We start from the raw sequence: 72,089 nt of genomic DNA on the forward strand, positions 1-72,089 counted from the left end.
GATTTCTTAATCAAGTATCCTTTTATTGATGGGAAGTCTCTCCATTATTTTCCGTCAATGTTCTTATCCAGTGATTCTCAGGAAGATACTAACGGAGCTTCAAGTTCATCATTCTACGTTCTCTTTCTTCTTCGGTGGATCCAACTCAAGATTTCAGTGTTGATCGTATTCCTTTCCTCGTTTCAAATGTTTTCTCATGCCGATGCACCTCTTAATCGTCCACCTCTTGCTATTTTTGTATTCTGAATGTTGAACATATCTCGGAAGCTCCGTGTTTCCATTCTCGATCTGTTCAAGTTATTTCGAGGTTGTTATCTCATTCAAGCCATTTAATTCAACCGGCACAACCTCTCTTTTAAATCATTCCAATGATTTTTCTCTTGAGTGGGCCCTAACCCACAGGTCTTTTCCCAGGATCTTACCTGACTCGTCTTATTTTCCCGGAGTTACTCTCAAATTCTTTTCCAAGTTTGACGTAAGAATGAATTGTCATCAGTCAAATGTCTTTCACCAAGATCTTTCAAATTATTTTCATTGTTAGCTCAACTTCCTCATTATTCATTCTCCCGGAGTATCTCAATAATTCATGGTAGTGTTTCTCGTTGTCATTCTCGAATTTTGAAGACCGAAGAAGAGTTTTCCTCCAAATCTTATCCGTTCTCTCAAAGATTCGTGATTCTAGATTGATGCCATCCTCTCATAATTACTTTCGATTGTGAGAATTCTTTCCACCCATACGGAGTAATTCAAGAGTCTTTTCAGTATGATTCTTCGGAGCCCATCATCTCAGAATTATTCATTCCATCTTTCAGCTCTCATTCTCCAAATCTTACAGGTGCATCATTCAAGTATTCTCTAATCAACTCGGGATCTATTTGTTCTCATGTATCTAAATCCCATCAAGTATCTTCTTCCGTTTTCCAATTATTCCCCGTGAATTGTGCCTTTGCTACTTTCATTTTCAATTCTTACGGTGGTTCGTTCAAGATTTCTCTTCCTTCTTCATCATATTAATTTATCTGTTGTTTCAGTCCTACAGGTGGTTCCTTGAAGACCTTCTCAAGTTTGCGCTATATCTCTCTTAATCCTTTCTACGAGAATAAGTAGTATGCCAAATCCGTTGCTTGTCATCAATTTAAATTGGTGAAGGATACGCATAACGTAATTCTTATTCTTGTTTCATCCAAATGATTAATTCCTTATTCCGGAGGTTCATCAAAATTGTTGATTTCAATTGTTTCATCTTTTCTTTTCCTGGAGTTCCAAGCTCTCATCATCACAAAGATCCATCTAATCATTGCAAGGCTTCAATCTTGTTCGCTTCAAACCTTCAATTCTTTTATGTTATCTTTTCCTATCCATAGCTCTTCATGGAGGCTCAACATGGTGGTCCGTCAAGGATTCTTTTCATTTTTCAATTGTTCTTCAAGTTTTCTCTCGAAGCTAAGATCCGCCAAGCTACACTCTCAAATAAACATGGTGTTCAACGCATGTCTTGTTTTGAGGAGTTCAAGCATTCTTCATATTGCATTCCGAAGTGCAATTCTTCCTAGTTTTATCTTTTGAGGTGGTGTTATGTCATTTTGACAGTTTCCTTCATGCTTCACGATTGACAAGTTGTCAGGAATGAGATACTTAAACCCATCACTTTCTTCCTTGGAGTTATCTTGGTATAGATTTCACCTAAAGCCTTCCATTGGGATTGTTGCTCTTTGTGATGATTACCTATGATCCAAGTTTTCTTATCACCCCGGTGGAAGAAGCTTTCTATCTTTTCTAGCTCTCAATCAAATCTTTTTACTGTGAGTGGCAGGTTGTCACCTCATAATTTTGAGATGTCTTCCATAAGCCCACATCAAGCTTATCCTTTCATTGTTGATAATCCAACAACTCCGTTCTAGCTTTTGTTGTAAGCATGTTTGCTCAAGATCTTGTTTCCCTCCGTTCATTCCATTCCATTCTTTCATTTCTTCCGGAGGCATAGTGATGTTGCTCTCTTCACTCATCATCTCGGATTGTGAGGACCATGTTCTCTTCATGCTTATCCATTTAACCGGAGTGTTGTCGTAATTGATTTTTATCGTTCCTTGTACATCTTGTTTCAACCGGAGTGCTTGCATGTACTTTTTGTCCTTTGTAACCCTTTTCTTATGTCTTTCAACCTACAAGGTTCTAGTAATGTTCATTGTTCTTCTTTTCTAACGGAGTGTTTTCAACTTCGTTCATCTCCGTTGTATTCTTCTTTCCAATTGTTTATCCTGTCAAGGTTCATTGGTTTCACTCGTTTGTCAAAGAAGCAACTTTGTTTTACCTCTTCCTCTTCCGTTTCTCTCCGGTGCCATCCTAGATCTCGGGACGAGATCCTCTCGTAGTGGTGGAGTGTTGTAACGCCCCGAGACCGATGCCCCAGGTGTCTTCCAGTTATTCGATGTTGTTGCCTTGTCATTCGCTTGCGTGTTGCATCTTTCCATGTCATCATCCGCATTGCATCTGCATGTTTTTGAAACTTGCATTCGTCCGGGTCTCCCAGTTCCTTCCGTTGTCCGTGCTGAGCCCAGACATACTTGAACGCGCCCGCGGCACCTCCGAAATATTATTTTATAAGTGGCCGGAAGATGTTCTCAGAATGGGTTGAAAGTTGGCATGCGGTGTTGTTATGTTGTAGGTAGGCCGCCTACCAAGTTTCATCGCGTTCAGAGTCCGTTTGACACCCCAACAGTTAACTATAGAGGCATTATAGTCGGTCTATCGTCGGACGTTTCCGGTCTTCGGAAATGGTTGCCGGGCTGCACTCCTTCGCCTCTCATCTCATCCCACTCCCACACTAAACCAACCCACCGACCCCCCTCGTGTGCACGTCCAAAATTTACCCGAACCTAACCCGGGCAGTCGTCACCGTTGGATCCGGATCATCCCCAAACACCCCCAAACTATCATCATTTTATTTATTGGACTCCTTATCATACTTATTGTCGTCCGTCGGATTTCGATCCGATGATCCAAATCCCTCTCCTTTCACCTACATGCTATATATAGCCCCCTAACCCTAAATTTTAGGCCCCTGTTCCATCCACCCATCGCCGCCACCACTTCACCAACTCCCACCTCGGGATTCCCATCGATCCAACCAGCGACCTTCTCCCAATCCAATCTCCCCAACCGCCTCTTGTGTTTTCTGCGCCACACAAATCCCGGCAGCCCCAAGCTGCTCGAAGCCAAGACCTCACCCCAGCGAGCAGCTCATCCACAAGCTCTTCTGCCACGCGCCTCCTCCTTCCTCAGCCTCGCTCGCCCTCACCTTCCTCGCCGCCTGCGCTCGTCATGGCCGGAGGTGCCACCCGAAGATCAGCAAGCGGTGCCGCCTCTCGCAGGTCGTCTTGCGCCCCCGCTCCTTCTTTTTCCCCTGCCCCACTCTCCTCTCAGTGCCCTCTCTCAATCGCGTGCAGGATGGCCATGGGAGCAGCTCAAGGAGCACCACACCACGACCACCGTTTGTCCTCGTCGCCGCCCTTCGGAACCTCACCGGAGAACGCCGTGTGCCCTCTCCTTCCCGTCTCCTACCTCGCCGTCCAAACACCGCGTCGCCATCCAGGACCCCGTTGGCCTCCCCTTTCTTCTACTGCACGAAGAGGACGACGCATCCAGCGAGCGCCCGCTCGTCCCAGCCGCGTCCCTCAGAAGCTCGCCGCCACGGAGCTTCTCCGGTCTCTCCTCCGCTCCGACCCAGGCCTCCGGCGACCTTGCCGTCGTCGTCTCCTAGGAGCTCGTCCGTTTCCCAAGGGCTCCACCCACCGCGCCCTTCGACGGAGTCCACGATGTCCGGCTCGTCCCACCTCCCGCAGGCCTCCCCGTCGCTTGCCGGAGCCCCATCGCTGCCGTGTTGACCTCGCCCCTGCCTTTTGCCTCGCCTCTGCTTCGAGCGACAGAACACCGCCCCCCTGCATTGACCCATTCCAGTGCCTGCATGGACAAGCACCAAGCACCAAGGCCCGGCGTGCCCTGCCAGGCCGCCTCCTCCACAGATCTGGGCCAAGCCCATGGAGAGACCCCCCCTTCAGACCTCTATGCTGTTGGGCCAACAGATACGGCCCGTTTCATGTCTTTTTTCCATAGAATGTTTTTCCTATTTATCCAAAAAATGTCAGTTTTGCAGTAAAGCCCCTCATGTACATGCATTTAATAACTCTACAACCGTGCATCGGTTTTAAACAAACTTTATATGAAAAATGTTTAGAATTTTATCTAGTTTCATAATATGCTACTTTCATACATGTTTAAAATGTTTAAACTTCTGTTTGCATTAATTTGCTTAAATGCCATGTTGAAATGATTTATTTCATAACTAAATAACCGTAGCTCGGTTTTAAATAAACTTTATATGTAAATGGGGTAGAAAAATGCCTAGTTTAACTTGGTGGCTTTACTTTGCATGTTTAATAACTCTAAAATTGTGTTTAGGGAAGAACAGTACCAAATTCAAATATTGCACATGGGGATTTTCCGGATATGTTGTTTGTTATATCCAGCCTCATTTAAACTTGCCTAGATAGGTAGTTTTTATATGCTTCACCTCTTGTCATGCTAACCAACATTTAATATTATTGCATACATAAATGGGAGAGAACTAAATAAGCCATGTGGTGTTCCGTCAATATGCAAATCATTGCATATTGAGCTCCACTTAACTTGTAGTTTTGCTTGTGCACTTTGCCATGACATGCTTCTTTAAATCGGACGTGCATCATACTTGGTTGTGCATCATGCCATGTTCATGTGAGGGTTGTTTAATTTGTTGCTTGCTTCTTTCTGGGTTGCCTCTCTCGTTAGCTTCGATTTCATTCCGGAGTTGTGAGGATTCGTTTGACTACGTCCGTTTGTCTTCTTCATGGACTCGTTCTTCTTCCTTGCGGGATCTCAGGCAAGATGACCATACCCTCGAAATCACTTCTATCTTTGCTTGCTAGTTGTTCGCTCTATTGCTATGTCGCGCTACCTACCACTTGCTATATCATGCCTCCTATATTGCCATGTCAAGCCTCTAACCCACCTTTTCCTGGCAAACCATGTTACCGATTTTGCTCAGCCCCTCTTATAGCGTTGCTAGTTGTAGGTGAAGCTGAAGTTGGTTCCATGTTGGAACATCGATTCGTTGGGATATCACAATATCTATTATTTAATTAATGCATCTATATACTTGGTAAAGGGTGGAAGGCTCGGCCTTATGCCTGGTGTTTTCTTCCACTCTTGCCGCCCTAGTTTCCGTCATACCGGCGTTATGTTCCTTGATTGTGCGTTCCTTACACGGTTGGGTGTTATGAGAACCCCTTGACAGTTCGCTTTGAATAAAACTCCTCCAACAAGGCTCAACCTTGGTTTTACATTTTCCTAACAAACTACTTTTCCCTTGGGAGTCGCGCTCCCGAGGGTCATCTTTATTTTAACCCCCCCCCCGGCCAGTGCTTCTCTAAGTGTTGGTCTGAACTAGAGTCCTTTGCAGCGCCACCTCAGGGAAACTTGAGGGCTCATTTTAGTTGTACGGAGTGCTCATCCGGTGTTGCCATGAGAACGAGATATGTGCAGCTCCTATCGGGATGTCGGCACATCGGGCGGTCTTGCTGGTCTTGTTTTACCATTGTCGAAATGTCTTGTAACCGGGATTCCGAGACTGATCGGGTCTTCCCGGGAGAAGGAATATCCTTTGTTGACCGTGAGAGCTTGTGATGGGCTAAGTTGGGACACCCCTGCAGGGTTTGAACTTTTGAAAGCCGTGCCCGCGGTTATGTGGCAGATGGGAATTTGTTAATATCCGGTTGTAGAGAACTTGACACTTAACTTAATTAAAATGAATCAACCGCGTGTGTAGACGTGATGGTCTCTTTTCGGCGGAGTCCGGGAAGTGGACACGGTTCTTGTGTTACGTTTGAACGTAAGTAGTTTCAGGATCATTTCTTAATCACTTATAGTTTTCTCGACCGTGCATTGCTTCTCTTCTCTCTCTCCTTTGCGTAAGTTAGCCACCATATATGCTTAGTCCTTGCTGCAGCTCCACCTCACTACCCCTTTCCTACCCATAAGCTTAAATAGTCTTGATCTCGCGGGTGTGAGATTGTTGAGTCCTCATGACTCACAGATACTTCCAAACGGTTGTAGGTGCCGATGATACCAGTGCAGATGACGCAACCCAGCTCAAGTGGGAGCTTGATGAAGATCTTGAATCATTGTTTTGTTTCGTTCAGTGTTGATCAGTAGTGGTGCCCAGTTGGGATGATCGGGGATCTAGCATTTGGGGTTTTCTTCTTTTATTTTGGTTCCGTAGTCGGACCTTGATTGTATTCTGGATGATGTATGTTTAACTTGTATTTGTGTGAAGTGGCGATTGTAAGCCAACTCTTTATCCCTTTCTTATTCAGTACATGGGATTGTGTGAAGATTACCCCTCTTGCGACAAAACTACCATGCGACTATGCCTCTAAGTCGTTCCCCGACACGTGGGAGATATAGTCGCATTGTGGGTGTTACACGATGTTGCCGTTGACCATATCTGGACGCGTTCACAAGTTATGGCACCCGTTTCACATACTAATAGTACTAGTCAATGTGTATATGCAATGCACGTTAATTTGGAAATATATTAAGTGCATGCGGATATTAAGTAGGATATTATTTGCGTGTTATTATGTGATTAGCACTATTTTTGGCATGAAATTAACTGCACGCTAAACGTGTTGAGCGCTCAACATTGAAGCAGTATAGGTCGTTGGATGAGAAGGAATACATGTGGCTTGATGACGTTTCATATTTAATTTGATACGGCTCTAGCAGAACATTCAATCGATCAAACCATAGATTTCATTCAGCCTAACTTCGACTTTACATTCATACGACGACTGATCTAAAATAAACAAAAATGATAAACGTTCGGATTTTATGCATGGCAATCCGAACGTTTTTCATGGAAAATTTAGATTACGCGGCGGCGATGGGGGCGTCTGGTGGTGGGAAGCGGCTCCTCTGTCATGCTCTGTGTGTCGTCGGGTCACTGACCGACGGCGACGGCGACGTCTTGTGCCGTTGTTGGCGTACTCCTGGATGTTGGCCCTAGCTTCAAGGAATGCCACAATGTTGTGGACTTCGATCTCTTGGAGCGAGTCAACCGGCGGGAGGAGGCGACTTGCATTGGTGCAAGGAACCGGTCGACGGCGGCCATCCCTGCCGCTGAGGGGGGCACTGGCACCCGCGCGGGGACAGGCACGGGCAATGGCGCGACGGAGACATTCCTGTGCACGGGCACTGGCAGGGGCGCGCACATCAGTGCATGCGCAGGCGCATGCGCTGGCAGGTGCACGGGCACGGGCGCGCACATCGGTGCACGTGTCGGCTCATGCGCTGGCAGGTGAATGGGCATGTGCATCGGTGCACATGCCGGCGCATGCGCCGGCAGGTGCACGGGCGCGTGAAAGTCGGCGGGGACCTCGTGAAACCCCGTGGCATCAAGCTCGGTGACAATGTGCGGCTCCTAGCCCATCAATGACACGGGGATGGGCGTTGGCGCAGTCGGGGCGACGGGAGCCGGAACGGGAGCGGCAATAGGTGCGGCGTCTTCCCGCAAGGCCGATTCAAGCTCGTCCCAAAGCGCCTTATGTTCTTGAGACTTCGGTTGGGTGTCTTCCTCAGGAAACTGGAAGACTAAGGGCAGACCATCGTGATGCGTCATGACGTACGGTTATGTCAGGCTGGTTGGAGGTAGACGACGGGAGAATCGGAGAGGAAGAGAGAAGATTGTAGCGATATCGGGTAGTGCGGGGTTGATTTTAAAATGCGGCGCCGGCGACATTAAAAGTGGGAGCAGTTGGGACGAAGGTGGGTGGCGGAGCCTGGTCAAAGGGGTCGCCTCCCAATGAGCCTGCGCAACGGTCTGCTCGCACGCCTCCCGGTCAGCCGATGCAGTGGTCTACTCGCACGCCTCCTGTCGACTGACACACTTGCTTGGACGGCACCTGCCGATGAGAAGCAGGAATCGTGGTGGCACGTAAACGCCCATGGTTTCAATAGTGAAAGCATTCGCCTTAACGTGACAGGTCTTTGTTCAAAAATACCTTGGCTCTTCATTTGTGCAACTTCTCATAAGCAGCTTGTCTCAAATTGAAGAAAAGAATTACGTAGGAATATTTGTGCCATATCACGTGACCATGCTCAGTTTCATGAATTTCCAGTCACTTTTGGATTTTTTGAAATTTAAAATCCAGGATTCGAAACAATATCATAACCTGCATCATGCAATAAATTTTCAAGCGATACATCTTTCATGTTGTATTTCTTAAGAAAGGATTTGGTCAAACATTTTGCTTAGTTAGACTTCAGACAAGTTATATATGTAGAGTAAAAGGATAATCCCTCCGTACCAGTGCATTGACTGATATATTAACTCAAGTACTAGGCACGAACTAACGGGCTCAATTATGTGCTCATCCTAGTGTAGTACTCCTATTAGTACTAGGCAATGGAGTTGACGGGTGACCTTGGGTAGCGGTGACCGAGGGAATTGAACCATGCTCGGCACTGTAGGTAATGTTGTCTAGTTACTAAAGCATCCCTCCATTGTTCATCGGTAGTCATTATGGACCGGGGACATGAGGAGAATTTCCTAGGGCTGGAATTCTGGCCGCCAGATATTTTGACTCGAAACGCGGAGGCTTGACTGGTTGGGGTTGGCTAATGTGTGTACCACACATGCCACCAGAAGGACACAAGCCTGGTTTTTTAGGATCAACACGAGCCAGGGTCTGGCTGGTACGCCATTGGGTCCTACCATTCGAGAATACGAAAGGAATCTTTTAAATTGCCGAACGAATCTATGTGTATTACAATGTCCGTATTTTCCTTGCAAATAGTAATCTCAATGTGGTAATTGTTTGATGAGAAGTTCTTGAATTAGAGTGAGTTTGTGATATAGTGATCTTAATGTGGATTTCACATTTCATGGTATCCCTAGTAAGTTTTTCATTGCAAATTCAGATTTAGAAGATGAACGGTATGGTGGTGAGAAAACTTTGTATGTATCAAACATATGACCACACACACACACGAACACAACAACAATCCAATAAGTATAGTGCATCTATTTTTCCAAACCATGCATGTATGACACAAATTCAAAAATACTCTTTCTGTTCCTAAATATTTGTCTTTTAGAGATTTCAACAAGTGGCTATATACGGAGCAAAATGAGTGAATCTACACTCTAAAATATGTCTATATATACATCCGTATGTGGCAATTCATTTGAAATCTCTAAAAAGACTAATATTTAGGAATGGAGGGAGTAAAATGTAAGACATGCATGGTCCTCAAATCAATATTTAAAATGAACAGGAAACTGAAACATGAATATTAAGTCTAGTACTACATACTCCCTCCCGTCCTTTTTACTCCGCGTATAAGAATTGTCTGAAGTCAAGCTTCATAAAGTTTGACAATATTTATATGAAAAAATATTAATATCTACAATACTAAATTTATGCACTATGAAAACTAAAGTCATGACGCATCTAATGTTGTTGATTTTCACATTCTGAATGATGGTATTTTTCTCTATAAATTTGGTCAAAGTTTACGAGGTTTGACTTTAGATAAACCTTATATGCGAACTAAAAAGGACCGGAGGGAGTACATGCAAATGTTGTGTTTAGGCGGAGCTATGTAGATTGTCGGGGGTTAACCCCTCGACCTTAGATAAAATTGTGAAGCTCTGTTTAGGATTGTTTAGATTATATTTGTCCCCACCCTCCCAAACACCGATTGGTTGTGCACCCCCCTCCTCCTCGGGAGAATATAATGTGCCACCACACCTTAGATCCTACATGCTGATACGAGTTGCTTCGAGCTTGTAGATCTGAGATATAGCAGCTCATAGGATATCTTAATATTTTTATAGGAAACCTTAATGAGTTTGAGAATTGAACACAATTTGTACAAAAACTACTCAGATGCCCTTGGATCCCATATCCAATGACCTCAAAGCTCGTATCACCGTAGCTCTAAGATGAAGGAGGACCTCATAATCTCATGTATGTAAGAATATCATGTGCTACCACACCTTAGATGCTTTGGTGATACAAGCTCTTCGGAGCCGTTGGATTTGTGATCCAACAACTCCTCGGTGGTTTGAATGTTTTTTGCAAAAAAAGCCCCCAAAGAGTTCGGCCACTGCTTACAAGCACAAATACTTCTCAGATGCCATTGGATCTCAGATCAAATGACCTCGAAGCTCGTATCACCATAGCATCCAAGTTGCGAGAGCACCTGATGTTTTCTCGCACAGGAGAATATGACAGTGTTGGATCCTTGATCTCCGTTGCATGCGGGTACCTCTTTAGATGCAGTGACGTTGTGGACGCAACACTTGCTGCGATGGAGGAGGGCCTGGCCCTTGCCCTACGGTGGTCTCCACTTCCGGTGTCCGTGGAGACGGACTGTGCTGAAGCTGTTACGCTGGTGCAATCCTCCATCCCCAACATTTCGCGCTATACGTCGCGTGCCAAAAATATTCGTGAACTTCTTCAGGAAAGAGATGTCTCGATCGTCAAAATCAGTCATGAAGCAAACTCTGTGAGCCATGGCTTAGCACAGCTAGGTAGAGAGCAGGTGAAAACTGCAGTTTGCTAAGAAATTTCCCTCAGAAAATTGCCATAGCTATGAACACCGATTGTATCTCTATTGCTAGCTAATATATTCACTCTTTCCTCACAAAAAAATTCTACAACCCGCTTCTCTTCTCTCTCCTCTTCTCTCTCTTCCAAGTCAGCAAAGATATAGTACTTAAATCCTTACAGCCCGCTTACGTCACCTTATTATACTTGCTCTTAGACGCACGGGCACACACGAAGAGCGGCGCTAGCTTGCCGTGGTGTTATTATAACTAAAAAAAGCTTGGAAAATAGAAGAATCGCCTAGAATAAGAGACGTTGTGGCTGGTCGAGACGGAGCTAACCGCACCTATCCTTCGTGCCACGTTAGCATGATGAAGTTGTGTGGCTCGTGGGGTGTTTTTGACCGACTGGCTGGGTCCCGAGGTCGTACCATAGGTAGTATGTTTGATATAGTATATTTTTACACGCACATTTTTCCTCCGCGCCGAGATGTGGCACACCCTACTGCACGGTTTCGGGGTCCTCCCGGGTGGTGCACGCATATATTCTTCCTTGCCGAGACATGGGACGCCCTACCGCGCATTTTCTGGGTCCTCCTCAGTTGTAGCGCCGAAGCAAGTAAACGAGTCGTTAAATCACGAAAGACCACCTTTCCCGCCGAGTACATCAGTGAAGCATGATGGCTAGCTAGTTGGGCTAGTGCGACCGATTAGCTAGGCCGCCGCCACATTTGTTTTTCATCCCTTTTTTATCTCCTTGCCAGCAGGTAAATTTAAATATCCACTGCGGCATTGCTCTGGTGTTTGGGTGCGGCAGGCGCGGCAATATTTTTAATTTTTTGATTGATGGGAGCAAACACGACAGCAATTAGTCACGATGACTCCGCCTGTAAAACCCACTGCTCCCTGATGTGAAAAGTCGTTGACTGGTGTTTTCCCATGGTGAAAACCAAAAGATTTACCCCGCTCCTCAGCTGGCTCCCTCTGCCTTCCCGTAGATTGCATTGCCTTTCGACCGTTTCACCCCCTTTGCTTCCTCTCCCCATTGCTTCTAACCGGTGCAATGGAGGCGTAGCAGAACACGGAGTCTGAGTTCAGGCGCCTGACACAGGAGCTCCAGGCCAAGGATACGGAGCTCAGGGCCAAGGACGTGGAACTCCGTGATCTCAAGGAGGAGAGGAGTGCCATGCTCCTCCGTTATGTGCGGGAGTTCACGGAGCTTCAAAAGCAGCAGGCGTCCACCACAAAGATGCTCAAGGCATCGGCGGTGTTGCTGCAGAAAGCGGGAGATGCGATAGGCCGTCAGGGGAGCCGGCTGGAGCGCGAGCAGGCCGATCATGACAAGGTCCAGGATTGCCTTAGCGACTTGGTGGACCAAATTGCGACGCACGTGTTGTGGCTGCATGATGCCTACCGTCATGCCAGTGTCACCATGTCGGCCGTCGGGCTAAACCCGTTCGACCAACCCATCAACTTCAATGAGCTGCAGCTACCTGACCTGGTCTCCTTCTTCACCTATATCTCCGATGAGCTGAGTCGTCTCCGCGTGATGGTGGGGGCGGAGCCGGACAAGGAGGGGTCGCGGGTTGCCATTGCTGTTGCCGGGCGAATCCTCTCAGGGCTCTGTCACCGGAATCCATTCATGCCATTGGACGTCGTCTTTGATGAGCTGGCTCCCGTCGACCGGGAGCGGGCTTTGTGGGCGGTTGCACCCTGCATCACCAACGTTGTGCGCCTCGAGAACTAGAGGGACTTCGGTGGTGTTTAGGCGTCCTCTGCATGGGCATGTCCATGTCTCGGCGCAACATGACCATTGGATCAAACTCATACGGTGCAGATCAGTCACTCTAGCACAAAGCGTGTGGGTGTGTTTGGTTGCATTCTCATCTCAATATAGCTGTTCCCTCTTCGTGTATTTGTGTTAACCTACTAGTTTGGACTCATGCACCCTTCATGCACTCTGCCAAACACCCAAAAGTGGGCCCAGAAGGGAACTTTTGCTCCCATCCCCTGCACCCTTCATAAACCCTGCCTAACACTGATTTGTGCTTCATATGGTTCATGTTTCATGGAGTACTGTAGCACCATACTCTCTGTGCGTTGTAGACCTAGTTCTCTTAACATTGATCTCACTGTTCACTCTCGACCGGACAGTCAAAAAAGCGGTGCTATGTTACATTACTGTTCATATAGTTGGCATGCGCACAACATCATTTGTTATCGTCATATCATACTACACTAGCAACAAAATTATATAGTACTGACGTATGAACCACTACACATGCCTAGTAGTAGGAGCACTGTGTATGTTCAAGTGGCTGTCGTGTTTCGCACTCCTCTGTAGTAAGAGTGGAAACGCTTGCTGTAATAAATTTTTTCAAGAAAATAGTGGACACGCTCTACCGTGCGGATCCTCCTCGACTGTCATCGGGAACCTTGCTACTCACTTTCGCTGACGTGTGGGACGGCCAGCATCGGGGTCCACTAGCCATGCACTAAATTACTCCGTAGTAGAGTGTCCAACTGCACGGTAGACTACCACGATCGAAGCACCGCAGTAATGCCCAATGAGCCGTCTAATCACAAAACACCCTCCTTTCCAGCAGTAAGTTGGACGGACGAAGCAACCATCATTTCACTCTTCTCTCTCAGCTTCCTCTCTTGAAGAAAACCCCCACTCGCTTCTCCCTCATCTTGTTCCTCATTTCTTCAAGAAAACCCCGACCTGCTTCTGCCATTGTTCTTCTCTCCCAAAGAAGGAAAGGTGAGCACATCAATGGTGTTGATTCTGGCCAAGGCCCGGTCTTGCAACCCCGAGACTGATCCTATAACTCCCTCTCTGTTCTTCTTTTGGGTTGGTGATTATGGTTTCTTTTCTTCTATTTCTATTTGACAGTTTCTTGATGGATGCTGGAGCACCGGCCGAAGTGATGTCTATGGGTCTGGCCAAAACCATCGAGGCTCATGGTACAAAGAAGCGCAAGCACCCCACCGAGACTACCACAGACAAGCTCAAAGCCGTCGCCCTGTCCAAGCCCCCCTCTCTGGGATCCCTCATTGAGCAAGTCCAGGTAACATCTCTTCTTGACGATCTTTTTCTCGATCTTGATCTTGTTTTTTCATGTAACACGCAGTACTAGTACTAGTAGTACAACTTTCTAGGTGATCTTGCATGTGATTTTTGTGTGCCAAATGACGGTTCTAAATTCCTCTTTTGACCAAAACATGCGAGAGGTTGACACTGATTTATTATAGATTACTTTCAACTACTTTATGAACATCAATGCTACCTTCAAAGAGGGTATATTTGCCTTAGTAACTTGTGTTATGGGTATTGCAAGTAATCCCTCTGCTCTCATGCCTTTGAAGACATGTTTTAGTGTCTTTGTTCACTAATTTATGTGTGTGTATGTAGTCATATATGGAGTAAAATATCAGAAATCATCTTATATTTCTAAACGGAGGTAGTAATAAAATATTTGGTTTCTGTTTGAATTAGAACCAGGTCTGCGGTGGAGATGAAGTTCTCAAAGTCACGCCGTGTGAACTGGAAGACCTGAGGATGAGTTCTACTGCTAAACTATACAGTTGTTGTGTCCTTGTCGCCACATGTCCTGAACTAGTGTTTTCCTGTAGCATTGTTGCAAGCGTGTTCTCGAGGCCGTACTTGACCACAACAATTTCCTGGTTGTGCCTTTGATTACGAAGGGTGTGGTTCTTGTAAAGCTTGTCGGCAAAACTGATGTGGCATGTCTTCATCGTCATGTTTATGAGTGGAAATACCACTCTGTTAGGTTCTCCAAGGTTGACGAGATGGTGATGGTGCAGGTATACATCTCTCACGAAGTCCATGGCCTAGTCAATTATGCGGGGTTCATCCCGTAGGTTGGTGGCAAGAAAGTATGCAGAGTTTAATTAGTGCAAGTTTGCTTGTCTGTAGTAAGTACTATTGTTCAGTACTTGATTTGTGTTTGTGAACCCTGTATTGTTTAGTACTGCCGCTTTTGGTGTGTGGTGAGTCCTGAGAACAGTCTATGTTAATGTATGTCCACTCAATTCAGTCTGTATATTTTTAAGTATCCAAATCATCTTTTTTGTGAGGACGGTTTATCAATTATGGTTACACTCCATTATCTGTATGCATTGTAGGGTTTATCGCACCCACCAGGATTTCTAGTCCCATGGATGTTCGGTCCATACGATTTGTCACGACCTTTGGACTGTCCTGCTTGTGGGAGTAGGCGAGGGGCCTGCATGCCATGCGTAGTTGGACGATCAATCTTCTGTTTAGTACTTCAACATAGTGATTTCCTGGTAAGGATTTACTCGTGTCACATCAAGTAAATCTTATTGATTTACTGTCTAAATCTTATTGATTTAATGTCATGTTTTCTTTCTTTTGCTCTAATTTTACGATGCAGGTTTTGCCATGTGGCATTCATCATAGAATAAACCATTTGGTTTGCTCTAAGATGGTTAATTTTGCAGGTTTCGCTTCTTATGTCGTGTCAGTAACTAAGGCACTATCCATCACTTATATTACTGGAAACAATTGGATCAGTCTGTTGTCTGAGTACAAGCTGAATCCCTATGATGAACTGCAGTTTGGTTTAACAAACACGCCACAATTAGTCCTTCTCATGTTTAAAAGAAATGAAGAAAAAGACTGGATCACGGTCACAGAGCCTACTCAAGTTAGAAAGTTGATCATAGCAGACCAGACACGATCGCCGTTGTCTCGCACATCGGTACCACCTTCAGCAACGGATCAAGCACCGACACCTTCTCCGACGGCACCTGCTCTAGCGCTGACAGCAGCAGCTCAGTCTGATCCAGCTGAGGATTGTGCACCGACCGCGTCAGCGGATCAGGCTGATCTATCGGAGGATAACTAGGGCATCGACACCGGCACATGCTCCGACACCGGCACCAGCTCTACAAGGAGCACCATCTCCGGCAGCAGCAGCGGCACTACCAGTCACACCGGCACAGGCACCAGCAATGGCTTCGACACCTGCACCAACACTTTCACTTGCATCTGCTCCGGCCCATGCAGCGGCAACGGAACCAGCAGTTGCACCAGCAACTGACTGGGCTGCAGTTCGCATTTCACATACCAAAGTCCTTACATAAACCGACATGTCCACCTTCTTGGTAAGCATTGGCCGCCCAAGTGCTTCATTCTTTTTTCTTTCCATGTTGTTTCACATGATTCACCGTGTTGATCTAACTTTTTGTGTATGTCTTCTTGTTTGCAAATATAGAATTCCTAGAGCAACGAGGAAGTTGTTCAACAATCCGGGCTACCGTGGCCAAGTTTCTCTTACGATGTGCAGCCTTGGTGTGAATGAACCTGCTCAATATACCGTAAGTACAAAGGATGGCCGCATGATGATTGATGCTAAAAGATGGTCAAGGTTCAAATCTAAATCATATCTTGTGGTAGGGGATGATGTCAAAATCGAACTTTCTCGGCAAGAAGAGCTGGTCCAAATCAACTTTGAAAATCTTCAGTGGCAGCACGCAATTTCCGAACTGATATATCCTCCGAGAGATTTTGATGTAATAATCTGGCATGGTGAAACAAGTGTCCTTTGTGTATAAGTAGTACAACAGTATTATTTATCACATGGTATATCATTGATAGAATTGCAACTCTGATTGCTGGTTAGGAACTGGCGTTCAATTTCATTCTAATAGATGTTGTGCTTTATCCAAACATGCATGCCCACCGTCATGTGGCCCAAAGTCCAGAACCGTGAGCGTGTCTGAGTATTATATTCTCAGCTGAACCCTCATAATGTCTGTGCATTGTACGTAACATCAAGATGCATTTGTATGGGTATTTTATCTTGTGAGAGAAAAGGATGACCGAGGGAAGGCCTTATTTGCAAATGTGGAGAGGTGTGTGGGTACCTTTTTGCAAAATTTCCATAGTTTCCTTCCTATCCGTCAGATATAAATCGGACAACCTATATTGCAGGATGGCAGGCACACCAACTCATCTATACTGTGTTAAAAAAAACTCTATTTTTTATAATTATACATGTTATATATATTCCCCTTGATTTTTCTTATGTATAAAGTTGTGACATAAAAGATTTTTATATTTCTTTACATAGGGAGTATCTCTCTGTCAAAAATATATTTATGTGTAACTAGTTACTCCTGTCTTTCTACTTCCTTTCACTGATATGTGGGGCATCCAGCAATGGGGTCCACGTGCCATATGCACCAAATTAGAGTGCACAACTGCACGGTAGACACACCTCGGTCGTAGCACCGCAGTAATGCCCAATGAGCCGTCAAATCACAAAAAAACCCACCTTTCCAGCTTTAGTAGTAAGTTGTATGGACGAAGCAGAAATATTTCACTCAGCCTGAATCCCCTTCTCCCTCGTCGGCTTGTTCATAGAAAACCCCCTCTTGGCGATTGCATAGGGTTTTCTCATGGAGAACCAGGTACGAATTCTTCATCCATCCCCGATAATTCCAAGTCCCTTGGTCGCGGGTAATCCTAGGATGGCAGCCACCGCCGTTGATGCATTTTTCTTCCTATTGAATCTAGTGAGTTTCATTTGCAGTGCCCAAAGTGCGAGGACCCTACAGGTTTCTGCGCCCTTGATGAGACGCCACACTTATTCCTTCTCATCCTAACACAGGATTTTAAAACGTGCACAGTATGTTCCTAGAATCCTCTTTTCTATCCGGGAGGGTGGGGTTTTTTTGACCATGTTGTCGACTAATTTGGAAATTTGGATTGCTATATTTGGATAAAAGGTACTGGTACCATAGTCAACACTGACGTGAAGAAGGAAATTATTTCTAGATTTGGATAGGGAATACATTGTGTTCTCATATTATTTTTCCTGCAATGCATTCCTTGCTCTGCCAGAACACATGTACTCAAGATGCTCGGCCTTGCCATAACTGAATACACCAGTTTAATGGTCACAGTGAAGACAAGCCATGGATATAAGTTCCGCGTTGGGTTCATGAACCAAGAAGATCGCTGCGTTTTATGGCCGAACTTGGATAAACTTTCTCAAGTGTTACAGACTGAAAGTTTCCACACGAATGTTGATGGAAATAGCATAACCTGATCTCATCTTCACTGCGATCTTCCACCCCGACGTCGTTCCAATTGTTCATCCATGTTAGTTTTGTATCTGGTTCTTGTTTGTTGCCTCGATTACTTCTTAATCAACCTATTCTGTCTAACTAATCACAATTTAACTTTAGAAGTATCAATGAATCTCTCACGAAGATGCTACTTCTTACTAATATTTTCTTATAATTGGAGGCACGTGTAGGTTTTTTTAGAGTTAAGCAGGCTACTCGTTTGTTATTCTATAAGAACTCGACTGTTATTGATGGCACTAAAGTTGACTGGGACGACATCCACAAGTTCCTACACTTTATTGATCGTCCTGAGGTCCTTGTGGGGCGTTTGAATGGTGGAAGGCCACGTGGGATATGTGTGCCCCTGCTGCACTCGTTGAACAGGTCCAATGTGTCGAGAAACTTGTGGTATGAGTTGTTTTCTGTTATATATGTTGTTCATGAACTCTTGCTTATACACAGTTTTACAGTTGTGATCTTCTTGAAACAAAAACTGCCCAGTTCTATTGTTCCTATACAGATGCCTGACCATGGTCGGGTCACACTTCTGCTTGGCCACAACATGATGTTTATGTCGACCTACTCCATTCCCCTTGGAGGTGAAAAGATGCATATTCATGGGTGGTCTCAAATAATGAAGACCTGTCCATCTTGGAGTATAGGACAGAAGATTATGTTCCTGCTTTTCCATGGCTCTAAAGCAAATATCCTGTTTATTGACCACATTGCGAGATGAAGCTGCTTTCAGAAGGTTGTGGATGCGCGGGGTGGCGCCTGGGCCTTGTCCCGGGGCTTGGTGGCCTCACCCTTGGTTAACTGTAGGCAAAGCAGCACTTTTCGAGGTGTGCTTTGTATGGTTGAACCTGTATAAGTACTCATACTGCGTTCAGCTATGGTTGTTAAGTGCCCCTGCTGGTTTCAATTGAGGTTGTTAAGTAGTCTTGTTGCTTTTACAGTCTGTCGTGTTTCTTCAATCCTATCTTCCTCCAGCCGCCAAAACCAAACCAGCGCCGGCGGGTCTGCCTGCTTCCGCCTCCCACGGCTGGCTATGCCTCAGCGCACGCATAGCCGCCCCACCATCTCCTAAATCGTTAACGCCGGCATCCGAGGACTCGTCGTCATCCTTCACGCGCTTTGGTGCGCTCGCCGCGGTGCCTCGCTCTCGCATTGTCAACATGGTCAACAAACAACAGGAATCAGCAGAAGTACGTGGAGAGGATGACAGTAGGGGCCCACCATGTCAGCGGATGGAAAAAGAAAATGCTTCCTCCTAGTGGTTTCCTGACATCTCGGACCCACGACATTGTCAGCATATATAGTCAATAGACAAGGGAACAACACAAGAACGGCTGACACCTGGGACGTAGCTGCTCAAGCAGTATTTTTTTGTTATTGCTGAGACGGAGCAGGGTTTCAACTGGGTTGTGGCCCATCTAGCCCAGGCTTATATTTTATGTTCACCATATGACCAGCCCAGCTATTTTTTCTTTGTGAAAATGAGCCCATTTTTTTTCTGAACAATACCCAATACAGGCCTACTTCTTTTTCTATGCCCTGATGGGCTGCAACTCTTTCAAGAAGCCTGCAAAACTTGGAAGTAATATGGAATGGGCTGTAAATATAAAAACAGATGACAAATTAGCAATTACATCATAATTTCTGATTTTTTTCACATTTTCATATTCCAATTTCACTGGGCTTTAACCTAATTTAAATATATCTTCAAAGTACTTTAAATCTGGCTTGACATTTCAGTATTAAAAATAGTTTGGAACCCATAGAAATATGTGAAATTTCGTTTAAATTTTTAACCCTGGCCCTGGCCAACAAAAAACAAACTGCAATAAATTGCATAAGAAGTTGCAATGAGCTATATAAAAATTATTTAAAAATAGGGAATGGTCTGACTTGTGGGCCTATTAAGTTGACACGTATGCAAGATTTTTTACTTATTACATACGTCAACAAATGATTTCAATCCAATGGTCATCATGTTTCTTCAATCTTTGATCTTCTTACTACATCCGCCAAATCCAGCGTCGGCGGGACCGCCTGCTCCTGCCTCCCCTGGCCGGCTGTGCTGCTGCGCAGGCCTCACTGCCCCCTACTACTCGCACCGCTGGCCAAGCCATCCCTCTACTCACCCACATCCCTCCATTGTTGTGGCTTCACCGCCTCCAAGTCATTCCCTTCCTGGGTCTCGTCGTCGTCCATCGCGCTGGTGTTCTCGGCACGGCGTGGTCAACGTTGTTAACAAACCACAACATCAGAAGAGGGATGTACATGGAGAGGCTGACAGTTGGGACCCACATGGTCCATGGTCGCACGCAAGCAAGTACCTCCTTATTGCGCAAAAAGGAAAGAATACTCCCACTGACAGCTTGGACCCACCAGCTATATCTTCGCACGCAAGGAAGTGCCTCCTTATTACGCACAAAAAATGAATACTCCCCTGATAGCTGGGACCCACCATAGTGGGATGCTGACTTGTGGGCCTACTAAGTTGACGTGGACGGAGGGCTTTGTCAACTTAGTCAACAAATGATTCTATCAGTAGTGACCGTTGGATTGTTAACATCCAACGGTCGTCCTCCTTCTTCAACCTCTGATTTTCTTGCTCCAGCCGTCCAATCCACCGCATGCTCTTGCCTCCCATGGTTGGTTATGCTGCCGCGGAAGCCTCACCGCCCCCTACTACTCCCGCCGCTAGCCAGGCCCTACGGTGACGGCAGCCTCACATCGTAGCCGAACCAGTGAACCCTCGTATTCCTCTCCGCATGGGCATCCATTGTCGCGTCTTCCCCGGCTCCGTATCATCCCCTTCCTAGGCCTCGCTGTCGTCCACTGCCTTGGTGCTCTCAGCGCGGCGTGGTCAATGTGGTCAAGGAATGACTTCTATCGGAAGAGTACTGTACGTGGAGAGGCTAACAGCTGGGCCCGTGGCCGCAGCAAGGAAGTGCCTCCTTATTACGCGGAAAATGATTATTCCTCCACCTAACAGCAGGGACCCATCGGATGGGCCGCCATATTTCATGAAAAAATGTTTCTCCCCTGACTGCTGGGACCGACTAGCTACATCTTCGCACGCAAGGAAGTGCGTCCATATTATGGGCAAAAAAATGATTCGCCCCCTGACTGCTAGGACCCACCAACTACATCTTCGCACGCAAGGAAGTGCTCCTTATCCTCCCTGATAGTCAGGACATGTCGTGGATCTAAGACTGACAGTAGAATGGGGGGTAGGTATGAAGAGGCAAGATCCTAGCTATGGCGAAGTTGTACACACGAGTTTTACGAGTTCAGGACCTTCGCGGAGGAAGTAATATCCCTACGTCTCGGTGCCCGGAGGCGGTCGACTGGATTATGCGTGTGTGTGTGTGTGTTATAGGGGGTGCGAACCCTTGTGCTAGTGGAGGGGGTGGCTTGTATAGAATGCGCCAGGACCCCAGCTAGCCCATGTTACAAGGGGTTTAAGGTACATCAAGAGGGGAGCGTTACTGGTAACGCTAGAAATTAAGAGACATAAATGCCTATTAAGTCTACGAAGTAAACGTCTGACCGTTGTCGCGCAGAGTGACTTTAGGTCTTCTGTCCGTCGAGTGATAATTGTTGTGGTCGAGTGACTTTGAATCTTCCGAGTGGAATGCCTCATAGTGGAGTGGATGGTGATATCCCCTGAATGCTTATGGTTTTAAGATGGTGTCCTAGGGGAGGGTGTCTAGGTCAGACCTATGACCCTACCCTAGGTACATAGCTTCATCATTAGCCCCCGAATGGTTCAGAGTTTGAGTAGAGAAGGAGTTGAGAACACCTCTGATTCAATTTTCGCGCTTATGGAGCGTCTTATCGGGACGAAATGGGCAATCATGATGACTTCAACTTGTTTTTCAGTCGCTGTCAGGGATATACCCCGCTGTATGACCCAGCCAGACTTGGCGGTTTACTTGAGACCCGGCTAACACTTGGCGATTCACTGGTGACCCGCCCTGACCTGGCGGTTTACAAGCAACCCGTCGGAACATTATGACACACTGGTTACCCAGCGGGCGGGTCAGACGGATGACAAGGCCCAAGGCCCAGAAGGCCGGTTCATGTTAATGGTGGGCCGGTTTATGAGGAAAGCACAAGGAATATTCTCCTACAAAGGAAGCAAGACTAGGACTCCACTTGTAATAGAGTAATCCTAATCCAACTAGGACTAGTCATGTAAACCGCCCCTTCAACATATATAAGGAGGGGCAGGGCTCCCTAAAGGGGAAAAAGTTCCACAAGTTAGACAGATTAGGGTTAGACAAACAAGTCTATAGCTCTCGAGTTAGAGCACCCATGTAACCGTGATCATCATCATCAATATCAATGAAGTAGGATGTAGGCTTTTACCTCCATCGTGAGGGGCCGAACCTGGGTAAAACATCGCGTCTCTTCTCCCGCTCAACCCCTCTCAAGCTACCACATAGATGCGTTGGCCTCGCGACTAAGTCCTGACACTAAGGACATCTGCCGTGACAATTCCACGACAGTTGGCACCCACCGTGGGGCTCGCGCACGGTGGTGTTGAGTTCTTGAAGGGATCTCTTCAGGGATCGAGAATCTCGTGGTTGATCAGACGAAGAAGAATTGAAGAAAAGTTAAAGTTGCGTCGGACGCTGTGGCATACACTTCAATCTGGCAGTTTGAAGCCAGATCAATTTTTGGAGCGCATTCTTGAGATGATGGATTTGATCCGTACCTACAACTTGCGTTCGAATCAGAACGATTTACCAATTTTTATGTGTGGCAATGCGTGCACATGAGGAAAAAACGCACCAGCACGCTGTTCAAAACTTGGAAGGATTGACTGAAAGTTGCGGTTGTTCCACGCATCAAGGATACAGGAAGCAATCTACTCCACGCATCAAGGCTCAAGGGGTATTTAAAAAAATATGCAAAAAATGGAGGGAGACCGCAAGCTGGAAGACATGGAGGTGGATAGTCAAACCAACGACAACGACCAGGACACAGACGTGGAGAGGAGATGGAGTCGGACCATGCTGTCACAGGTCTCCGCCCTATCGCCGTGGCCTGGCTCGAGCCACCAAGTCCGCCCCTCCTGTCTCTGCCGCCGTGGCCGGCCACCATGGTACATCGAGCTATTTCATCCGCCTTCCAGTGCTGGGTTGCCTTCACGGCGCTCGCTCTACCTCTGCTCGTCTCCACAGTTGCGCATTAACTCGGCCGGTCGCCGCTGCCTCAAGACAACCAGTCTGTCATGCTAGCTAGCAACGATGGGCTCCCCAACCAACGCCATACCGCCGCGCCAGAAGCTCCCGCCTCCGCTGCCGAAGCCCGACGTTGTGGTCTCATCTTGCTGGGTGTAAGTCGCCGGAGCTAACCATCCTTCGCTGATGTCCGCCACCGGGTTGAACCGATTCTTACCTCGTCGGCGCGTCGAGCCACTCCGGCCACGCCGCCTCGCCTTGTTTCCAAATTGCTCTGCAAATGTCTATGGATGTAATCAGGTGCACTCGTCTCCGTTAAATTGCTCTTCGTATTAAATGTGTATTATAAAAAACATATGTTGTCTGCTCGTGCTATTTTATGCTCGCAGATCTATTCAGCTCAAGAGTTTTTTGCTGGCGTTTTTTATTGCGTCACTTCCAACAATCTTTTGAGCTGCCATGACGCGTGATTTAGACAGCAGATGCGCCATTGAAAAACCCGGGTGTTTAGGAAAAAAGGAAGGAGGGGTTCAACATGCACGAGCGACCCAACTCTAGATCAGTCTTCGAGATTGACTCGCACGTCCGCACCGGCTTACAGCGCCGTGGCCGACTCATCGGTTGTCCGGGCGAGTCAGCTTCACGTACATATGTGTCGCGGTCCAGTTTGCATCAACACGGCGGCCGATTCGTCCGCCCGCGCCACTTTACAACGCCAAAGATGACTTGCCCATCCGCCCTCGCGGCCGGTTCACACGTCCGCACCGGTTTACAACACAGAGGACAATTTGTTCGTCCGCACCGGCTTACAACGCCTCGGCCGACTTATTTTTCTAATTCCGCGGTTGACTCACTCGTGGTTGGTTTCAGCTTCACCATTGTGATCTTCAACACCATGGCTGATAATTTCCAGCCTAACATATCAAGGTGAAATCTGTCCAATCAATTTTTATTGATATATTCTTTATTATTTAAAAGAACAAATTACTCCGACTTGCGATATTATTTATGCAGGAGCAATTGTTCACCACAAAAGCTATGGCCCTGTCATGGATGTATAGCTCGCGGCACCATTATAATGCGCTAGCATCTGACCATACCATCAAGCTCGATGAATATATGTGCAAGTCGCCATTCAGCAGACTAGTTTACATCAACATTATGTGGCTAACTCACCCGTCCACGCCAGCGTATAACACCGCGGCCGACTCAGCTATCTGTGCTGCTTCTGAAGCCGCGGTCGTCTTTGTTGTCCGTCTCTTGTGGCCAGGTCTACATCAACACACTGGGTCGCGCCTGCCTGCATAAGTTGTTTATTGAGTATAAAGCCAGTCACTGCTTGGGTAGCCCGGTTTTCTTCCAACAACTCTGGAGCGAATAACCATGTATTATCAGCCGCCGTCTGCACTGGATGGCTTAATGGAGAGGAGCACAAGTCGCCGGCACTACAGTTTGGTTAAACCTCAGAACAGCCAATTGGGATGAACCATTGGCCGGATTACTAACGCAAATCATGCGGGGTCATTTATAACCCGCCACGGTCAATCTCAGGTTTCCATGGATTCACATAGCATTATCAACGTCAAGGATATATAATGAGTGTTACGAAGATTGTTAACTCGCCACCTTGCTTCTAGCTTTAACAGATTACAGCGTTCTGCTGTTCAGCTATATGCCGGTTTATATCACGGTTAAATATGGAGAATCTCAAGCTAACTTCTCGAGTAACCTTGAGACTCGGGGGCTACGATGACATGACTCAGCAAATCTTGCCAGTTTCAGAAAATTTAAGAACCCCAGGACGATGGAGGGAAAGATAACCCGATCCCAGAGGCTACTGTTATATTGATGAAAATTTAAAGGCCGTCAGAAATTTTTTGGCTTAGAAAGTATATGACAGTTACAAAATCTCGGCTCAATGAAGAAGTTCCGGGTCATCAGAAAGGATTCCGATTTAAAATCTGGTTCAAGGGAAGTCAGTCTCACTGAAGCTGTCAAATATCCGGTTTACAATCCAGTTCAAGGGAAATCTGTCTCCCACAAAGCTCTGAAGCTCTCAAATCCGGTTTAAGAATTTCTGGTTCAAAAGGAATTAATTTCTCACAAGTTCGAGTTTAAAGGCCGTCAGAAAATTTCCGGCTGAAAATGAAGATTCCGGTTTAAAATTCGGTTCAAGGGAAAGATGTCTCCCATAAAGCTTTGAAGCTCTCAATATCCGGTTTAACATCCAGTTCAGGAAGAAGTTATCTCTTGCAAAAAAATAAAGATTGCCAAAGAGAACTTGCTGCCATGATGCTCGGTTCAAACATGGGCATCCTGCCTTATTGGTTTATCATATTATTGATCATTTGGGGGCTTCCTGCTTGTTGATCATAGCTGTGACTACCCTATTGATCCGGCTATCAAGCCAATATTATCATAAGAGCATAGCTCTGGTTACTTCGGTAATCTGGCTATCAAGCCAATATTATCATAAGGGGCCAAAGAGAGTCTGCTACACAGCCCAACTCAAACATGGGTATCCCTTGAGCACAGCTCACAATATCACTTGGGGGCTTGGTCGTATCCGAACCATAGCTACACCTCTTGATAAGCATAAGGCGACTAGGGAAATCACTTGGGGGCTATGTTCGAACCATAGTCACACCTCTTGATAGGCATAAGGGCACCAGGGAAATCTCTTCGGGGCTTGGTCGTATCCGAACCATAGCTACACCTCTTGATAGGCATAAGGCCAGCAGGGAAATCACTTGGGGGCTATGGGTTCGAACCATAGTTACACCTCTTGATAGGCATAAGGGCACCAGGGAAATCACTTGGGGGCTTGGTCGTATTCGAACCATAGCTACACCTCTTGATCGGCGCAATGCCACAATTATGACTACTTGGGGGCTCTGGTCATATCCGAACCATAGCTTAAACCCTCTTGATCATACACATACATCATCATATACTGCGTCATACATTGCATCATCATTACATCATCATAGCATGTATCATATGGGCATGGATATACCGGTTTATATGGCAGGAATTGGTGTTCAAACCAGGTTATATTATTCAAATCTTCAAATAGCCAACATGGCTGGATTTTATTATGGTTATCAATAACCAGTATTATGATTAAAGTTTTCAAAGTCGCTTTAGCGCAATGGCTATCATATTATCAATGGATATGATTTATTCTACAATTGAAGGAATAGTCCCGAGTTGCTGCAGGCTTACAACCCGGCACTTGGGGGCTACATTATTCAAATTGAGATTACATCAAATATACAAGTCCCATGTCACTGCCAGCATGCACCATGGCACTTGGGGGCTAATGCAAAGTCATTTTTACTGGCCTTATTGAATACCCGACTCATCACATCATAAGGAGCCGGCCCTTGGGGGCTACCGATTGCTCCTGTCAGAAATTTAAGGTACACAAGCTTTAATCCATTATATTGAAAGGTTTATTTCTCAGTTGGAAGAGTACAAAGCTCTTAACCTTATGGACGTGGGTTCGAGCCCCGTGGTGGGGGTTACATCATATGATGTTCTTTTCAATAAAGTATATATAAAGTCCCAGCTCAGTATTATCTTACTGAGCCGGCCCTTGGAGGCTACACGTTGCTGCTCAGGTATACATGCATGATCATATTTATAAAGTCCATGCTCATTATTGCATAATGACCCGGCCCTTGGGGGCTACACCAGTTGAAGTTTTTGTGAGCATAAGACAATTACAAGTTCCAGGTTGATGTAAGCATGGCAACCCGACACTTGGGGGCTACATATATGGAATATTCAGTTTATATGATTGACTCTGAAGCTGGGTAAACAATACATCAACAAATTTGACAAGAATTCTTAATCCGGAACACAATCTGTCAAATTTGTTCTTGTGTTTGTTTTACAGGATCAGTTTAACATGGATAAATCCAAATTAAACTGGGGGCTAGTGTCGGGGATATACCCCACGGTATGACCCGGCCGGAAATATGACCCCGGCCGGACTTGGCGGTTTACTTGAGACCCGGCTGACACTTGGCAATTCACTGGCGACCTGCCCTGACCTGGCGGTTTCCAAGCAACCCACTGGAACATTATGACACACTGGTGACCCGGCGGGCGGGTCAGACCGATGACAAGACCCAAGGCCCAGAAGGCTGGTTCATGTTAATGGTGGGCCGGTTATGAGGAAAGCACAAGGAATATTCTCCTACAAAGGAAGCAAGACTAGGATTCCACTTGTAATAGAGTAATCCTAATCCAACTAGGACTAGTCGTGTAAACTGCCCCCTCAACATATATAAGGAGGGGCAGGGCTCCCCAAAGGGGAAAAAGTTCCACAAGTTAGACAAGTTAGGGTTAGACAAACAAGTCTATAGCTCTTGAGTTAGAGCACCCGTGTAATCGTGATCGTCATCATCAATATCAATGAAGCAAGATGTAGGCTTTTACCTCCACCGTGAGGGGCCAAACCTGGGTAAAACTTCACGTCTCTCATCCCGCTCAACCCCTCTCAAGCTACCACATAGATGCGTTGGCCTCGCGACTAAGTCCTGACACTAAGGACATCTGCCGTGATAATTCCACGACAGTCACCTTGATCCATTCTTGGTTCTGCCGAGTGAACTTTTACTGCGATGCTTCGAGTGCTGATATGGGAAAATCTTCTACCTGACAGGTTGCTCTGCTTCTCACGAATATTGTGGGATTCGAATTTTGGGGAAGCGCACGGGGCGGAGGAGGCCGCAGTAACTGGACAGGATTAGGCAGGGCCGCCTCGATCACCACGCCACCTTTTTCGCCACGTATCTCGTGCGTGACTATTGCAGGGCTTGATAAGATCGTCTGGACCCACAGGTCAGCCACTTGGAAATGGCCTCATATAAGGTGTCGGATTGGGTTTTTTTGCACAGTGCATTCCCATTCTTCTTCTTTCTCCCCTGCTTTCTCCACCACATCCACCTCTGCTCCCGGCGCCGCTGCTCTGTTCGAGCTTCGCCCGCTACAATGGGGAAGGAGAAGACAGTGGCTTTGGAGCGTGCGAAGAAGGCGACGGCGAAGGCGAAGGGGAAGAAGTCCAGCCAGGGCGGATCTTCATCGAGGTCCGGCCTGCCGCGCAGCTGGATCCAGGGCGACTGGATTCGATCAACGATTCGTCAGGACGACATCGACAATCTGGTCGAGGGGGGACTGATTCCCCATGAATCGGCGCGGCTCTCGGAGGGCGAGGCTGAACCGCATCCGCGGGAGGGTGAGTGCGTTCTCCTCGCCACCCATGTCAACCGCAGATTTTCTTTACCTCCCCATCCTTTTTTTCCAAGGTTTCTTGAACTTCTTTGGAGCACAGCTCCACCACTTTTCTCCCAACACCATCGTGTACCTCGCCGCCTACGTGTCCATGTGCGAGAATTTCTTAGGTTGTAGGCCACACTGGGGTCTCTTCAAGCACATTTTCACGTGTCGTTCCCAGTCGGTCAAGAAGGCCAACCTGAGTGATGAGAAGACGCACGTGATCTAGATGTGTGGGGGTCTTGGGATTCAAATGAGAGGTAAAAGCACTTTCCCAGCCATGATCCTTCCTGAGTCAGTCCAAGGATGGCAGTCCACCTGGTTCTATTGCAAAGACCAGCCGACTCCTGGTCAATCGATCGGACTTCCACCCTTCTCTATGGCTTGGGTTGAAAAGCCCTCCGCCTTGAAAGTGATCCCGGAGGAGAAGGCGCGGGTGAAGGTGTTGGTCGAGCGGGTGGTCCAACTCGTTCATGACGGCGTGACTGGCATGGATCTGCTGGAGGTCTTCCTTAAATGACGTATTCAGCCGCTTCAAGCTTGAGACTATCCGATGTGGATGTATTCGGGAATTGATGATTCCACTCAGATCCACCCAGAAGAGGTCAACGAGGACACGATGGAGAAGTGGCTGAGAGGTACCACTGGCAACAAGGATAACCCTAGGGGGTCTAGGAGAGTCTCTCCATTCGACAACTCGCGCCAACCAGACAAGGTCTAACTCTGAATTGCCGACTGTTCTCTTGATTTGTCATGTAATTGCTTGTTGTCAACCGACTGATTTCTACTTTGCTTGTTGTCTTTCAGGCCCTTACTGAGATGTACTCGATGCCCAACGAGGAGCAGGAGCAGGATCCGGAGGGGGAGGCGAGCGGAGGCGAGAGCGGCGAGTGGCACTCTGATGAAGAGGAGGACGAGGAGAGTGACGACCCAAGTGATGAAGAAGAGGTCGACTCACCTCCCCGTAGGGAAAAACGATCCAAGCAGGCTCACGACCTGGCAAGCATCCATGACAAAGTGACCGTACTGACTGGGCAGTAGTCGAACCGCCCTCGTACTTCTTCTCTAGTGCCGACTAAGAGGGCACCGAAGCAACCGAAAGTTGCACCATCTCCAACACCGATTGATAAGGCGCCGAAACAACTGAAAGCTGCATCTTCAAAACCGCTGAAGGCCTTGCCCAAGATCAAAGTGGCCATTCCTACTATTTCCGGGTAATAATCAGACCTAATTTCTTGGTTTAGTACGAGTCGAATTTTGGTCGACCCACCATGATAGACATGACCGACTGAATCTTGAATTTTGCAGTACTGCTACCTCCGGGACTTCCACCCACAAGTATGAAGAGGAAGAAATGGAAGACACAGTCACTTCCAACCCGGGTATAATCTTCTCGTAATCCTGTCATCGGTTACTCGGTCAATTAAATTCTGATGATTAATCTGGAGTCGGCTGATCTTTTTGCAGCTCCTCCCAATGTCATTGAGCTTCCAGATGACAACGAGGACGTGCCGATGAGGGCCAGGAGGAACAAAAAGGCATCAGCTGGCAAGACATCCCAATCGGTGTTGGCGGCAGAGCCAGCGGTTCAACAGCCTGAAGATGTGACTCGGGCTTCTGTTACTTTTGCTGATCCAGTATCGAGTGAACGCCCCACATCGTCGATTGTGCTAGTGCTTGCTTCCACCATCCAGCTTCATGCCTCGGAACTTCTAGCTGCTGCGTCTGGATCGTCAGTCCCATTCTTCACTACTCATCATGTTCCGGAAAGTCAGGCAGACGCTGCTGCAGAAGCCATTCGCCAAGCTGGCCTTATGATGGAGCGAGTGAAGGTGGTGCACGAAAACAGTCAGGCTGCTTACGACGCCAGCGCGGCCCTTCGAGCCAATGTCCAGGTAAGTTGGCTTCCGACTGAACTTGTTCTGTTAGGATATGCTACTTGAAAACTTTTCTCCGTGCAATCTCTTGTTATCCTGCACTTCGCATCTGTGCACCCAGTGGGTGTTTGGCTTCTTTGTTGTTTTCACTCTTCCACTCGGTCGGGTCGGACCATGTCGACCGGAATCTGAACTAGTGGGGGCACGCTAAGTGCACCCACTGGGTGTAGTCCCCGAGACCGCAGTCGGTTGGGGTCTGAGTATTTCTTTCTCTCTCTTTTTTTTCTTCCACTCGGTCTGGGCGGACCATGTCGAGTGGAATCTGAATCAGTGGGGGCACGATAAGTGCACCCACTGGGTGTAGTCCCTGAGACTACTGTAGAATGTTTGATTCTGCAGTAGTCTTGAAGTTTTATTCACTCGGAAGTAAATAATCTTTGATCTTGTCCATTGACATGTCTTTTGCTCATTGTAGAAATCGTGTGCGCTTATCTCCAAGTTCACTGAATTCGAGGAAAAACAGAGACAACTCAACCTTGACTTGGAGCAGGCCCATCAAAACTTGAAAAGGCTAAAGATGAAGTGGCTGGTACGGAAGGTAACGACGTGTCGACTGTTTATTTTGACTGCAATTATTTCTTCGTTCTTCTGTCTGACCCAAGTGTATATCTTGCAGAGAAAATGAGGCTGGCTCTGGCGAAGAAGGACCTCGATCTTGCAGCTACGCAAAAGGAGGCTCATGAGAAGACTGCACTTGCTGACAAAAAGCTGGCTTAGGTCGGCGCGTTAGAGGAAGAAATCACCAAGTTGAAGACGTCTCTTACCGAGTCCAACCGAGAGGCGACTCGTCTGAAGAAGGATAAGGTGACTCTGAACGAGCACATGGAAAGCATGTCTCTTAGGAGAAGCGACCTGGAAGCTTATCTAAAAGCACTCGCCAAGAAGCTCTTCCTTATGCTCGAAGGTACTTTTCTTTATCCGACTGATTCACTGTTTGCAAATCATCATGAATTGGTCGACTCGTTAACTCCTTGAATCTGCAGAATTCCGCCAAAACTTTGAAGAACAAACTGGGCTAATCGAGATAGGTTTGGACCCTATCCTTTCTCCAGTCGGCGATGAGGCTGCCATGAACATGCTCCGACTGGAATCTCATGTTGCCAGCGTTACAAGCTATCTTGCTCGCCTGAAGGTGGCGGTGTCGCGCATTGATACATCACTCTGGCCAAGGGCAGCGTTTCAAAATGACCTCGAGTCTCTGATGACTCAACTCAATGAGGTTCCTGGTCAAGTGCACGAATGGAAGAAGTCTTCTGCCCGATGCGGTGCTAATGTGGCTCTGTCGCTGGTTAGGGTCCACTGCAAAGAAGCTCGAGAAGAGAAGTTGGCGGCGATCAAGGTTGCCAACACCAAAAGGCATGACTTCCAATCCTTCATGGAAACCTTCATTGCAGCTGCCACTCGAATTGCTGACGGAATTAATCTGGACGAGTTCGTCGAGCATGCAAGCCCTCCTCATGCAGAGTGAACAAACTTTATACCTCGCCTTAAATTTGCCTCGGAATGCCGAGTGATTTTGTAACAATTAAACTCCTTTGGGCTTGATGCCCGACTACTTTTATCTTTGTTCTGGAACTTTAGAATTTATCCGAACTTGGTTTATCTTCTGAATGTGCTTGCGTTTGCCTTCGAGTGGAACTCGTTCTTCAGTCAGAATATTATTTGTACTTGAGATGCAATTCTGAGGAGTATGTCCCAGTCGACCTGCACTTCATCGTCCTTGCGGATGAGGATGGAGCACATGTTATATTTGTGGCGTAGCTTCGAAGAGAATGTTGCAGTCGACCCGCACCTCATCGTCCTTGCGGATGAGGATGGAGCGCACATTGTATTTGTGGCGCAGCTCCGAAGAGAAGGTTGCAGTCGACCTGGACCTCATCGTCCTTGTGGATGGGGATGGAGCACACATTGTATTTGTGCCACAGCTCCGAAGAGGAGGTTGCAGTTGACCTGCACCTCATCATCCTTGCGGATGGGGATGGAGCGCACATTGTATTTGTGGTGCAGCTCCGAAGAGAAGGTTGCAGTCGACCTCCAGCTCATCGTCCTTGCGGAAGGGGATGTGTTTCAAACTTAGGCGAGTACTGGACTGCAGCTAAGCTCCCGAGTGTGAGGGTTGCTCATCACTCAGTAGGATTTTCTAAACTTAGGCGAGTACTGGACTGCAGCTAAGCCTCCGAGTGAGAGGGATGCTCACCACTCGGTAGGATTTTTTCAAACTTAGGCGAGCACTGGACTGCTGCTAAGCCCCCAAGTGAGAGGGTTGCTCACCACTCGGTATTATTTTTTAAACTTAGGCGAGTACTGGACTGCAGCTAAGCCTCCGAGTGAGGGGGTTGCTCACCACTCAGTAGGATTTTTTCAAACTTAGGCGAGCACTAGACTGCGGCTAAGCCCCCGAGTGAGAGTGAGGGGGTTGCTCACCACTCGGTAGGATTTTTTAAACTTAGGCGAGTACTGGACTGCAGCTAAGCCTCCGGGTGAGGGGGTTGCTCACCACTCGGTAGGATTTTTTAAACTTAGGCGAGTACTGGACTACAGCAAAGCCCCCGAGTGAGAGGGTTGCTCACCACTCGATAGGATTTTTTAAACTTAGGCGAGCACTGGACTGCAGCTAAGCCCCCGAGTGAGAGGGTTGCTCACCACTCGGTAGGATTTTTTAAACTTAGGCGAGCACTGGACTGCAGCTAAGCCCCCGAGTGAGAGGGTTGCTCACCACTCGGTAGGATTTTTTAAACTTAGGAGCGTACTGGACTGCAGCTAAGCCTCCGAGTGAAGGGGTTTCTCACCACTCAGTAGGATTTTTTGAACTTAGGCGAGTACTGGACTGCAGCTAAGCCTCCGAGTGAGGGTGTTGCTCACCACTCGGTAGGATTTTTTAAACTTAGGCGAGTACTGGACTGCAGCTAAGCCCCCGAGTGGGAGGCTTTCTCACCACTCGGTAGGATTTTTTAACTTAGGCGAGTACTGGACTGCAGCTAAGCCCCCGAGTGAGAGGCTTGCTCACCACTTGGTAGGATTTTTTAAATTTAGGCGAGTACTAGACTGTAGCTAAACCCCCGAGTGAGAGGCTTGCTCACCACTCGATAGGATTTTTTAAACTTAGGCGAGTACTGGACTGCAGCTAAGCCCCCAAGTGAGAGGCTTGCTCACCACTCGGTAGGATTTTTTAAACTTAGGCGAGTACTGGACTGCAGCTAAGCCCCCGAGTGAGAGGCTTGCTCACCACTCGGTAGGATTTTTTAAACTTAGGCAAGTACTGGACTGCAGCTAAGCCCCCGAGTGAGAGGCTTGCTCACCACTCAGTAGGATTTTTCAAACTTAGGCGAAACGGATTCGCAGCTAAGCCTCCGAGTGAGAGGTTTGCTCACCACTCGGTAGGATTTTTCAAATTTAGGCGAAACGGATTCGCAGCTAAGCCTCCGAGTGAGAGGGTTGCTCACCACTCGGTAGGATTTTTCAAACTTAGGCGAAACGGATTCGCATCTAAGGTACCCACTGGGGATTTAGAACATATAAAAAAGGAACAACAATCATTTAAGAGACTGTAATACTGTGTCTTTGATAATCAAACTAAAGGGTATTTCTTATTACATCTCAACATTCTGAATGCTTAAGTGTAAAAGGGGCGGAGCAGCTCTGCATTCCAAGCGCGTGGCTCATCTTTCTTGTGCTCGACGTTGTATAAGTGGTATGCTCCATTGTGGAGCACTCTGGTGATAATGAAGGGGCCTTCCCAAGTAGGAGCGAGCTTGTGTGGTTTCTGCTGATCCACTCAAAGAACCAAGTCTCCTTCTTGAAATGCTCGACCCCTCGCGTTTCTGGCGTGGAATCGACACATGTCTTGCTGATAAATGGTCGACCAGATTAGGGCCATCTCTCTTTCCTCTTCCAGGAGATCAACTGCGTCTTGTCGAGCCTGTTCTGCTTCATCTTCTGAGAAAAGCTCGACTCTGGGTGCGTTGTTAAGGAAGTCACTCAGAAGAACAGCTTCAGCTCCATAAATGTGATGCCCCAAGACCGGAGCTTCAGACGCCTTCCATGTTTTCCAGGTTTCGTCATGTGATTTGTTTGGTTCTTTGCATTCATATTGCATCATTTGCATTGCATCATGTCATCATGCCATCTTTTTCTCAAAGCTAACTAAAACTCTCTTAAATAAATTGCATGGATCTTCGGTCCATTTAAATCGAGGGAACTCACAGGGTGGTTTCTCTTTAAAACATATCCTCCCGATAGTAGGGAGCTATATTCAATATTTCTTTGATTTGAAATTCACCATAATACACGTGCAAAAATAATCCTCATGCCTATTTCCACTTCGAGTTTGACCTTCAAATCTTGTCCACAATTCTGTATCTCTTTTATCGAGGCTCCTCTAAAAAACCGAACATTTTTGGACCTTCCAAACCTCCACTTCATATTCACCCATTTGAATTTAATTCAAATGTGTTTGAATCTAAACCTTGCATCCTTGCCCACTCCTATTTTCTTGGATTAAACTCATTTTTCTGAGTTTGAGAATATATTCTTTCTCCTACCATCTTCTTTTCTCTCTTTTCTTTCTTTCTTGTTTTTCTTCTCTGTAATGGAAAGGAGGGAAGAGGGAGATCTTTTTTTCTCTCTTCTTTCGTTGAATCCGGCCGGCCCGGTCCCTAGGCCCAACTCCTGCGGCCCAACAAGCCTCTCCCCTGCACTACCCTAGGCCCCGATCCCATCTAACCCCCATCTCCCTCGCATCTTCCCTCGTGCCGCCAGGAGACCCTCGCTCGCCCCGATCCCATCTTCCTCTCGCTCTCTCCTCTCGATGCCTCCAGGCCGCCGCCTCCGCACACACGCCCGATCCCGCGCGCCCCTCCTCTTGCCTTGCGCGATCCTATACTCATGGCCACCTTCGCCCGTGACCTGTCAAGCAGCCGCGCTGTCAGCCGCTGGAAAACTCCGTTGCGCCAAGTCCATCCAGCTGCCACTGCATGTGCCCTCGCCTCTACTGCGCCTCCTTCTTCTGCTGCTGCAGTGCAGGCCACCGCAGTACCGCCCCAACCTCCATGACCAACGCCTCGTCCCTACCTCCGGCGTGCCAAGCTCATCGTCGTCCTCGCCCTGCGAGCTCACCACCGCACCGCTGCCTCACTGTAGTTGCTGCTTCGTCGTCCCTTTCCGCTGCCTCCCGCGTCCGATCGCTGCTGGTGCCCACGACCAGCGTCGTGCCTCTGCTCGCGGATGCCGCTACCAGTGCCCGCATGTTGCTGCTGCTTCGCCGCCCACCTCCCATCGTTGACCGCCAAGACCGTCTTGTGCTGCCACGTTTTGGCTTCACCAAGTTCCATCAAGCCGGCCGTGTACGTCTACCATCGCCATGGGTTTCTTCAAGTTCGACTACAGCATGAAGATATGTACAACTATGCGGGTTCGCCGAGTACGACTACTCACGCGATCCGTCAAGTTCATCTACGTGTGTGTACGACTACTCATCCGGGATGCATCAAGCTCCTCTCGGAACGAACGGGAACGACTACTGTCGTCGAAGACCCGTGTAACGGATCCATCAAATCCAACAACGACTATGTACAACTATCGGCGACCCCGAACGACAATGAAACGTGAACCTCTACTTCCCCTTCAAACATGTACCACTAACTAAACGACTATGGAATATGTACCGTCGACCCTTGAAGACCCTGCGGACGTCACGTCCCTCGTTGTGACCCGAACATCCACGGACATGTACAACTACTTCCTCTACGACCCGCGAGAACCGCTACTTTCACTACCGTCGTGAGAACAACTACTTCCCTCGACATACCCGAACCACTCCGAGAATGCACCCTTGGAAGGTATAACCCCGAGACGACGCCCGTGAATGAATGAATGCATGTTGTTTGAGATGCACCCTTGTTCGCCTCGAGTCTGAACTGTCGGTGCATGTTGCCCCTCTTTTGCCTTGTCACCGACATGTGGGAACCCTGTATCCGAGATAACCCCACCATCTTACATGACACACTCACGTCACATTTCCTTTTTCACCGGCATCTCAATCGAGTTACTGGAACCGGAACGTTGCCGTGGCACCATTTTCGTAATCATTGCCGTGGCACCCTTTTCATTTCCGCCACGATGACAAATGCTTCGTCATGCTCATATCAACAGTTTCAAAAAATAGCATAAAACTTGCACATGTCATCCGCATCATGATAATAACATTTAAAATGTTAAAATTCTTGTTTGCATTAAATTGCTAAATGCATATGGGGTTTTACCGGATTTGTTGTTTGTTATATCCGGCCCCATTTAAATTGTTTAGATGGTATAGTTTTGTTATGCTTCACCTCTTGCCATGTTAACCAACAGTTAATATTGTTGAGTACCTAACCGAGAGAGAACTAAATAATTGTTGTGGTGTTTCGTTAATATGCAACTCATTGCATATTGAGCTCCACTTAATTTGTAGGATTGTTTGTGCACTTTGCCATGCCATGCCTCATTAATCCGGACATGCATCATACTTGGTTGAGCATCATGCCACATTTATGTGATGGTTGTTTACTATGTTGTTTGCTTCTTTCCGGTGTTGCTTCTTCGGGTTAGTTCCGATAACATCGCGTTTGTGAGGATCCGTTTGACTACGTCCGCTTGTCTTCTTGATGGACTCGTTCTTCTTCCTTGCGGGATCTTAGGCAAGATGACCATACCCTCGAAATCACTTCTATCTTTGCTTGCTAGTTGCTCGCTCTATTGCTATGCCTATGCCGCGATACCTACCACTTGTTATATCATGCCTCCCATATTGCTATGTCAAGCCTCTAACCCACCTTGTCCTAGCAAACCGTTCTTTGGCTATGTTACCACTTTGCTTAGCCCCTCTTATAGCGTTGTTAGTTGCAGGTGAAGATGAAGTTTGTTCCTTGTTGGAACATGGTTATGTTGGAATATCACAATATCTCTTATTTAATTTAATGCATCTATATACTTGGTAAAGGGTGGAAGGCTCGGCCTTATGCCTGGTGTTTTGTTCCACTCTTGCCGCCCTAGTTTCTGTCATACCAATGTTATGTTCCTTGATTTTTGCGTTCCTTACGCGGTTGGGTTATAATGGGAACCCCTTGACAGTTCTCCTTGAATAAAACTCCTCCAGCAAGGCCCAACCTTGGTTTTACCATTTGCCACCTAAGCCTTTTTCCCTTGGTTCTGCAGATTCAAGGGTCATCTTTATTTTAAACCCCCGGGCCAGTGCTCCTCTAAGTGTTGGTCCAACCTGTCAGCAGCCGGTGACCACCAGGGGCAACTCTGGGTTGGCCTACCAGAATCTTGGACAATCCGGTGTGCCCTGAGAACGAGATATGTGCAGCTCCTATCGGGATTTGTCAGCACATTCGGGTGGCTTTGCTGGTCTTGTTTTACCATTGTCGAAATGTCTTGTAACCGGGATTTCGAGTCTGATCGGGTCTTCCTGGGAGAAGGAATATCCTTCATTGACTGTGAGAGCTTGTGATGGGCTAAGTTGGGATACCCCTGCAGGGTTTTGAATTTTCAAAAGCCATGCCCGCGGTTATGGGCAGATGGGAATTTGTTAATGTTCGGTTGTAGAGAACTTTACACTTAACTTAATTAAAATGGATCAACCGCGTGTGTAGCCATGATGGTCCCTTCTCGGCGGAGTCCGGGAGGTGAACACGATTTTGGTGTTATGTTTGTGCGTAAGTAGTTTGAGGATCACTTCTTGATCACTTCTAGTTCACGACCGTGCGTTGCTTCTCTTCTCGCTCTCTTTTGCGTATGTTAGCCACCATATATGCTAGTGCTTGATGTAGCTCTACCTCATTACCCTTTCCTACCCATAATCTTAAATAGTCTTGATCTCGCGGGTGTGAGATTGTTGAGTCCTCGTGGTTCACAGATACTTCCAAAACAGTTGCAGGTGCCGTTGATACCAGTGCAGATGACGCAGCTGAGCTCAAGTGGGAGCTCGATGAAGTTCGTGTTCGTTGTGTTGTTCGTTTCCAGCTGGTCAGTAGTGGAGCCCAGTTAGGGCGATCGGTGATCTGTTGCATTAGGGGTTGTCTTCCTTTATTTGGTTTTGTAGTCGGACCTTGATTGTATTCTGGATGATGTAATGCTATATGTATGTATTGTGTGAAGTGGCGATTGTAAGCCAACTCTTTATCCCTTTCTTATTCAGTACATGGGAAGTGTAAATATTACCCCTCTTGCGACATGCCTACAATGCGGTTATGCCTCTAAGTTGTGCTCCGACACGTGGGAGATATAGCCGCATCGTGTGTGTTACAATAAACCACGAAGAATGGAGTTTGTCCAGTCGACCGATTAGGAGTTGTCCTGAAGCCCCAAAGCACTGATGGAAGTTCATCGACCCAGGCGTCTGCCGCGTGCTTGAGATCACGCATCAGTTGGGGTTTTAGTCCTTTGAGAATCAATCTGTTTGCTCTTTCAGCTTGTCCATTCGACTAGGGATGGGCGACTCAAGCGTAGTCGACCCGAGTGCCTTGGGAGGTGCAGAAGGCTCTGAACTCATCAGAACCGGAGTTCGACCCATTGTCAGTGATGATGTTGTGCGGAACACCATATCTGAATGTTAACTCTCTGATGAAACTGACCGCAGTACTGGCTTCAAGACTTTTGATGGGTTTGGCTTCAATCCATTTAGTGCACTTGTCGACTGCCACGAGTACATGAGTGAAGCCGCTCCTACCCGTTCTCAGAGGTCCCACCATGTCCAAACCCCAAACAGCGAAGGGCCAGACGAGTGGAATGGTCTTCAGGGCTGATGCAGGCTTGTGAGACATGTTGGAGTAAAACTGGCAACCTTCACATTTGTCGACTATTTCTTGTTCCATCTCATTTTCCTGTGGCCAATAAAATCCTGCTCGATATGCTTTAGCCACAATGGTCCGAGAGGATGCATGGTGACCACAGGTCCTCGAGTGGATGTCATTGAGGATCGCTCGACCTTCCTCTGGTGTTATGTATTTTTGGCTGACTCCAGTTATACTTTCTCTGCACAGTTGCCCTCTTATCACAGTAAAAGCTTTGGATTGGCGGACGATCTGTCGGGCCTCTTCTTCGTCCTCTGGGAGTTCCTTCCTAAGGATGTACGCGATGTATGACACTGTCTAGTCGGGAGTGATGACCAAAACCTCCATGATCAAGTCGACCACGGCCGGGACTTCGACTTCAGTCGGATCAGCGGCGCTCTTTGGTTGCGAGGGCTCTTCAGTGAAAGGATCTTCCTAGACTGAAGGTGTATGAATATGTTCCAAAAACACATTACTGGGAATGGCTTCCCTCTTGGAACCTATCTTCGCCAAATCAGTCGCTGCTTGATTTTTCAGTCGGGGTATGTGATGGAGTTCTAAACCCTCAAACTTCTTCTCTAAGTTTCTCACTGCATTGCAGTAGCCAGTCATAGCCAGGCTTCTGACATTCCACTCCTTCATCAATTGATTCACCACCAAATCTGAGTCGCTGTAGACCATGAGGCGACGGACGGCAAGTGAAATGGCCATACGCAACCCGTACAAAAGTGCCTCATATTCAGCTCCGTTGTTGGAGGAATCAAAATGAATTTGGAGAACATAGCGGAGCTTGTCACCTCAGGGGATACCAATACTGCCCCAGCACCAGAACCATTCAGCATCTTAGATCCATCAAAGAACATGGTCTAATGGTCCGAGTGAATCTGAGTCGGTAGTTGTTGTTCGATCCACTCGGCGAGGAAATCCGCTATTGCCTAGGACTTGATAGCTTTATTTGCCTCAAAATTGATATCCAAGGGAAGGAGTTCAATCGCCCATTTTGCCACTCGGCCAGTTGCATCTCTGTTGTTCAGAATTACTAACAATGGTGCGTCACTAATGACTGTAATGGAGTGATCATAGAAATAATGTGCGACCTTCTTCGTGGTCATGTAAATCCCATAAACAAGCTTCTGATAATGTGGATATCTTTGCTTGGATGGAGTTAAAACTTCAGAAACATAGTATACTGGGCGCTAAACTTTATAGGCTTTTCCTTCTTCTTCCCGCTCGACCATGAGTATTGTACTGACAACTTGTCCAGTGGCTGCAATGTAAAGCAGTAAAGGCTCTTTGCTGATTGGGGCAGCGAGCACCGGCTGGGTGGAAAGCAGGGTTTTGAGATCTGCAAACGCTGCATTAGCTTCAGGAGTCCACTCAAACTTGTCAGATTTCTTCATCAGTCGGTAAAGAGGCAATGTCTTTTCACTGAGGCGAGAAATGAATCAACTCAAGGCGGCCAAACAACCAGTAAGTTTCTAGACATCATGCACGCGCATAGGGTGCTTCATCCGGAGTATGGCACCAACTTTCTCTGGGTTCGCGTCAATCCCTTGTTCGGAAACAAGGAAGCCGAGTAACTTTCCGCCAGGAACTATGAATGTGCACTTTGATGGGTTAAGGTTGATATCATATCTTCTCAGGTTGGCAAAGGTTTCAGCAAGGTCAATCAGCAGGTCGGAACCTTTACGCGAGTACAATGTCATCCATGTATGCTTCCACATTCCGACTGATTTGGGTGAGTAGACACTTCTGAATCATCCTCATGAATGTGGCCCCAGCGTTCTTGAGACCGAATGGCATGGTGACATAACAAAAGCACCCGAATGGAGTGATGAAACCTGTTTTTATCTCGTCGGGTCCATACAGTCGGATCTGATGGTACCTGGAATAGGCGTCTAGGAAAGGCAAACGCTCACACCCTGCAGTTGAATCGACAATTTGGTCAATGCGGGGGAGAGGAAAATGATCTTTCGGGCATGCCCGATTGATATGCTTGAAGTCAATGCACATGCAAAGTGAGTCGTCCTTCTTGGGGACCATAACAACATTGGCGAGCCACTCAGAGTGGTAAATCTCTCGGATGAACTCAGCTGCCAGGAGGCGAGCCACTTCCTCACCAATTGCCTTTCTCTTTTGTACGGCAGACCATCGAAGATGTTCCTTGACTGGTTTTACTTTTGGGTCGAGTCACAAACGATGCTCAGCCAGTCCCCTGGGTACACCCGGCATGTCAGAAGGTTTCCATGCAAAGATGTCCCAGTTATCACGGAGGAACTGGATGAGCGCTTCTTCCTATTTGCTGTCGAGTGAAGTTGAGATATGAGTAGGAGCAGCATTAGGATCGGTCGAGTGAATATGAATCAGCTTGGTTTCACCGGATGACTGGAATGCAGAATTAGTGGCAGGCTTCTTGGAGCGTAGCAAATCACTCGGATCTGCATTTTTCTGGTATTCTTGCATTTCAACTGCTGCCATTTGTGCATCGGCGATTTTTGAGCCCTTCTAGAAGCACTCTTCTGCTTTCTGCCGATTGCCAGTGATAGTGATCACTCCTCTGGGACCAGGCATTTTCAATCTGAGGTACATGTAACACGGTCGAGCCATGAAACATGCATAGGCAGGCCTACCCAGAATGGCATGATAAGCACTCTTGAAATCCACTACTTCAAATGTCAACTTTTCTTTGCAGTAATTCTTGGAATCACCGAAAACCACATCAAGGGCGATTTGGCCGAGTGATTTAGCCTTCTTGCCAGGTATAATGCCATGGAAACTTATATTACTTTCGCTGAGCTTGGACATCGGAATCCACATTCCCTTCAAGGTTTCAGCATAAAGGATATGCAGGCCGCTACCACCATCCATCAGCACTTTAGTCAGTCGAGTGCCTTCAACAACTGGGTCGACCACCAAAGCTTGCCTCCCAGGGGTGGCTATACGTGTTGGATGGTGAGACTAGTCGAATGTGATGGCAGTCTGGGACCACTTCAAATAACTTGGTGTTGCCGGAGCAACCATGTTCACTTCTCTGTTGATAACTTTCAATCGACTTTTGCTCTCAACATCAGCAAAAATCATCAGAGTGGAGTTGACGTTGGGAAAAACAATCATCATCCTCTTCCTTATCCTCATCCTTGTCTGACTCCTTTTCCTTCTCCTTGGGTTGTTTCTCCCGGAACTGCTAGATCAGGAGTCGACACTGCCGAGTGGTGTGCTTGGGATAAATCAGATTACCCTCTTCATCTTTCTTGGTGTGAATGTGACATGGAAAATCCAACACATCATTTTCGTCTTGATCTTTCACTTTCTTGGGATTCCACGGCCCTTTGGGCTTCCCCTTGAACTTTCCTTGAGCCACAACTAAAGCCTCACCAGGAGCAACTGGCTCAGCCTTATGCTTCTGTTTCCGATTGGAAGTACCTCCACCGGTGTCCTGGGCGACTGTTTTGTGTTTGCCACTCCGGAGTCGGTCTTCATCTTCGTCATTAGCGTATTTGGTGGCAATCTCCATCATTTGAGTCAGGGACATATCTCCTGTCCGACCGAATTTCAGATTCAACTCCCAATACTTGACGCCTTCCTTGAAGGCACAAACTGCTTGGTGATCTGACACATTCTCCACTGTATGGTGTAACGTGATCCATCTCTGGATATAGTCTCTCAGGGTTTCATTCGGTTTTTGTACACAACTCTGCAATTCAGTCAACCCCGCCGGTCGCTTGCAAGTACCTTCAAAAGTCCTAACAAACACTCAGGCGAGTTCCTCCCAACTAAATATACTGTCGGGTGCCAACTGGTTCAGCCATGCCCTGGCCGAGCCTTCCAACATCAGAGGAAGGTGCTTCATGGCGACTTCATCATTGCCACCACCAATCTGTACAGCTACCCGGTAGTCTTCAAGCCAGGTGTCAGGCTTAGACTCACCCGTAAATTTGTTGACTCCAATCGCTAACCAGAAATTGGGAGGAATCACTGCAGCCCTGATGGCTCTGCTGAAACACTCGGGACCTGAAACATGCACTCTACTGCCAGTCGGATAATCTCTGACATGGCCCTCTCTGTGTGCTCTGTTCCTGTCAACCAGACCTTGAACGAGAATAGATCTTGCATCAAAGCCTGGCTCCCTTGGGTCGACTGGTATTCTTTGCTCGCCGCTGTGAGGGCGTCTGTCGTCATGCCGCCGAGGCACATATGACCCACTCCTCGGAGGAGGCGTGGGCACTCGACGTCGGTCGTCATGGCCAAGGCAGTGATCATATTGCTCATGGTTTTTGTACTGATCTTGCCTGTGCCCGCGTCCTTCATGCCACGAGGGTAATCTTGGACTGTGAGCCAACTGTACTATATCTGCTACCACAAACCTGCTATGAATCCTATTCCACGACTGAGACACTGTTGTGTTCTGTTCTCCAGCTGCTCGGAGCAAGGCCGGGATCTGCATCAAACCCCTGCCTACCTCCGACTGGGAAGGCTGGATTGACTCTGCTATTCAGGCTGCGGCTGTGAGATTTTGAATCGGAGTGCGGTATACCTGAGTTTGAGGCACAAAAAGCTGTCGATGACTGGATTTAGGGATCCGCTGCCGAGCATGCTCGTTGAGTGCATGCTGCAGATTCTCCAGTCGAGTGCGCTCAGCCAAGTTGGCCAGGCGCGCTTCCTCCAAGGCCCGGGCTTCGGTGGTTTCCCCAACGATAGGAGTGTGAAGTGCATCCATGTTGCAGCGGCGAAGCTCTTCCTTCCGCTGTGAAGAAAGGGGCTCGGGGCGGTATTCCTCGTGAATGCACGACGGATCGCCGCCGCCATCACCGCCGTCATTGCGGTGGAAGCCAGGAGGACTGGGTGGTCCGTCGACCATCAAGACTTATGTCGCGGGATCGCTGTTGTCGCAATCGGATGCGGTCTCGACGGAGCCACCCGAACAGGCCTAGAGAGTTTCGTCGGGCTCGATTGCTGCGACTTGTGAGGTGGCCGACTGGCGGGCCACCGCGTGTCTCACCCACCGTTGGAGCTGCGACCGACCAGAACGCTTGTGCTGGCGAGCAGCGAGGGATGAGGACACCATAGGAACCGACCGATACCGGGTCAACAGTTGCCGGAGAAGGACGCCGCGGACGCACACGCGAAAGTGCGTCGCCCCGCGGACGGGGAGCGTGTCGACGTTGAGTGGAGCTTCCTGGAGCCAGGCGGAGTCGTCGGCGATGAATACGAGCGCACCAAGAGGGATCTCGCGGCCCTCAACCAGTCCGCTGGCAGAAACCATGATGATGAAAATCGGAAAAATCGCAACTCCACCAAAAAGTCGCTAAGACACCTGCCCCAAGGTGGGCGCCAACTGTCGTGGATCTAAGAGTGACAGTAGAATGGGGGTAGGTATGAAGAGGCAAGATCCTAGCTATGGCGAAGTTGTACACGCGAGTTTTACGAGTTCAGGCCCTTCACAGAGGAAGTAATAGCCCTACCTCTCGGTGCCCAGAGGCGGTCGAATGGATTATGCGTGTGTGTGTGTGTTACAGGAGGTGCAAACCCTTGTGCCAGTGGAGGGGGTGGCTTATATAGAGTGCGCCAGGACCCCAGCCAGCCCACGTTACAAGGAGTTTAAGGTACATCAAGAGGGGCGTTACTGGTAACGCTAGCAATTAAGTGACATAAATGCCTATTAAGTCTACGAAGTAAACGTCTGACCGTTGCCGCGCAGATTGACTTTAGGTCTTCTGTCCGTCGAGTGATAATTGTTGTGGTCGAGTGACTTTGAATCTTCCGAGTGGAATGCCTCGTAGTCGAGTGGATGGTGCTATCCCTTGAATGCTTATGGTTTTAAGATGGTGTCCTAGGGGAGGGTGTCTAGGTCAGACCTATGACCCTACCCTAGGTACATATCTTCATCAGGACCCACTAGGTCAAAGCGTATATAGTGTTGTCATTCTGGTCGCGAATGTGCATGTACATACTGGTCGATCGGTATGTCTGCAGGCTGCAGTGATGAACCATGGCCGAGTAAGGAAGGGCACGTGTCGTAGTAGAGGCGCGGATGTAGCATGTACACGTACGTATAGCCAGGGTGCAAGAAAGTAAATACGGCGACGTATGTACATACATGCGGGGTCTCAGACGCCTACTCGCGCATACGTATGGCCAAGGCTTGTGTACATGGTTGGGTCGGAACTGAGAAACTGCATCGTGTTCATTGGGAGCCAACCGGCTTGGACGGAACAACCGATCCAAACGAGGCCTGGCGTACCGCACAACGGAGGAAACGGCCTTGTGTTCGACCGACCACGGTCGAAACGGGGTCTTGTTCATTGGGAGGGGTGTGGCGTACCGCAAAATGGAGGAAACGGACTTGTGTTCGAGTGCCTATGGTCGAAACGGGGTCCTCTTGATTGGAGGGGTGTGGCGTACCATAAAACGGAGGAAACGAACTTGTGTTGGAGCACTATGGTCGAAACAGGGGTCTTGTTCATCGGGAGGGGTGTGGCGTACTGCAAAACGGGACTCCATGGGGTACTGTTCATCTCCACCGTCGACTACCTCCATAGGCTATTGTTCATCCACCGTCGATCTCCTCCAGCCTCCACCTACGACTGTTCATCCACGGCGTCTCCACTCCCGCCTCCACCAGCCACTGTTCATCCACGGGATCCTGTTCATTCAGCCTCCACCGCTCCTCCACCAGCTACTGTTCAACCAGCCCTTTCCATGGGGTCCTGTTCAACCACCCCTCCACAGGCTACTGTTCATCTAGCCCAGTATCGGCTACTGTTCAACCAGCCCTTGCTACCTCTTGAGCACTGCGTTGGTTTTCCCTTGAAGATGAAAGGGTGATGCAGCAAAGTAGCGTAAGTATTTCCCTCAGTTTTGGAGAACCAAGGTATCAATCCAGTAGGAGGCCACAATGAGTCCCTCGCACCTACACAAACAAATAAAATCCTCGCAGCCAACACAATAAAGGGGTTGTCAATCCCTTCACGGTCACTTACGAAAGTGAGATCTGATAGATATGATCAGATAAATTTTTGGTATTTTTATGATAAAGATGCAAAGTAAATAAAGCAAGATAAAAACGGCAAAAGAAATAGCTTGTTGATGGGAGATTAATATGATGGAAAATAGACCCAGGGGCCATAGGTTTCACTAGTGGCTTCTCTTGAGAGCATAAGTATTATGGTGGGTAAAAAAATTACAGTTGAGCAATTGACAGAACTGAGCATAGTTATGAGAATATCTAGGTATGATCATGTATATAGGCATCACGTCCGAGACAAGTAGACCGACTCCTGCCTGCATCTACTACTATTACTCCACACATCGACCGCTATCCAGTATGCATCTAGAGTATTAAGTTCAAAAGAACAGAGTAACGCTTTAAGCAAGATGACATGATGTAGAGGGATAAACTCATGCAATATGATATAAACCCCATCTTGTTATCCTCGATGGCAACAATACAATATGTGACTTGCTGCCCCTACTGTCACTAGGAAAGGACACCGCAAGATTGAACCCAAAGCTAAGCACTTCTCCCATTGCAAGAAAGATCAATCTAGTAGGCCAAACCAAACTGACAATTCAAAGAGACTTGCAAAGATAACCAATCATACATAAAAGAATTCAGAGAAGATTCAAATATTGTTCATAGATAAACTTGATCATAAACCCACAATTCATCGGTCTCAACAAACACACCGCAAAAGAAGATTACATCGAATAGATCTCCACAAGAGAGGGGGAGAACATTGTATTGAGATCCAAAAAGAGAGAAGAAGCCATCTAGCTAATAACTATGGACCCAAAGGTCTGAAGTAAACTACTCACACATCATCGGAGAGGCTATGGTGTTGATATAGAAGCCCTCTATGATCAATGCCCCCTCCGGCGGAGCTCCGGAAAAGGCCCCAAGATGGGATCTCACGGGTACAGAAGGTTGCGGCGGTGGAATTAGGGTTTTGGCTCCATATCTCGTAGTTTGGGGGTACGTAGATATATATAGGAGGAAGAAGTATGTCGGTGGAGCAACGTGGGTTCCACGAGGGTGGAGGGCACGCCTGGGGGGGAGGGGGTAGGCGCGCCCCCTACCTCGTGCCTTCCTGGTTGATGTCCCCCCTGGCGTGCCCCCCTACCTCGTGCCTTCATGGTTGATGTCTTAACGTAGGCTCCAAGTCCTCTGGATCACGTTCGTGCCGAAAATCACGTTCCCGAAGGTTTCATTCCGTTTGGACTCCGTTTGATATTCTTTTTCTGCGAAACTCTGAAATAGGAAAAAAACAACAATTTTGGGTTGGGCCTCCGGTTAATAGCTTGGTCCCAAAAATAATATAAAAGTGTAGAATAAAGCCCAATAATGTCCAAAACAGAATATAATATAGCATGGAACAATCAAAAATTATAAATATGTTGGAGACGTATCAAGCATCCCCAAGCTTAATTCCTGCTCGTCCTCAAGTAGGTAAATGATAAAAAAACAGAATTTTTGATGTGGAATGCTACTTGTCATAATTTCAATGTAATTCTCTTAATTGTGGTATGAATATTCAGATCCGAAAGATTCAAGACAAAAGTTTAATATTGACATAAAAATAATAATACTTCAAGCATACTAACTAAGCAATTATGTCTTCTCAAAATAACATGGCCAAAGAAAGTTATCCCTACAAAATCATATAATATGGCTATGCTCTATCTTCACCACACAAAGTATTTAAATCATGCACAACCCCGATGACAAGCCACACAATTGTTTCATACTCTTGGTGTTCTCAAACTTTTTCAATCTTCACGCAATACATGAGCGTCAGCCATGGACATAGCACTATATGTGGAATAGAATGGTGGTTGTGGAGAAGACAAAAAAGGAGAAGATAGTCTCACATCAACTAGGCGTATCAACGGGCTATGGAGATGCCCGTTAATAGATATCAATGTGAGTGAGTAGGGATTGCCATGCAACAGATGCACTAGAGCTATAAGTATATGAAAGCTCAACCAAAGGAACTAAGTGGGTGTGCATCCAACTCACTTGCTCACGAAGACCTAGGGCATTTTGAGGAAGCCCATCATTGGAATATACAAGCCAAGTTCTATAATGAAAGATTCCCACTAGTATATGGAAGTGATAACATAGGAGACTCTCTATCATGAAGATCATGGTGCTACTTTTGAAGCACAAGTGTGGTAAAAGGATAGTAGCATTGTCCATTCTCTCTTTTTCTCTCATTTTTTTATTTTGGCCTTTTCTCTCTTTTTTATGGCCTCTTTTTTTGTCCGAAGTCTCATCCCTACTTGTGGGGGAATCATAGTCTCCATCATCCTTTCCTCACTTGGGACAATGCTCTGAAAATGATGATCATCACACTTTTATTTACTTACAACTCAACAATTACAACTCGATACTTAGAATAAAATATGACTCTATGTGAGTGCCTCCGGCGGTATACTGGGATATGCAATGAATCAGGAGTGACATGTATGAAAGAATTATGAACGGTGGCTTTGCCACAAATACAATGTCAACTACATGATCATGCAAAGCAATATGACAATGATGGAGTGTGTCATAGTAAACGGAACGGTGGAAAGTTGCATGGCAATATATCTCGGGATCGCTATGGAAATGCCATAATAGGTAGGTATGGTGGCTGTTTTGAGGAAGGTATATGGTGGGTGTATGATACCGGCGAAAAGTGCCCGGTATTAGAGAGGCTAGCAATGGTGGAAGGAAGAAAGTGCGTATAATCCATGGACTCAACATTAGTCATAAAGAACTCACATACTTATTTCAAAAATCTACAAGTTATCAAAACAAAGTATTATAGGCATGCTCCTAGGGGGATAGATTGGTAGTAAAAGACCATCGCTCGTCCCCGGCCGCCACTCATAAGTAAGACAATCAATAAATAAATCATGCTCCGACTTCATCACATAACGGTTCACCATACGTGCATGCTACGGGAATCAAAAACTTCAACACAAGTATTTCTCAAATTCACAACTACTCAACTAGCATGACTCTCATATCACCATCTCCATATCTCAAAACAATTATCAAGTATCAAACTTCTCATAGTATTCAACACACTCATAAGAAAAAAAATACTAATCTTGAATGCCTATCATAATTAAAGCAAATTACCACGTTGTTTTGTAGGACTCTCAAAATAATCTAAGTGAAGCGTGAGAGAACAATTGTTTCTATAAAACAAATCCACCACCGTGCTCAAAAAAATATAAGTGAAGCACTAGAGCAAAAACTATATAACTCAAAAGATATAAGTGAAGCACATAGAGTATTCTAACAATTTTCAAATCATGTGAGTCTCTCTCAAAAGGTGTGTACAGCAAGGATGATTGTGGTAAACTAAAAATCAAATATTCAAATAATAAAAAACGCTCCAAGCAAAACACATATCATGTGGTGAATAAAAATATAGCTCCAAGTAAAGTTACCGATGGAAGTAGACGAAAGAGGGGATGCCTTCCGGTGCATCCCCAAGCTTAGGCTTTTGGGTGTCCTTTAATTTTACCTTGGGGTGCCATGGGCATCCCCAAGCTTAGCCTCTTGCCACTCCTTGTTCCATAATCCATCAAAACTTAACCCAAAACTTGGAAACTTCACAACACAAAACTCAAAATAGAAAATCTCGTGAGATCCGTTAGCGAAAGAAAACAAAAAACCACTTCAAGGTACTGTAATGAACTCATTCTTTATTTATATTGGTGTTAAACCTACTGTATTACAACTTTTTATGGTTTATAAACTATTTTACTAGCCATAGATTCATCAAAATAAGCAAACAACACACAAAAGACAGAATCTGTCAAAAACAGAACAGTCTGTACTAATCTATAGCTAACGCAAGTTATGGAACACCAAAAATTCTAAACTAAATTGATGGAAGTGAGGAATTTATCTATTAATCATCTTCAAAAAGAATTAACTAAATAGAACCTTCCAAATAAAAATGGCAGCAGTTCTCGTGAGCACTAAAGTTTCTGTTTTTTACAGCAAGATTAAAAAGATTTTCCCCAAGCCTTCCCAACGGTTCTACTTGGCACAAACACTAATTTAACACACAGAGGCTAGATAAATTATTTATTACTAAACAGGAGCAAAAATCAAGGAATAAAAATAAAATTGGGTTGCCTCCCAACAAGCGCTATTGTTTAACGCCCCTAGCTAGGCATAAAAGTGAAGATAGATCTAGGTGTCGCCATAATAATAGGATAGATCATTAAAACTCATTTAATATTCTCTACGTTCGGCAGCATGTTTTCTTTGAGGCAAGAAAGAAAAAGTAATCAAAAGATCTAAATTTAATGGGACAAAATTCCCCAAGATCAACTTTAGGATGTATAGGTTCCTCCTTCGGCCCTTCGTATTGCACAACCAATTCATCATTATAAGCATTCTTTTGACAAAACTTTGTGAGCCTATACTCGAGAGAATATGCTAGCTCATTATTTTGAATAGCCAAATCATTATTAAGTTCAGAAATTTTATCAACTAGAACATTGGTAGGAACCCTTTTTCTAAGATTTTCATTGAAAGCAACATAGTCTAGAGATTGAAAATGCATTATTTATTCTTGATCTAAGAGAATAGCCTCTATGGGAGGACGGCCAGCGTCCACCCTATAATGCGCAAAGATTTCTTTGGCCTCTTTTATTATAAATCTAAACTCATGAGCCAAAAATATAGTAGCGGCATCTTCACTAGGAAGGCCAGAAAACGGATCTTTCATGACAAGATTCAGCAAAGCAGCATTAATTTCACAAGATTCAGCATCGGTAAGAGGAGCAATCGGAGTGCTAATAAAATCATTGTTGTTGGTATTAGTAAAGTCACACAATTTGGTATTATCTTGAGCCATCATGACAGGCAAGCAATCCAACACACAAGCAAACAAGAAACAGGCAAAAAGAGGCAAATAGGGAAAGAGAAGGAGGACGGAGAGAGAGGGCAAATAAAACGGCAAGGGTGAAGTGGGGGAGAGGAAAACGAGAGGCAAATGGCAAATAATGTAATGCGGGAGATAAGGGTTTGTGATGGGTACTTGGTATGGTTGACTTTTGCGTAGACTCCCCGGCAACGGCACCGGAAATCCTTCTTGCTACCTCTTGAGCACTGCGTTGGTTTTCCCTTGAAGAGGAAAGGGTGATGCAGCAAAGTAGCGTAAGTATTTCCCTTAGTTTTTTAGAACCAAGGTATCAATCCAGTAGGAGGCCACACACGAGTCCCTCGCACCTACACAAACAAATAAAATCCTCGCAACCAACGCAATAAAGGGGTTGTCAATCCCTTCACGGTCACTTACGAAAGTGAGATCTGATAGATATGATAAGATAATTTTGTTGGTATTTTTATGATAAAGATGCAAAGTAAATAAAGCAAGATAAAAACGGCAAAAGAAATAGCTTGTTGATGGGAGATTAATATGATGGAAAATAGACCCGGGGGCCATAGGTTCCACTACTGGCTTCTCTCGAGAGCATAAGTATTACGGTGGGTAAACAAATTACTATTGAGAAATTGACAGAATTGAGCATAGTTATGAGAATATCTAGGTATGATCATGTATATAGGCATCACGTCCGAGACAAGTAGACCGACTCCTGCCTGCATCTACTACTATTACTCCACACATCGACCGCTATCCAGTATGCATCTAGAGTATTAAGTTCAAAAGAACAGAGTAACGCTTTAAGCAAGATGGCATGATGTAGAGGGATAAACTCATGCAATATGATATAAACCCCATCTTGTTATCCTCGATGGCAACAATACAATACGTGCCTTGCTGCCCCTACTGTCACTAGGAAAGGACACCACAAGATTGAACCCAAAGCTAAGCACTTCTCCCGTTGCAAGAAAGATCAATCTAGTAGGCCAAACCAAACTGATAATTCAAAGAGACTTGCAAAGATAACCAATCATACATAAAATAATTCAGAGAAGATTCAAATATTGTTCATAGTTAAACTTGATCATAAACCCACAATTCATCGGTCTCAACAAACACACCGCAAAAGAAGATTACATCGAATAGATCTCCACAAGAGAGGGGGGAAACATTGTATTGAGATCCAAAAAGAGAGAAGAAGCCATCTAGCTAATAACTATGGACCCAAAGGTCTGAAGTAAACTACTCACACATCATCGAAGAGGCTATGGTGTTGATGTAGAAGCCCTCCGTGATCGATGCCCCCTCCAGCAGAGCTCCGGAAAAGGCCCCAAGATGGTATCTCACGGGTACAGAAGGTTGCGGCGGTGGAATTAGGGTTTTGGCTCCGTATCTGGTACTTTGGGGGTACGTAGGTATATATAGGAGGAAGAAGTACGTCGGTGGAGCAACATGGGCCCCACGAGGGTGGAGGGCGCGCCTGGGGGGTAGGCGCGCCCCCTACCTCGTGCCTTCCTGGTTGATGTCTTGACGTAGGGTCCAAGTCCTCTGGATCACGTTCCCGAAGGTTTCATTCCGTTTGGACTCCGTTTGATATTCTTTTTCTGTGAAACTATAAAATAGGCAAAAAACAACAATTCTGGGTTGGGCCTACGGTTAATAGGTTAGTCCCAAAAATAATATAAAAGTGTATAATAAAGCCCAATAATGTCCAAAACAGAATATAATATAGCATGGAACAATCAAAAATTATAGATACGTTGGAGACGTATCAGCCCTCCACGGGGTCCTGTTCATCCAGCCCTCCACGGGGTCCTGTTCATCCACCCCCAACCGGCTCGATCGGGGTCCTGTTCATCCAGCGGCAACGGCCTCTACTACCACGGGGTCCTGTTCATCCAACCCCCCATCGGGAACTGTTCATCCACCCCCCCCCCAACAACGCTCACTGTTCATCAAGGGAAGGAGGCAGCAGGGTTCGATCGACTTCAGTTAGCAGCAGTAGCGAAGTAATCACTTGGGTTAAGGTAATAGCAAGGGATCGATCTCAGTAACGTAGCTAGTGCAATCACTCGGGTTCAGTTAGAGCCCACCGCCTCGCTCGGGTTCAGTTAGAGCGCAATGCCTCGCACACACGCGCGTACGTGTACGAGAGAAACACGCGAGGCCCCGACCACCCACCGTAACCGGGAACTCCCCGATATTTTACCTCTCCCTCGCTTCTACCACATTTTTTCCGTCATGGACGGCCCAAAGAATGTCATGCAGCTGCGTCTCCGGCCCGCCCAGGACAAAAAGCCCATTTTCTGTCATGATTTTTTGTCATAGAAGTAGGAGCCCAACACATCTATGATGATACCTGGTTTTGTCACAATTATCGTCATAGAAGTGTCATAAGCATGACAGAAAAAATCATTCGGCCCAAAATGTCACGGATGTGTCTTTTTTGTAGTGGAAGGAGAAACGACCCCCACGACAACAGTCGGAATTCTTCGTCCTCTCTCATATATGGTGGACACTCCCCCACTGATTTTTCGACCGTCGGTGATGGCCGTTATTCCTCCTTCCCCTAGTGCATAACAAAGGTCTAGCATAAGGAGAAGACGGAAAAACGACCCCACGACAACAATCGGGATTCTTCTTCACTCATTTGTTGACTGTCATGTATGGAGCCTCGACGGACTTAAAGTCAACCCGAAATGTCATTTAATTATTTTTCTAGAAAATCTAGGCCACTTGATATTTCCTACATATTCTAGCAAAAGTCATGCCAAAATTCACGGAAAAATCCGGCATGACCTTTGCTAAAAAAGGACATATCGAGCGCTTGAAATTTTTCGGAACGGAAATTAATCAACACTCCGGCAAAACATAGGCCACTCGAAGGTGTTACCTGCAAACATGGCCGGCCACTTGGGCAAGCACATATCCTATTTGAGCAACACAAGATATACATGTTTATATCTACATCATATGAGCATTCAAACTTTATGGTCATTGCATTTCAATGGTTGAAAATATAAACAAAAACATTTCAAAATATCTTATAGGACTCATATTAACATGGAGATTTGGCTGGTCTCACCTCGAGGTCAGAGGGGGTCGATGACGGGGATGATGGAGGGGCTCCTTGATTTCTGCAAAAATAAAAACCCCAAATGCATACGCCTTGCATAGTGCTCTCCGATTTGAGCATCCAAAATAGGAGTAGTTCTCCAATTTGAGCATTCAATAAGCAAAAGTAAATCAAAAAATAAATTAGTATTTAGATTAGCATGCATTCAATAAGCAAAACTAAATCATCTCTTGCATCCGTACATCATCAAATATTATCACTAATACATCTCGAATAGTATCATACATATAACATCACTAATACAGCTAAAACCCTAGTGGACGACGGGTATCGGCGCAGGCGGTGGACACCCAAAGAGAAGGAACCATCACAGGATCATAGCTCCAGTGAGATCCCTGAAGAACCTGCCAGGTATTGTTGAACCAGCCCTCCAACGCAACCATGTAGCGACAGATGTGCTCGTCCTCCTCGCTGACACGATGATGTACCACCTCCGCAGGGTCCTCAAGCCTCCGCACCGTCACTGGCCCACGCGACCGCCACCACAGAAGGTTCGGATCCATGACGGGGTGGCTCCTCACCAAGCTACGCCCCCGGAAGGTAGCACCTCCCAGTACCAGCCCGGCGAAGCCCACTCCCGGACATGGCCCCTCTGATCAAGCAGGCCTCCTCCGCCGAGTCAACAACGAGGATGCGGGATAGGCATCGTCGACGTCGATGCGGGAATAATTGCTTTAACTAAAAAATAACAAAAAATGTGACATGTTCAAAATATGACATGTCCACTTCAAAATGAATCAACCTAGAATTATGTTAAATGCACCTAAAAATAAACTAGTTCTATTAATTTTCATACTAAAAATAAACTAGTTCTATAGTAAAAAAATTAATTAGATCATCAAATCGCATATACCTAAATTTTCTTAATAAAAATAAACTAGTTCTATTAATTCAACTAGTTCAACTAAGCACTTACTATAAATAAAAATAAACTAGTTCTTACTAAAAATAAACTAGTTCTATTAATTTTCTTAATAATTCTACTAAACACTTACTAAAAACAATAAAAAATTACATTATACAATAGTAAAAAACTATAGTAAAAACATAAGAAAAAAATAGAGATGGAGGGAGGAGGGGTGGGAGGAGGGAGGAGGAGGAGGGAGGAGAGAGGAGGAGGGGGAGGGGCGGCCGGAGGAGGAGGGAGGAGGGGGCGGCCGGAGGAGGAGGGGGGAGGGCGTGGTGGGAGGAGGAGGGAGGGGAGGAGGAAGGAGGGAGGAGGAGGGATGGAGGGACTACCTTAGTTTCGGAGGAGCAGGAGCGTCCGCGGCGGCGGGCGACGACGGTGATCGGGGAACGGCGGCGGCGGTGGACGATGGGGGTTGCGGGGGAGAGTGAGTAAGAGGGAGAGTAGAAGGTCAGCCGCGTGGGGACGATAAGGTACGATTAGTAGCAGCGGGGGTTAGAGAAAAGAGCTACTACTACGGAGCATAGCAATAGCGCTGGGTAAGTATGCACGCTGCTGCTAAGTGGGGCTAGCCATGTGCGCCCAGTTCAAACATAGCAGCATCGCATTTTGCTAAAATGCGCTACTGCTAACAGGATAGCAGTAGCGCCTTTTACTGCCACACGCTACTACTAAATTGTAGTAGCGCTTCATTTTATCCAGCGCTATTGCTAAGATTCTGTGTATAGGGTTTTCCCTAGTAGTGAAAACTTGCAATGTCGGATCAAGAACACAAATATATTCATGAAAACATAATAGGTTCATATCTGAAATCATGGCACTCGGGCCCTAGTGACAAGCATTAGGCATAGCAAAGTCATAACAACATCAATCTTAGAACATAGTGGATACTAGGGATCAAACCCTAACAAAACTAACTCGATTACATGGTAAATCTCATCCAACCCATCACGGTCCAGCAAGCCTATGATGGAATTACTCACACACAGTGGTGAGCATCATGAAATTGATGATGGAGGATGGTTGATGATGACGATGGCAACGGATTCCCCTCTCTAGAGCCCAAAACAGACTCCAGATCTGCCCTCCCGGGGGAGAACAGGGCTTGGCGGCGGCTCCGTATCGTAAAACGCGATGAATCCTTCTCTCTAATTTTTTCCTCCCCGAACGTGAATATATGGAATTGGAGTTGAGGTCGGTAGAGGTCCAGGGGCCCACATGTATGGGTGGCGCGCCCCAGGGGGGTGGGCGCCCCCCCACCCTTGTGGCTAGGGTGTGGGTCCCCTTCACTTGATTCTTTCGCCAGTATTTTTTATTAATTCCAAAACTGATCTCCGTGAATTTTTAGTTCATTCTAAGAACTTTTATTTCTGCACAAAAATAACACCATGACAATTCTGCTAAAAACAGCGTCAGTACGGGTTAGTTCCATTCAAATCATGCAAGTTAGAGTCCAAAATAAGGGCAAAAGAGTTTGGAAAAGTACATACAACGGAGACATATCAACTCCCCCAAGCTTAACCCATTGCTTGTCCTCAAGCAATTCAGTTGACAAACTGAAAGTGATAAAGAAAAAACTTTTACAAACTCTGTTTGATCTTGTTGTTGCAAATATGTAAAGCTAGCATTCAAGTTTGCAGCAAAGATCATGATATAACCATATTCACAATAACATTTAGGTCTCACAATTTCTCATATCAATGGCATAATGAACTAGCTAGCAATAATAATAAATCTTGGATGACAACACTTTCTCAAAACAATCATGATATAATAGAACAAGATGGTATCTCGCTAGCCCTTTCTGAGACTGCAAAACATAAATGCAGAGCGCCCCTGAAGATCAAGGACTCACTAGACATTGTAATTCATGGTAAAAGAGGTCCAGTCACAGTCATACTCAATATAAATTAATAACAATGCATACAAATGACAGTGGTGCTCTCTAACTGGTGCTTCTTATAAGAGGATGATGACTCAGCAATAAAAGTAAATAGATAGGCCCTTCGCAGAGGGAAGCAGGGATTTGCAGAGGTGCCAGAGCTCGAGTTTTTAAATAGAGAGGAATAATATTTTGAGCAACATGCTTTCATTGTCAACATAACAACTAAGAAATCTCGGTATCTTCCATCATACATATATTATAGGTGGTTCCCAAACAGAATGGTAAAGTTTATACTCCCCGACCACCAAGAAGCACACTCCATGGCTGGTCCGAAACAACGGGTACCGTCCAACTAACAACAGTCCTGGGGGAGTTTTGTTTGCAATTATTTTGATTTGATTTGAGCATGGGACTGGGCATCCCGGTTACCAGCCATTTTCTCGTGAATGATGAGCAGAGTCCACTCATCGTGAGAATAACCCACCTAGCATGGAAGATATTGGCAGCCCTAGTTGGTACATGAGCGATTCGAGCATACAAAATAGATTATTATTTGAAGGTTTAGAGTTTGGCACATGCAAATTTACTTGGAACGGCAGGTAAATACCGCAACTAGGAAGGTATGGTGGACTTATGTGGAACAACTTTGGGTTTATGGAAGTGGATGCACAAGCAGTATTCTCACTTAGTACAAGTGAATGCTAAAAAAAGACTGGGAAGCGACCAACTAGAGAGCGACAACAGTCATAAACATGCATTGAGATTAACTAACATTGAGTGCAAGCATGAGTAGGGTATAAATCACCATGAACATAAATATCGTAGAGGCTATGTTGATTTTGTTTCAATTGCATGTGCGAACATGTGCCAAGTCAAGCCACTCGAATCATTCAAAAGAGGATACCATCCTATCATACTACATCACAACCATTTTAAAATCATGTTGGCATGCAAGGTAAACCATTATAAACTCCTAGCTAATTAAGCATGACATGAGTAACTATAATCTCTAATTTTCATTCCAAACATGTTTCATTCATAATAGGTTGAATCGGAAACGATGAACTAATCATATTTACAAAAACAAGATAGGTCGAGTTCATACCAGCTTTTCCTCATCTCAATCATTTCATCATATATCGTCATTATTGCCTTTCACTTGCACGATCGAACGGTGTGGATAATAATAATAATAATAATAATAATAATAGTGCATGTGCATTGGACTAAGCTGGAATCTGCAAACATTTATTCAAAGGAAAAGACAAGGTAATATGGGCTCTTTGTTAGATCAACAATAATGCATATGAGAGCCACTCAACATTTTCATCATGGTCTTCTCCTCTCGACCCCCAAAGAAAATAAAAGAATTTCAAAGAAACACAATAATTTTTTTTGGAGTTTTTGTTTTTCTGAAGAAGGTAAAACAAGAACGAGAAAAACTACTTACACGGGAAAGCTCCCAACAAGCAAAATAAGAACGAGAAATCTTTTTGGGTTTACTTTTAATTCTACAACTAAGCATGCATATAAAGTAAACTAACTACAACTAATTTTTTTGTTTTTTAAGGTTTATCAAACACACAAGAAGAAAGCGGGAAAAAGTAATAAACTAACATGGATAATTCAATGAAAAAGTATGAACACCGACAACTGAAATGAGTGTGTAAGGATGAATGTAATGTCGGTGAGAAATATGTACTCCCCCAAGCTTTGGATTTTGGCCTAAGTTGGTCTAAGCCCACGGATCAAAGTAGCCTTCTCCGGTGTACTCAGGAGGATCCTGGCGGTTCCACTAGTTAGCGAGCTCCGCTGGATCCCACTGATAAATAGACTCCTGATATGGATCAGGTGATGGCTCTAGCTCAAGAGGTCGGGATCGTGTCCCCTCCCAGTATGCACGAATGTCCGCGGGCAAAACGGAGTACCTGCCTGAATAAATATCGAACAAGGTAGGTGCAGGAAAGGTAATAATCTGAATAGAATCCTCGCTAAATATCAAATTATAAATGAGTTGCTTTTCCTCATCATGGCGAATAAACTTATGTGCTACCATGCTTTCATAATCTAAGTATATAGTGGGTAGCAGTTTCTCCTCTTTCTCATAATGCCTAATGGGTATCTCAGAGCGTCTAGCAAGGCGGGAGGCGAAGATACCTCCGGAAATAGGACCCTTTGTACGGTTGAGACTCCAATAGTTTATAAACCATAGTGCCTAAACTGAAAGTTCTATCACGAAGTAAAGCATGGCGCAAAATGGCCAAGTCAGGGGCACTAAGGCCTCCGCTCTCCCCACGACCAATTAAACATCTCCCAGCAAATAATGAGTACTAGCGCAAAACAGGAAAATGTAAACTAGCCACTCTCGCTTCTGACACTGTCGGGGGACTGATCCATGAACACCTATGGGACCGGCGGGCCGAGTCCCTTTCGGTTCTGCGGGGGCGGAGGTCGCACGAAGAGCGGATCGAGGCGGAGCACACGAGCAATTTACCCAGGCTCGGGCCGCACGGATGCGTAAAACCCTACTCCTGCTTTGTGATTTGTATTGAGTTCTTGCTCGGGAGCGCGGAGTGCTACAGTACACCCCAGCAGCTAACGAGACCGAGCTTGAGAGTTTTTCTCTCCCCCCCCCTCTAAGTTGCGCACGGGCCTCCTTTTATATGCTCAAGGGGTCACCGACAGGTGGCAACGTAGACAAGGGTAAAAATGTAAAGGTGTAGCGGTAGGTACAGCTACCTGCTACAGTGTATCATACCTAACCCTGACGGCAGGGGACAAAGGCATTAAATGCCCGTCTGCGTCGCCTAAATAGTGCAAAAGGGACCGTCAGGGACGCCACCGCTTGCCACGATGGCAATCTTGTCAGCGCCGCTTGCCACCGCGCACCGCTGGCTGCACAGCCTCCCGCCACGCACGCCTGGAAGGGTCCCAGAGCGACACGTTGGTGGATGTGCTGGAGCGCGGGCACAGAGTGGTGGCTTGCCGCGGCAAGCGCCTTGCCGCGGTCGTTGTCTTGTCGCGTCCGGGAGCTTGCCGCTCACCGGGCCTTGCCGGGACGCATGGTGCATCGCGGCAAGTTCCTTGAGATGCCTTGGTCGGCCTTCCCGGCAAGCTCCTCTTGCCGGGGTCCTGAGATGCCTTGGTTGGCCTTCCCGGCAAGCTCCTCTTGCCGGGGTCTTGAGATGCCTTGGCTTGGATACTTTGTTCTTGAATGGCTCCAAAGGAACCACGGAGGACCTTGGCGGTCACCCGGCAAGCCTTGTGGCGGGATGCTGTGACTGCCCGTGCACAAGTTCGGGATACTAGGGTACCCCTACTCTAGTACACCGATAGGAGCCCCCGGGCCTGGGCCATACACGGTGCCGAGCGCTGTTGGGCCAGGCCCAAATCAGGGCATGGGCATGCGAGGCCTGGGTTACGCCGTATCTCTCTCCGTATCCACCACGCCCTTCCCGAACGGCACGCGTTAAATGCGGCGTCGTGGGAGAGATCGTGGGTGGTTTCTTTATTTGGTAATGCGAAACGTCCGCCCCCTCCCTCTTTATAAGCAGAGGAAACAGGCGCAGTTCGCCCATTCGCCAGTTGCTGCTTCAATCTCGGAAATCTCTACCGCTCCCTCGTCTTCCCAAAGCCGAAAGAGAGCAGCGCCCCGCCCCCATTGCCACCAGCACCACCAACGCCGTCGGCCTCCTCCACCACTTCCGCCATGGCTCCGAAAGCCGACAAGGGGAAGGTCGTGAAGTCGACCGAGGCGCGGCGGCTTGCGGCGCTGCGAAAGGAGCGGGCGGTCTTCCCCCCCAAGCTCGCCGCGAGGGAGCTGAGGGAGAACTACTACCTCTTCTGGTCAACGGAGACGCGCGCGCATCCGCGCACGAAGGTACTCCCCGCCGCCGCTTGGAAGGCAGCTCCAAAGGATACCCTTTCTTCGCCTTGTTCTTCAAAGGAGTGGCAACGGCCCTCCAGCGACTCTTGGAGATGATCCCAAAGCAGCTGGCCGACGAGTCGCGCAAGATCTGCGCGGGAGCTCTTCAAAAAGTGTTGGTGAAGGTGGCCTTCCGCAATCCGGGCCTCAACCTCACCAACGTCCTCAAGACCCTGCCACCGGATGCTGATCTGGAGGCGCTCAAGACCCTTGTCGCACCCATTGTGGACAAGGTGAGCGGGATCAAGAGGATCGAGGGTGATCGCGTAGACTAGGCCGCCCGTTTTCTTCTTTTCTTGTCGCTGCTGGTCATGTTGTGAGAACAATCTGTTAGAGCTGCGACAAGATATCTTGTAATATAACTCTAATCTGGGTAATGATTGCCATGTTATTCCCTTTACTTGATTCCTCCCTTTGTATGTTTTTGCCCTACGCTTTTAGGGAACTTGCCGGTGCAGGCACCTGAGCCGCGAGCGCTGAGTGCGGGACGTCAGCAGCCTGCTGGCGGTGCCGCTACCGACAAGAAACCTTGTCGCAACTAGTTGCAGCTCACTTAAGTTGTTGAGCAGACTTGAAACAAAGTAAGGGTGCAACTAGCTATGAGTTGGTTCCTCCGCGCACAGGTTTTCCATACAAAGTGTGGTCGTTCAAGGGAGATAACTTAAAAAATTTAAAAATCTGATTGCTCAAATTTTGGCACTTAGCTTTTCTGTTTCTTGCTTCCCGGCAAGGCGAAACTTCCTTGAACGACGCCTGGTCCATACCATTATCTTCTCCTTTCCGAAGCGGCAAACAATCGACCTGAAGAACTTGACTGCTGACTATGCTGTCACCTTCCTCACTGGTTCCACTTCCGGCCACTTTGTGAACTTGTCGATTGCTACGTACAAGTACTCAAAGCCCCCGACTGCTCGGGGAAAGGGGCCGAGGATGTCGAGCCCCCAGACCGAAAATGGCCAGGATAAAGGGATCGTCTGAAGAGCTTGAGCTGGTTGGTGTATCTGCTTGGAATGGAACTGGCACGCTTCACACTTGGTTACTTGTGCAGTTGCATCCTGGAGGGCTGTCGGCCAAAAGAAACCTTGCCAGAATGCTTTGCCGACAAGTGCTCTTGCGCCAATGTGGTGTCCACATATGCCTCCATGTATCTTTGCCAACAGCTTTTGTCCGTCTTCCCGGGGAATACACTTCAATTTCACACCGTTGAGTCTTCTTCTATACAGTGTCTTGTCGACGAACTGGTACATACTTGACTGCCGGGCTACTCTTTCCGCTTCTTCTTGCTCTTCGGGAAGTTCTCCTGTCTGAAGGAAACGGGCAATCTGCTGCGCCCATGCTGGAGCCTGTGGCTCGACAACAAGGACTAAAGGCAAATCTGCTGCTGCGGGACCATCCGCTTCTACAACGAGAACCTGCGGCTCTGCCGGAGCTTGACGTTCCCCGGCAAGCTTGCCGGAGCAAAACTTGTCGGGAGCTTCTGCTTCAACGGAACAAACCCTAGGGCTTGCCGGAGCAGACTGCTCCTCAGCGCAAGGCAAATCTGTTGTTGCAGGAACGTCCGCTTCTACGGCGAGGATGTGCGGCTCTGCCGGAGCTTGACATTCCCCGGCAAGTTTGCCGGAGCAAAACTTGTCGGGAGCTTCTGCTTCAACGGAACAAACCCTAGGGCTTGCCGGAGCAGACTGCTCCTCAGCACTCTTGGCGTTGATCTTGGGGACCTTCTTGGCGGCGGCTTCGGGAAGCTCTGCCGGGAAATAGTCACCAGAAATCAACTTCCTCTTCTTGCTTTGCCCAGTTGATGGTGTTACAGATGGCTGAGTCAGCTTGAGCACAAAGATCCCTGGTTCCACAGGTAACTTAAGTGCGGCGCACTTTGACAGGCCATCGGCAATGGCGTTCTGAGCTCTTGGAACATGCTCCATCTGTAGGCCGTCAAAGTGCTCTTCTAGCTTTCTCACTTCGTCGACGTAGGCTTCCATCAACGGACTCTGATAGCTCTTGTTCACTTGGCGGACGACAAGCTGTAAGTCACCCCTGACAATGAGCTTCTTGATCCCAAGGTCTGCCGCGATCCTGAGACCGGCAAGCAAGCCTTCATACTCTGCAGTATTGTTTGTCGCTTGCTCCTTGGGGAAGTGCATCTGGACTACGTACTTGAGGTGCTCTCCGGTGGGTGCGACAAGCAGCACGCCAGCGCCGGCACCTTGCAGCGAAAAGGCACCGTCAAAGTACATCAGCCACTCTTTGCTTGCTTCCTTGACGGGGATGCTCGTTTCTGAAATTTCTTCATTTGGTGTTGGCGTCCATTCTGCTATGAATTCTGCCAATGCTCTGCTTTGGATAGTTGAAGTACTCTCAAACTTGAGGCCAAAGCTTGACAGTTCCAGTGCCCACTCAACAATCCTGCCTGTCGCTTCTGGATTCTGTAGTATCCTCTTCAGCGGAAAGCGAGTGACAACTGTGATGTCATGTGCTTGGAAGTAATGGCGCAACTTTCTCGAGGCCATGAGAAGGCCGAAAAGCAATTTCTGCACGCTAGAGTACCTTGACCTAGCCCCCTGCAGAAGGGAACTGACAAAGTAAACTAGGCGCTGCACCATTCTCTTCTGTATCTCCTGGCGCGTCTGCGCAGATCCATCCTTGTCGGGACCAGAGCTTGCCGGGGAAGCCCCTTGCTTGTCGCTGGATGCGCCTGCCGTGGTTGCTGGCTCGTCATCTGCCTCCCTCTCTGCCACTAACGCAGCACTAACCACTTGATTGGTTGCCGCTATATAGAGCAGCAACTTCTCTTGTGGCTTAGGTGCGACAAGTGTTGGAGTGGAGGACAGGTATCTCTTCAAGTCTTGCAGCGCAGCCTCCGCTTCCGGAGTCCATTTCATTGGACCTACCTTTTTCAATATTTTGAAAAACGGCAGGGCGCGCTCAGCAGACCTAGAGATAAACCTGCTGAGAGCAGCCACGCAACCGGCAAGTCTTCGTACATCCTTGACGCGCTTTGGTGCTTCAATCTGCTCAATGGCCTTGATCTTGTCTGGATTGGCTTCGATTCCCCGCTGGGATACGAAGAACCCGAGAAGCTTGCTGGAGGGAACTCCAAACACACACTTCTCGGGGTTGAGCTTGAGGTTGATCTTGCGCAGATTTGCAAAGGTCTCTTCTAAGTCTTGAATCAGAGTTGCTTTGTCCTTGCTCTTGACCACTATGTCATCCATGTAGGCTTCCACATTTCTGTGTATTTGCGGCTCAAGAGCGACTTGGACTACTCTTGCAAATGTTGAACCAGCATTTTTCAAACTGAAAGGCATCCGTATGAAACAGTATGTGCCACATGGAGTGATGAATGCGGTCTTCTCCTCATCCTCTTTTGCCATGAAGATCTGATGGTATCCTGAATATGCGTCAATAAATGAAAGCAAATCACATCCGGCCGTGGAGTCAACAATCTGGTCAATGCGCGGCAAAGGAAATGGGTCTTTGGGACAAGCTTTGTTAACATCTGTAAAGTCGATACAAAGTCTCCATTTCCCATTCGCCTTGCGCACGAGTACAAGATTGGCCAACCACGTAGGATGGAGCACTCCTCTAACAAGGCATGCTGCTTCCAACTTCTTCATCTCTTCTGTGATGAATTCTTGGCGCTCCACTGCTTGCTTCCTGACCTTCTGCTTGATGGGCCGCGCATGAGGACAAATGGCAAGGTGGTGCTCAATTACTTTCCTGGGAACACCGGGGATGTCAGACGGTTGCCACGCAAACACGTCGACATTCGCCCGCAGGAAAGCAATGAGCGTGCTTTCCTATTTAGGGTCAAGAGTGGCACTGATGGTGAAGGTGCCACCAGTGCCGTCCTCCTCGGCGGGCACCTTCTTCGTCTCTGGCGGAGCTGCCATTGTCTTCTTATACTTGCCGGTGCAGCTCGATGGCGCGTCCTCGACGGCAGCGCAGCACTCCGAAGAGGTGCGCTTGCCGGAGTGGGCATCAGAACTCTTGCCGGACTTGGTCTTCTTCTTCCCCCCGGGAGCTTCAACGGCAAGTGACTGGCGATCTGTTGCGGCTGCCGCTTCTCGGTAGATCTTGTCGGCGCAAATAAGAGCATCCTTCTTGTCGCCAGGGACAGAGATGACGCTTATCGGGCCTGGCATCTTCAGTACGTTGTATGCGTAGTGAGAGGCTGCCATGAACTTGGCGAGTGCTGGACGGCCGAGTATCCCATTATAAGGCAATGGAAAATCGGCAACGTCAAAAGTGACCCTCTCAGTCCTGAAGTTCACCTTGCTGCCAAATGTTACTGACAACGTGACCTTCCCCTTCGGCTTGCTCCTTCCCGGGTTGATTCCTTGGAATGTGCCGGTCTCTTCAAGCTCGCTGTCAGGGATCTGGAGTTTCTGGAGTACAGTGGAGGAGATCAGGTTCAAGCCGTCCCCGCCGTCAACTAGCATCTTAGTGACCTTGAGGTTGCGGATAGTTGGTGAAACCAACATCGGCAAGCACTCGACCGCGGTTGTGCGATCAGGGTGGTCCTCAATGTCAAAGATGATAGGCGTGCTAGACCATTTCAGAAGCTTGCGTGACTCGACAGGTGGTTCCACTGCATTGACTTCCCGCACCCACTGCTTGAGTTGGCGGTGCGAAGTATGCAGAGAAGCACCGCCGTCAACGCACAAGACCTCTGTGGCTTTCTGGAACTCCTGCTCGCTGGTCTCGACATCATCCATGTCTTCGTCATCATCGTCATCTTCATCCTTATCGCGGCCGCGGGGAGGTCTGTCTCCTTGCCGCTGCTTGGCCTTGCCGCGGCGTCCTTCCCGGCCGGCGTGTTTCTTGCCAGATTCTCCAGCGCCTCCTTGGGCCCTCTCCTTGTCTCGTCGCTCGTACTCAGCCTTTTGCTGCTGGACAAGCTGCTCGACCTTCTTGCAGCTCTGGAGGTCATGGCCCTTGGTGCGGTGAATCTTGCAGTACTGCTTGTCGGTGCCGTCCTGCTTGTCGGCGACTGCCACAGCCTAGCAATTGGTGCATGTGGCAATCTCCTTGCCAGAGCTACCAACTTTGGCTTTCTTGGCACCACCTTCGTTGCCGGACTGCTCAACGACTAGCACATCTTTGCCTTTCTTCTTCCTGTTCCGCCGCCGGTTTTTCTTTGCCGGGGCAGCATCCTTGCTGTCAGATCCTCCTGCTCCTGCATTCTCTCCGGGGAGTTTCCTTCCTTCCTCAGCACGTGCACACTTGTCGGCCAGGGCATACAGCTCACTGACGTCTCTGATCTTGCACATCGCCATCACCTCCCGCATCCTGCTGTTACGCACATTCTGATGGAACGCGCTGATGACCGCGGCAGGGTGGACATCTGGGATGTTGTGCTGTACACGGCTGAATCTCTGAATGTACTTGCGCAGGGGCTCTCCTTCCTTCTGGGCGAGCAGATGAAGGTCACTCTCTTGGCCATGAGGTTTGTGGCCGCCTGTAAAGGTGCCGACAAACTGATGGCATAGGTCTGCCCAGGAGGATATGGAGTTGTCCGGCAAGTGCATGAGCCAAGACCTGACGTTGGGCTTGAGCACTAGCAGGAAGTAGTTGGCAAGGATCTTGTTGTCCCGCCCCCCGGCAGCCTGCACCGCAATGGTGTAGATGCTAAGGAACTCCGACGGATGCGACTTGCCGTCGTACTTCTCTAGTACGTCTGGCTTGAAATTCTTCGTACTGGGCCACTGGACTTGCTGCAGCTCACGAGTAAACGCAGGGCAACCTACCGCGTACGGCAAGTTGCCTGGTTCCCCTGGCGCATGCATGTCGACTGAGGGCCCAGCGCGCTGGTCCGATTGACGTCGCGCTTCTCTTTGGCGCTCGATGCGAGTACGCGTATCTTCTTGCTGTCGTTCGTAAAGAACTTGGCGCTGATCGCGACGAACCCGTGGATCTGATGGCGCGGTGGAGTCGCTGTTGAGGTGGATCCGGCGAGTCGACGATCTTGGCCTTCGGGGCGGGGAGTGCACAGTGGTTGCACCCCCACCGGTCTTGTCGTCACCGGCTCGTGCCTGGCTGACTTGCCGCGGCTGCGACGTGCTCAGCTGCTGCTGAGCGTCACCGTTGGCGAAGCCGATGAGACTCTCAATGGTGGCCCTCCAGTCGTCAATCTTGTCTGCCGTTGGAGGGTAGTCCAGGAGCAGTTGAGCTCGCGCCAAAGCTTCTGCTGCAGTGGCGGGTGGCGGTGGTGAACGGTGCGAGGAGCGGGATATGCTCGGACTTCTAACTATGTTAGAAGGAGCAGTATCCCGTCCGGGCGACCGTGCCTCGCTCGTGCCAGCATGTTGGCATGCATGTTGGTCTTGAGCACTCCGAGATCCACCAGCTCGATCTTGGTCCAGCAAACGCATGATACCGTGAGTACCATGACACTGCCGGTCCCGCGCCTCCTGAGATGGGCGCGGTGCATGTATGGACGCCGAGGTCTTGGAGTGCACCCGGTCGTTGTGGGAGCCGACTACGCCGCCGATGGGCAGTGCAGCCTTGTCCTTGGTCCTGGCAGCACCGTGAGATCCCTCGTCGACGCCCGTTCTTCTTCCGGTGTCCGCCCCATCAGCTGTTTGCTCCGACGGTGATGGGTTCAGCGCGGACGGAGCAGCCGCCTCCGAAGCCTTCTTCTTCGGCGGCATGTCGATGAAGATGATGAAGATCTAGCTCGTGTGAACGCCGGATCTGGTTCACACAACCTCGACGCCCCCCTACCTGGCGCGCCAAAGATGTCGGGGGACTGATCCACGAACACCTATGGGACCGGCGGGCCGAGTCCCTTTCGGTTCGATGGGGGCGGAGGTCGCACGAAGAGCGGATCGAGGCGGAGCACACAAGCAATTTACCCAGGTTCGGGCCACAAGGATGCGTAAAACCCTACTCCTGCTTTGTGATTTGTATTGAGTTCTTGCTCGGGAGCGCGGAGTGCTACAGTACACCCCAGCAGCTAATGAGACCGAGCCTGAGAGTTTTTCTCTCCCCCCCTCAACGTTGCGCACGGGCCTCCTTTTATATGCTCAAGGGGTCACCGACAGGTGGCAACGTAGACAAGGGTAAAAATGTAAAGGTGTAGCGGTAGGTACAGCTACCTGCTACAGAGTATCATACCTAACCCTGACGGCAGGGGACAAGGGCATTAAATGCCCGTCTGCGTCGCCTAAATAGTGCAAAAGGGACCGTCAGGGACGCCACCGCTTGCCACGATGGCAATCTTGTCAGCGCCGCTTGCCACCGCGCACCGCTGGCTGCACAGCCTCCCGCCACGCACGCCTGGAAGGGTCCCAGAGCGACACGTTGGTGGATGTGCTGGAGCGCGGGCACAGAGTGGTGGCTTGCCGCGACAAGCGCCTTGCCGTGGTCGTTGTCTTGTCGCGTCCGGGAGCTTGCCGCTCACCGGGCCTTGCCGGGACGCGTGGTGCGTCGCGGCAAGTTCCTTGAGATGCCTTGGTCGGCCTTCCCGGCAAGCTCCTCTTGCCGGGGTCCTGAGATGCCTTGGTTGGCCTTCCCGGCAAGCTCCTCTTGCCGGGGTCTTGAGATGCCTTGGCTTGGATACTTTGTTCTTAAATGGCTCCAAAGGAACCACGGAGGACCTTGGCGGTCACCCGGCAAGCCTTGCCGCGGGATGCTGCGACTGCCCGTGCACAAGTTCGGGATACTAGGGTAACCCTACTCTAGTACACCGACAGACACCCTTCTCCTCTCCCCTACGGTGACTTCATAAATAAAATCTTCCACATCACGAGGACGTGGTTCCTCGACGCTACCTTCATAACTTAATTTACAAACCTCACAAAAGTCATAAAGTGTCATTTCCTTGTCCTCATATATAAGTAAAAGTCTACCATGGGTGGTGATCTCCTAGCATGAAAATGAAAATTTTGCATGAAAGTATTAGTGAGTAGGAGATACTGATCACAGTGGTCGAGGAGGAACTCAGTGATGCCTGCATTCTCAGAAAAATAATAGTAATCCTCATAAATTCCGTCCGCTTGTAAGAATGCATCACATGGCCATTCACACGGCTGAATCTCCGCGGCACGAGGAAGCTTATACTTGGGCTTCTTCTTCTCCTCATTTTCCTTTTCCTTCGAACTATGGCTCGAGGAACCTCTCAACTATCTCCTCATCATTTTCTTCCTCTGAAATTTTTAGTGACTCAAAATAAAAGCGAACCAAACTCAACAAGATTGATAGCAACTACTCCTACAAGTGCCTAGAGGCTACATCATGCATCAAAACTACTTTGGACCATATAAATTTAACATGCAAGCTCAAGAACAAGGTCACCAACGCAGCCAAGATTTGCAATAAATAAAGCACTAGAATAAAAACTAATTGGACCATTGAAGGAGTCACATACCGAAGAACAATCCCCCAAAGCAGCTTTGTGAAAGGAGCTTTGAGCAAGGAGATCGAAAATGGCAGCAAAATGAGCAAGAACACGAGTCTGAGCTATGGAGTGATTTTTTCTGGAGGAAGACGAAGTGGACGGGTGCTGGAATAAGTGGAGGGGGCCACGTGGGGCCCATAAGGACAGGGGGCGCGCCCTCCACCCTTGTGGCCAGCTGGTGAGCCCCCCTTGGTGTGTTCTTAGCACTAGAAATTCAAAAAATAGTCTATAAAAACCATACTAAATTTTTAGGGCATTTGGAGAACTTTTATTTTCGGGACATTTTTTATTGCATGGATAACTCAGATAACAGACAAAAAAATACTATTTTTACTTTATTTAATCTAAATAATAGAAAGTAAAAAGTGGATACAGAAAGTTGTGCCTTCTAAATTCATCCATCTCATGCCCGCTAAAGGAATCCATTAACAAGGTTGATCAAGTCTTATTAACAAACTTCTTCCGAATGACATGAAACCGAAGAATTTTCGAATAACACTAGGTTACCTCAACGGGATATGCATTTTCCCCAACAATAAGAATATCATATTTCTTTTTGACAGTAGGAAGAGGGAATTCAAAACCTCCAATAGTAATAGTTGAAATTTTTCCAATAGAGTTGATACTATGAACTTGAGGTTGTTTCTTCGAAAAGTGTACCGTATGCTCATTACCATTAACATGAAATGTGACATTGCCTTTGTTGCAATCAATAACAGCCCCTGCCGTATTCAAAAAGGGTCTACCAAGGATGATCGACATACTGTCATCCTCGGGAATATCAAGAATAACAAAGTCCGATAAGATAGTAACATTTGCAACCACAACAGGCACATCCTCACAAATACCAATGGGTGTAGTAGTTGATTTACTGGCCATTTGCAAAGAAATTTTAGTAGGTGTCAACTTATTCAAATCAAGTCTACGATATAAAGAGAAAGGCATGACACTGACACCAACTCCTAGATCACATAAAGCAGTTTTAACATAGTTTCTTTTAATGGAGCATGGTATAGTTGGTACCCCTGGATCTCCAAGTTTCTTTGGTATTCCACCCTTAAAAGTATAATTAGCAAGCATGGTGGAAATTTCAGCTTCAGGTATTTTTCTTTTATTAGTAACAATCTCTTTCATGTACTTAGCATAAGGAGGCATTCTAAGCATATTAGTCAAACACATACGCAAAAAGATAGGTCTAATCATTTTAGCAAAGCGCTCAAAATCCTCATCATCCTTTTTCTTGGATGGCTTAGGAGGAAAGGTCATGGGTTTCTGAACCCATGGTTCTCTTTCTTTACCATGTTTCCCAGCACTGAAGTCTCTCTTATCATAACGTTTATTCTTTGACTGTGGTTTATCAAGATCAACAGCAGGTTCAATCCCTACATCATTATCATTACTAGGTTGAGCATCAACATGAACATCATCATTAACATTAGCACTAGGTTCATGTTCATTACCAGATTGTGTCTCAACATCAGAAATAGAAATATCATTGGGATTCTCATGTGTGTCTATAACAGGTTCACTAGAAGCATGCAAAGTCCTATTAGTTTTCTTTTTATTTTTATAAGAAGGACTAGGTGCATCAGTATTAATTCTCTGAGAATCCTGATCAACTCTTTTAGGATGGCCTTCAGGATACAGAGGTTCCTCGGTCATCTTACCACCTCTAGTGATAACTCTAACAACATTATCATTATTCTTACTATTCAATTCATTAAGCAAATCATCCTGAGCCTTAAGTACTTGTTCTACTTGAGTTGTAACCATGGAAGCATGTTTACTAATAAACTTAAGATCATTAATAGTTCTATTCATGTATAACCCAAGTGGTCAAGCATGTAAGCATTACGTTTCAATTTTCTACTAACATAAGCATTGAAGTTTTCTTGTTTAACAATAAAATTATCGAACTCATCCAAGCATTGACTAGCAGATTTATTATGAGGAATATCACCTTCATCAAATCTATGGAGAGAGTTTACCTCTACTACCTGTGTTGGGTTATCAATACCATGTATTTCTTCAATAGGCGGTAAATTTTTAACATCTTCATCTTTAATACATTTTTCTTTCATAGATTTCTTTGCCTCTTGCATATCTTCATGACTGAGAAATAGAATACCCCTTTTCTTCGGAGTTGGCTTAGGAGTTGGTTCAGGGAGTGTCCAATCATTATCATTACTCAATATATTATTCAATAGCAATTCAGCTTGCTCAACAGTTCTTTCCCTGAAAACACAACCAGCACAACTATCCAGGTGGTCTCTGGAAGCATCGGTTAGTCCATTATAAAAGATATCAAGTATTTCAATTTTCTTGAGAGGATGATCAGGCAAAGCATTAAGTAATTGGAGAAGCCTCCCCAAGCTTGTGGGAGACTCTCTTTTTCAATTTGCACAAAATTAAATATTTCCTGTAAGGCAGCTTGTTTCTTATGATCAGGGAAATATTTTGCAGAGAAGTAGTAAATCATATCATGGGGACTACGCACACAACTAGGAGCAAGAGAATTAAACCATAACTTAGCATCACCCTTTTATGATATAGGAAAAAATTTGAGAATATAGTAATAGCGAATTTTTTCCTCATGAGCAAATAGGGTGGCTATATCATTCAATTTAGTAAGTGATGTCGCGTGAAGCTACGTTGGTATTTCCCCAAAGAGGAAGGGATGACGCGGCACAGTGGCGGTAGGTATTTCCCTCAGATATGAAACCAAGGTTATCGAACCAGTAGGAGAACCAGGCAACACAACGTAAATAGCACCTGCACACAAATAACAAATACGTGCAACCCGACGTGTAAAACGGGTTGTCAATCCCTTTCAGGTAACGGTGCCAGAAATTGGCAAACGAACGTCAGAGAGTTGTAAATATTGATAGATCGAACACCAAATAAAATAAATTGCAGCAATGTATTTTTGTATTTTGGGTT

This window comes from Triticum aestivum, chromosome 7A, assembly GCF_018294505.1.
Source record: "Triticum aestivum cultivar Chinese Spring chromosome 7A, IWGSC CS RefSeq v2.1, whole genome shotgun sequence".
NCBI classification, from domain to species: Eukaryota; Viridiplantae; Streptophyta; class Magnoliopsida; order Poales; family Poaceae; genus Triticum; species Triticum aestivum.